This window comes from Notolepis coatsorum (assembly GCF_963971535.1).
Source record: "Notolepis coatsorum genome assembly, chromosome: 11".
Lineage (NCBI taxonomy): Eukaryota > Metazoa > Chordata > Actinopteri > Aulopiformes > Paralepididae > Notolepis > Notolepis coatsorum.
The window spans coordinates 5905730-5977818 of record NC_140175.1 but is presented as its reverse complement, the minus strand read 5'-3'; positions in this window follow the sequence as shown (position 1 = coordinate 5977818).

The window sequence follows — 72089 nt, the reverse complement described above, 5'->3', positions numbered from 1 at the left end:
AAAGGGAATGTGCCGCCTTTTGTTATGTAATAAATAAATGCCCTGTTTTGGCTTACTCTCATTGTGCGATTGGGGTCGGTTACAAACCTTAACACATCTACTCTATCTAACTTCTGTCTATAAATCTGCTGTATCTGTTCTGTATCTACATATCAGTATCTAACTGTTCTGTTTCTATGTCGAGTAGATTTGACGTTATATTTGAATGTTTTATCCTTTCTCTACTCTATCAAGAGTGGAAAAGATTCAGGAGAGGCAGGTTCATTTTCCTCAAGTATTTTTTGTCTTTATTGAGTTATTTATGTTACAGAGACGTAAAAAGAAAAGCAAGATGAAATAGGATTAAAATGTAACTGTATATAATGTGCCGTAGGATGCCAACCTGGCATCTTCAAAAAGTCACTTTTCAGGAATTAATTACAATGTATTTTCAGGGTACATACAGTAATGTAGGCATCTCCAGGAATCAAACCTGTGACCTCAGGCTGGTGAAGAGCCCATGCTACCACCTTGCCAAGAGGGATATCACTGTGAAACTCACTGAGCACATGAAGGAACAATATTCTGTCCCACAGTGTTGTTGTGGTGCAGACTGGCTGCTTGGTGCAGTTACAACTATTATTATTATTATTATTATTATTATTATTATTATTATTATTATTATTATTATTATTATTATTATTATTATTATTATTATTATTATTATTATTATTATTATTATTATTATTATTATTATTATTATTATTATTATTATTATTATTATTATTATTATTATTATTATTATTATTATTATTATTATTATTAATAAACTATTATTACTACAACTGTTATTCACCTCAACAATGATTCTGTTTAGTGAATATTGACCTCTTGGAACAACAAGGTGGAACATGTGTCACTTCCCTAACCCAATACAAATATAGCATTTATCAACAAAGTATTTACCACACGCTTATTCTGAAAAGTCATGGATAAATGCATCTCAATACCGTCTGAAAAGTCTTGGATAGATTAATCTCCATACCGTCTAAAAAGTCATGGATAGATTCATCTCCATACAGTCTAAAAAGTCATGGATAGATTCATCTCCATACAGTCTAAAAAGTAATGGAGAGATTAATCTCCATACCGTCTGAAAAGTCATGGATAGATTAATCTCCATACAGTCTAAAAAGTCATGGATAGATTCATCTCCATACAGTCTGAACTTCACTTGGACATTTCGAAGAGCCTTCAGAGCAGATTAGTGGGAACTAGAGGGGAAATTAATGTAGAACGCATTTTCAGAGTGGATCAACTTTTGTTAGGAGTGTTGAATCACTCACTGACGGACGTGAATTTGCCTCCTCGGACCCTTGACATCCTACTCTGAGCTCCTCTTCATCATAAAACCATCCTACTCTTAGCCCTGAGCTCCTCTTCATCATAAAACCATCCTACTCTGAGCTCCTCTTCATCATAAAACCATCCTACTCTGAGCTCCTCTTCATCATAAAACCACCCTACTCTGAGCTCCTCTTCATCATAAAACCACCCTACTCTGAGCTCTGATGTCCTCTTCATCATAAAACCATCCTAATCTGAGCTCCTCTTCATCATAAAACCATCCTACTCTGAGCTCCTCTTCATCATAAAACCATCCTACTCTGAGCTCCTCTTCATCATAAAACCATCCTACTCTGAGCTCCTCTTCATCATAAAACCATCCTACTCTTAGCCCTGAGCTCCTGCCTCTTCTCCAGGTCTGGCTTCAGCACTGGGACCAGGCAGGTTGCAGTAATCAGGTCTGGCTTGAGCACTGGGACCAGGCAGGTTGCAGTAATAAAGCCTGGCTTCAGCACTGGGACCAGGCAGGTTGCAGTAATCACGTCTGGCTTCAGCTCTGGGACCAGGCAGGCTGTAGTAATGCACCTCCTTTTTCTCCTCTCTTCTCAGGATTTTCCTCATGCGAGCCTGGAGAGACATAGCAGCAACAACTCTCACTAACTGGACTACAGCTCTCTCTGCATGAAGAAACAGACAGTAGGATGACATCATACTGTAGTATAAAGATATATTCAGTACCTTGTAGTAGAAATAGATGGCAGTGTAGGCCAGCCCTGCAACCAGCACCAAAACAACATGTCTGATGATCACAGCTGGCAGAGGAGAGTCTGCAACACAAACATGTTGATATGACAACATGCACAACATCACAGCAGATCACATCACATCACAGCTGATCACAGCACATCACAGCTGATCACAGCACAAAGCACTCTCATTAAAGACATGGTTAACCCTACAAGGTGCACCCCCAGTAGCACAGTCCTGACTGAATGTTTTCTACTATGTTCTCATTCTCTGCTGCAGTGAGCGCTCAGTCAGAAGTTGCTGTGCTACTTATATACTGTTTCAGTTTCAGTTTAGACTGTATTTGAACAGGGACAGCACACTAATTAATGAACATTACTGTAAATGTGTGAGACAGATCATTTTCAACTGTTGTCCCGGGGCCTGGTGTTAAAAATCCGCTAAAAAAGAAAGCATAATATATATGGCATGCAAACAGTTCATTAAGAACAGGTTAAAAACACATGTAAAATATGTACAGCAGACATGTACAGACAATGTACAAACAATGATAAGACGTATTAGGTACACACGATCATACATGTAGGCAAGCAAGCAGACAGGGTTAGGCTTCTGAAGGGCTGTTGTGTTCACATGTGTAATCATTTCTTAACCATGTTTTGAGATTGTGCTTGAATGATCTGTGTTTCAATATTGCGAATGTAAATTGGAATGGAGTTCCAGGTCTTGGCAGCTCTCACAGAGAGGGCTGACTGGCTAAATGTACATTTCCTTAATGGAACAGCCAAGTCACCCGGTACAACAGTTCTGGTGAACCTGCTGCTGGGAGTGAAAACATCTGAACGTGGGGGTGGGGCTAGACCATGGAGGTGGGGCTAGACCATGGAGGTGGGGCTAGACCATGGAGGTGGGGCTAGACCATGGGGGTGTGGCTAGACCATGGAGGTGGGGCTAGACCATGGAGGTGGGGCTAGACCATGGAGGTGGGGATAGACTATGGAGGTGGGGCTAGACCATGGAGGTGGGGCTAGACCATGGAGGTGTGGCTAGACCATGGAGGTGGGGCTAGACCATGGAGGTGGGGCTAGACCATGGAGGATTTTAAAGACCAGACTGGCATTAGTTAACGTCATGATGTTGTCCCAGCTCAAGAGGGCATGCTTATCCAGGATATTGCAGTGGTGGTGATGGATAGGCTTCTGGTCCAGAACCTTCAGAGCCTGTTTGTACACAGTTTGAATGGGCGCTAGCGTTGTTTTGCAGGCCTGGGTCCAGCTGGTAATACAGTACGTAAGGTGTGACATGATGATGGCATTGAGTTACAGTGTTGCTGCTTCAATGTTCAGACAGTTTCTGATGTATCTGAAGTTGGATAGATTTAATTTGACTGTTCGCGTGACCTTTTTGACCTGTCTTTTAAATGTAAGGTTGCAATCTAGGATGATTCCAAGATATTTACATTCGGTCACCATTTGGAGCTTCTCTCCAGCAACAAAAACATCTGGATCAGGTGTATTAGATGATCTTTTTTCAAAGAACATACAGATGGTCTTCTCTGCATTCAGGTGGAGGCAACAGTGAGCCATTGAACTACCTGGATCATAGGTGTGTTAAGTACTTAAGTACACCATTTGACTACAAAACACTTGGATAGTGACAGATTGATGATTGTGTGTTATGTCCATGTGACACACAACCAATCAATCAGATTTCACACAGTGCGCTGTATATTGCCTAGTTAAATGAAGCCCTGCTTTTTAGTAAATCAAGTTACTTGAGTTTCTGGAGGAATCGTTTCAGCCCTAGTGGCAAAAGATGCACACTACAATAAAACAGGTTTTACACAAAATGACGCAGACAAGAACAGAACAGGACCCTACCCAGACCCAACTACACTAATTACGCTATCATTTGGAGCCGGCCCGTCTCGGGTAATAGGATCCGAGTGGACCTGTGAAGCCCTCTAGTATGTAATGGCAGAATAACATTTCTAAAATGAACTGTTCCTTTAACACTTTAAAACAACAGTTCAGTCAGGTTACCTATGACAGAGAGAGAGATGAGCTCGCTCTCTGAGGAGAAGGTATGATTGAAAACATAGACGTGGTAAACACAGCTGTAGTTCCCTTGGTGGGTGTGGTCTGCAGTAAACAGGAAGTCGGCAGTGTGATTGACAGCTGGTAGGGTGTGGTTCAGGGTGGTGTTGGAGCCGGTGAAGTTGTGGGCAGTGTGATTGACAGCTGGCAGGGTGTGGTTCAGGGTGGTGTTGGAGCCGGTGAAGTTGTGGGAAGTGTGATTGACAGCTGGCAGGGTGTGGTTCAGGGTGGTGTTGAAGCCGGTGAAGTGGAGCTGGAAGAATCCTCCTGGGTACTGTGACTGGATGGAGCAGCTGATGGTGAAGTTGTAACCTTTGAGCTGCTTTTCAGAGACTGTGTAGTCAGAGAGGGAGATGATTGGCTGATGATACAGCAGATCTGTAAACATGGAGACAGAGAGGGAGATGATTGGCTGAAACAGCAGATCTGTAAACATGGAGGCAGAGAAAGAGATGATTGGTTGATTGATTGGCAGATCTGTAAACATCCAATTACCACTGTTTAAACAAGCTAACCACCAGTACTAAACTAGTAGTAATAGTAATATAGTAATAGTATATACTACTATTCCCAAAGAAGTGGTATGAAGACTATACTTGGCTCCATTACAGCCCCTCCGTAAAAGGGGTCCTTTGTTTCTTCTGTTATTATTATAGACGTTTATTTCAGGGACAACGTACAAATAAAAACATTATTCTCCGAAGAGAAAAGATGCAATGCACTAGATTGTAGCTTTTGCTATTTTACATCTCCAGTCCCTTGTACATACAATATAAAACAATACAATAAAAACACACAATGTAAAACAAATAACAATACAATAAATACATACAATGTAAAACAATACAATAAAAACATACAATGTAGAACAATACAATAAAAACATGCAATAACATAGTAAAAGAAGACCCTACTTCTCATCATCCACCCCCCCCCCCCCCCTTAAGGGTACCCTACTAAAAGTAGGAACAGGATTGACTAGCTAGCAACTGTCCTTTCAGGTGAGCTTTGAAGGTGACAATTGAGCTGCACCTCCTCATCTCTTCTGGCAGACTGTTCTCAGTGGAACTGTCCAAACACAGTGTAGTGGAACGGTTTAACGCAATCAAGTGCTGACACTGTTGCTCTGATGGAGTTTGTACGAATGTGTACAAAGTTGCACGATGGAGGAGGTGCCAAACCGTTAATGATGTTGTAGACCATACATGAGTCTGTAGTTGTCTGAGGTTTGTAGACCATACATGAGTCTGTAGTTGTCTGAGGTGTTGTAGACCATACATGAGTCTGTAGTTGTCTGAGGTGTTGTAGACCATACATGAGTCTGTAATTGTCTAATGTGTTGTAGACCATACATGAGTCTGTAGTTGTCTAAGGTGTTGTAGACCATACATGAGTCTGTAGTTGTCTGAGGTGTTGTAGACCATACATGAGTCTGTAGTTGTCTAATGTGTTGTAGACCATACATGAGTCTGTAGTTGTCTGAGGTATTGTAGACCATACATGAGTCTGTAGTTGTCTAAGGTGTTGTAGACCATACATGAGTCTGTAGTTGTCTGAGGTGTTGTAGACCATACATGAGTCTGTAGTTGTCTAAGGTGTTGTAGACCATACATGAGTCTGTAGTTGTTAAGGTGTTGTAGACCATACATGAGTCTGTAGTTGTCTAATGTGTTGTAGACCATACATGAGTCTGTAGTTGTCTAAGGTGTTGTAGACCATACATGAGTCTGTAGTTTTCTAAGGTGTTGTAGTCTGTAGTTGTCTGAGGTGTTGTAGACCATACATGAGTCTGTAGTTGTCTAAGGTGTTGTAGACCATACATGAGTCTGTGGTTGTCTGAGGTGTTGTAGACCATACATGAGTCTGTAGTTGTTAAGGTGTTGTAGACCATACATGAGTCTGTAGTTGTCTAAGGTGTTGTAGACCATACATGAGTCTGTAGTTTTCTAAGGTGTTGTAGACCATACATGAGTCTGTAGTTGTCTAAGGTGTTGTAGACCATACATGAGTCTGTAGTTGTCTGAGGTGTTGTAGACCATACATGAGTCTGTAGTTTTCTAAGGTATTATAGACCATACATGAGTCTGTAGTTGTCTAAGGTGTTGTAGACCATACATGAGTCTGTAGTTGTCTAAGGTGTTGTAGACCATACATGAGTCTGTAGTTGTCTGAGGTGTTGTAGACCATACATGAGTCTGTAGTTTTCTAAGGTGTTGTAGACCATACATGAGTCTGTAGTTGTCTAAGGTGTTGTAGACCATACATGAGTCTGTAGTTGTCTAAGGTGTTGTAGACCATACATGAGTCTGTAGTTGTTAAGGTGTTGTAGACCATACATGATGAGTCTGTAGTTGTCTAAGGTGTTGTAGACCATACATGAATCTGTAGTTGCCTAAGGTGTTGTAGACCATACATGAGTCTGTAGTTGTCTGAGGTGATCAAAGCTCAGTAGCCTGTGTTTCTCGAGTATCCTGCAATGGTGGAAGTGCAAAGTCTTTTTGTCAAAAATGTTCAAGGTTTGCTTATACAATGAAGCAAGAGGTCTCAGACCTGCTTCACTAGCTTGTCCCCAGCATGTGATACAGTATGCCATGTGGGAGAGAATCATAGCGTGCATAAATGTCTTCATCTAAGGAGAGACCATTTCTGATGTGTCAGAAAAAGATGACTGTCCAAACACAGTGTAGCGGAACGGTTTAACGCAATTGTGATGGAGCAGCTCCGTCACAGACTTCGAGCAGCGTGCATACACACACACGCACAAGCACACACACACACAAGCACACACACACACACACACACGCACAAGCACACACACACAAGCACACACACGCACAAGCACACACACACGTACACACACACACACACACACACACACATACACACACACACACATACACACACACACACGCGCGCATATGCACAAGCACACACACACACACACTTGCGCACGCACACACACATACCATTCATCATTTCCCTTAGGATTGTACTGAGAACTGCAACCCCCCCTATCATTCACATCATATTGTTATTACATATAGTCATACATGCATACATTCATTCATTCATATTATCATACATACCTTCATATACATTATCAAACATGTATACATTCATTAATCTTATCATATATATATATTCATTAATGTTATCATCCATACCTTCATATACATTATCAAACATACTTACATATTCATTAATGTTATCATACATGCATTCATACATATATACATTCATACATATATTTATTTAAACTAAATAAGACTTGTGCACATCTCGTTGGACCCCGACTGGAGGTGCAGGTCAGCGCAAGAGAGATGTATGAAGCTGAAAGAAGAGAACCTTCAACAGAAGGGACCGCACTCCTCAGGACTGGTTTAGCTTTTTATTTGTTTGGTGCCCAACACGTTTCGCTTCCGCTTCCTCAGGTGCTATGATAAATATATTTATTTATTGGGTTATACTTATGTATGTATTTAATGGGTTGTTGTGGGGGTATCGGTGTTGCTGGTTGTTTGGTATGTTAATGTGTATAGGAAACGGCTAATCAATAGTTGTGTAGCATCTGTTTAGTTTTGTTAATTAATTATGTGTGGCACCTGTGGAGGGGGAGGAGTCCAGGCCCAAGGAAGTGGGTTCTTTCCCTGCAGCGGGTACAGAGTAGGTAACTGAGGGGAGCGGCATGAGTGTATTGTTAGTCTGTTTGTCATTCTGTGTCAGGCTTCAAATCTCAACTGACACTTTCTAGTCTCAAAGAATTTCAATGGAGTGGCGCATAGTTCATAGATAGAGCCTATAATAAACGCAAGACCACAACAGTTAAAGAAATTAGAATATGAGTGCAAAGGGTAGTAGATGCAAGACCATAACAGTTAAAGATATTAGAATATGAGTGCAAGGGGTAGTTGATGCAAGACCATAACAGTTAAAGATATTAGAATATGAGTGCAAGGGGGCGGTTAGGTGGCGTAGCGGAGATTGTGTTCGTCACCAACCCCGGAGCCTGTTCGAATCCAGCTCACAGCTCCGGGGTTGTCATCAGCTTGGCTGGCCGTTCACACTAATACAATTGGCAGTATTAGAGGGTGGGAGAAGCTGGCGGGGTGGGTCCGGGTCGTTGTAAACAGCGACTCCTACAGTTCGGTCGGGGCGCCTGCTAAGCGCGGATAGGACCTCAGTGGGATAGTGTGATCCTTCCACACGCTACGCCCTCTCAGGGAGGATCCGCGCTGCCAGGTGAAAAGAAGCGGTTGATTGGCTGGACGTGTGTCGGAGGAAGCACATGATAGCCTCCACTCTCCCAGATGATCTGACTGTGGGGGGTAAGTGCGCAGCGACCATGAAGGGGTTGGGAATTGGCATACGACTAACATTGGAATGGGAGAAAATCGGAGGAAAATGGAGGGGGGAAAAGATCAATAAAAAAAAAGAATATGAGTGCAAGGGGTAGTTGATGCAAGACCATAACAGTTAAAGATATTAGAATATGAGTGCAAGGGGTAGTTGATGCAAGACCATAACAGTTAAAGATATTAGAATATGAGTGCAAGGGGTAGTTGATGCAAGACCATAACAGTTAACCTCTTTAGCCCGGAGCCCTATTTTCTGAAAATCCACCTAAAATACATACCTAAGTAAATGGAATATTGCTCCACTTCTACAAGGCCATTTGCATATTCTTGGTATCTAGGGACATCTATGGACCTCAGTGAATGTATTCCCAGTGTCAGATATATTGTGTCTATTACTAGGCTTGCTTAAATTGTGATGAAACAAAGGAGAATATGAATTACCTTCTTGAGATCATGTGTACAAAAAATCTAAGGACATGAATAAAAGGAAGATGATTAAACAGAAGGTTCTGTAGATACAGTACTGAATTCTCCCATCCAGACCAATGCAATTTGAAATATTATTATAGAATATAGAATAGCAGGCTTATAAATTACCTTATTATAGCCAATTTGCAACTTTATATATATGTAACGGATATGTGCCGCGATAGTGTGACTACGGCACATAGAAGTGTGTAAAACTCACTCCCCAGAGGCAGATAAACCGAGCGCTTAGAGGGGAATTCCCTTCTTGGTGCAGCGGTTTGCTATACTGGCCCCAGAGCAGACGCTCGGGGTTCGACTCCCACTCGAGGCATGGTCGAAGTTTCGTGACGGGTACTAGGACGTACCCGTTATACTGGTGCCGTTGACCCGGATGCCTTGGGTGGTGTGAGTTTAGGGGGGGTGAATGTAACGGATATGTGCCGCGATAGTGTGACTACGGCACATAGAAGTGTGTAAAACTCACTCCCCAGAGGCAGATAAACCGAGCGCTTAGAGGGTAATTCCCTTCTTGGCGCAGCGGTTTGCTATACTGGCCCCGGAGCAGACCCTCGGGGTTCGACTCCCACTCGAGGCATGGTCGAAGTTTCGTGACGGGTACTAGGACGTACCCGTTATATATATATATATACATATATTATCGTTCAAATGACCAAGTTCAATTTGGACTTAGTATCACCAGGCGTGCATAAGAACAGATAATGAAATCTACTGTAATCTACTGTACGTTTTTATTTTGATCAGGGTGCAACCGTTTTGAAACTAATTTCAAATCTAATTGTTGCTGCATGCTAAAAATAGGCAAGAGAAACTAACTGCACTGTCAATATGTCAATAACGTTAAGTGTTGTGGTTTATTATCCCGGATAATAAGAGATATACATTTTTTTATCTAAAAACGTGTCAAAACTGTGAAATCTCATAATTCAGCTACAGTGGGGAGTCCATTTGTGTGTATGTGTAGCGTGACTGCCAGACAAATGCCAATCCTAAACTCTGGGAGGAGTAGCATTGTGAAAAAGTGGTGGAATAATAATAAAGAAGAATAGATACAGTAGATGACAAGAGTGTGTGACCTTGTAACAAGTGTTACTTTATGAAGAAGAGGTCAAGGTGTTGTTAAATTATGTGTGGGCCCAATATGTTAAGATATGCTAATGTCAGCATATATGGGTCACTTGACCTTTAAGATCCCAGGTGTGGGTGTGGTTAGGGGTGGCCCCAATCCTCAGGGGGCATGGGTGGGTGTGGTTAGGGGTGGTCCTAGCCATAAGGGGGTCAGGTGTGGGCATGGTTAGGGGCGGTCCTAACCCTTGGGGTCAGGTATGGGTGTGATTAGGGGCGGGCCTAACCATCAGGGGAACTGGTGTGGGCGTGGTTAGGGGCAGTCCTAACCATCAGTGGGCATGTGTGGGCGTGGTTAGGGGCGGTCCTAACCATCAGGGGGTCAGGTGTGGGTGTAGTTAGGGGTTGTCCTAACGCCAGGAGGGCATTGTGGGTGTGGTTAGGGGCGGTCCTAACCCCCAGGGGGACATGCGTGGGTGTGGTTAGGGGCGGTCCTGCTGATATTGTGAGAGGAAGGAGGGATCAGGCCTCCTAATATATTCTCCAAAACCAAGGACAGTTCAGCTGCAGTCGGTGTTTCCCAGTGGATTACTTTAGTTCTTTTCCTTTTGAAGATGTGGATCAACCCAGGACTGATCTCCTTCTGGACACTCAAAGGGTGGAGTGTGGTTGGACCCTACTGGCTCTAAAGAGCAGGGCTGCATGGTCTGGTAGGCCTGTACATGTATGTTGGTGCTAATGGACTGTAATGCTGACAGGACTGTTCTTATTGGTTTGATATGATTTTGTTGTACAGTATGTTGCTATGTGACGCCCCACTTAGTTTGCTCCTCTTTTTGTGGAATACAACACTTTGAATTTAACACTGTTCCAGTACTCTCATTCTTTATTGCTGACAGGTTTGTTTATTATTCAAGCTTGTTACAACCTAAGTCACCTAATAAATTAACAATGCAGATGTAAACCACTGACAAAAATGTGTTTAGAGTTACCTGAGCAGATCACCTCCAGGCTGGAAGAGGAATTATAAGACTCCACTGGTCCTCTACACTCCCTCAGTGCAGACTCAGAGCCAGAACAGACAGATGTAAACAACCATACAGGTTGTTCAGAACCAACCCTCCATTCTGTTGAAACAGCAAAGCCACATTCCAGCTGTCTGCACACTACAGCTGCTGCCTTCATGGTCCATGATGATCTGAACTTGTCCATGTGCGTTCCTACAGGTCTCCAGACTCCCTGGTGGTTGGTCTCCAGTCTCTCAGCACAGCGGCTGCCTCCGTCCACCAACCTCACATCATCAGGTTCTGCACAGAAACAAGAGAGAAACGACTACATTTAGAGGCATGTTTATCTGTAATAAAAAATGGGATGTCATTACATGTGTTGCTCCTAAATACTAATACAACTGAGATGATAATTGTTGGCCTCCTAGACTGCAGTGTATGTTTAAGGACACCTCCCTGAAATGTGAGAATTGTCTTATTTCACAGAAGCTCCACCATTAAAAACCTCTGCATGTTTTTCATCATTCTCTCTCATTTGATTGTCACGTCAAAGATATGACCAGAATTGCCTTCTTTCATCTTCGTAATATTTAAAACATCTGATCTCTATATTAACCCTTGTATGGTGTTTGCATTTATGTTACTCTGGTGGACCGACAACATTATTGGGATTTTAAAACAATAAATCCAAAACAATTTATGTTAACTTTATCTCAATTACAAGCAATTTAAACGGCATATACTGTATGGTTAATGTTTCCCATTTACCTCTGCTAGATCACAATTATGTATAAAAGTGATATGTTTTTAACTTTTTTTGTGATAAAATGTGAAAAGAAAATCCATGATAATCGAGACATTAATTTAATAAATCACGTTTATCTTGAAAAATATGAATGAAATAAGGTGGAAGCAGACAGTGAAGGAACACAGTGAAAATTTTTGTTACATTTCTACCATGTTTGCTTGTTTTCATCAACAATTTCCACAGTCTGGGGTCTAGTTACACCACATATGTAAGATAGACATGTAGGGGTGCACAGTGTGTTCTTTTATATGTTCTTCACAGAAAATGAGACAAGGCCAATGACCAATACTAGGGGTGGAATGGTACACATTCGAACCGTACACCGTTCGGTTCGACCTCCACGGTTCGGGGCATGTGTGTATTGTTCAGTTCAGGGGATGCAAAAACATTTCTTTTTCTTCATTTGGCACGGAGAGGTGAAGCGCCAGCTGATGGCTGCAGCAGCAGGTGCTGAATGAACTATGAACTACAAACTAACCACCACAGAATTAACCACATCATCACTTATGAAAATAGTTGTGGGTATGATATTCTAAACTTTATTTATACCATTTTCAGCTTTTTTGCGGCCACGCAGGACCGATAGAGGGAGAGAGGGAGAACGGGAGGAGACGTAGGGAAGACATGCGGCAAATGGTCACCGGGACTGGGAAACGAACCCGGGACGACCGCTTCGCGACTCAGCGAGTTATGTGGTGTGCTACTGGAGCACCCGTGTGGTTATGATATTACCTACAAACTAACCACCACAGAATTACATTACAAAGCATCACACCTCTGTTCTGCAATGCCAGGTAGTCCCATTCACACAGACGCTGGGGCAAACCAACCCTGTGAATTTCACTATTAACATTTACATTTTATCATTTAGCGGACGCTTTATCCAAAAGCGGGATACAAGTTTTGTACAACAAGACAGCAGGAAGGGTACAACTCTATCAGCTGAGTAACAATGTTCATGTTCAAGTGTTGAGTGCTATAGGTTAGTATATTAGGACAAGTGCATGACAGTAAGGTTAGTTAGGGTTAGAGTTTATTTTATTTTATTTTTCATTTCAGATAATGATTGAAGAAGAGCGTTTTTAGTCGACGCCGAAAGATTGGACGTGTTTCGGCTGTCCTAACTGTGGTGGGAAGTTCGTTCCACCATTGTGGGGCAAGGACCGAAAATAGGCGACTTCTCTTTGATGACCCTCTCAGAGCTCGGACAGGAGTAGGTCTGAGGCGGCCAGAAGATGCAGAGCATAGGGGTCTTGAGGGTGTGTAGTTAGAGACTATTGACCGGAGGTAGGCTGGAGCCGTACCCTTCGCTGCAGGCCGAGATCCGCTCAGAGACGTGGATGGGGGAGGAAAGAGAGGAAGAGTTGAGTATCATTGGCATAGCAATGATACGAGAAGGCATGAGACGTGATAATGTTACCCAGAGATTTAGTGTAGAGGGAGAAGAGAAGGGGTCCAAGGGCCGAGTCTTGGGGGACACCCGTCCGCACGGGGCGGGTGGCAGACAGGGTCCCTCTCCATGACACTTGGTAGGAGCGACACGAGGAGGATCTGATGGTTGACTGTGTCGAAGGCTATACCTGGTGCCGGCATAATGCTGCATCAACTTTCACCCCCCATTCCGAGTTCATACCTCACATACTCAATATTAAATCAGCTTGATTGGGACATACCTATATTTCTTTTTATTAAAGAAATTAAATAAGGTTTTGAATATAGTCAGTAAATAAATAAATGAAAAGACTATACCAGTTATATCATTATTAAAAGTGTAAATCCTAATTAAACCAATGAGTAATTCATAATGCTTTCTGTAGCTGAGGGGTACAATTCCCTGACTGTATTGTTAGATATGATATTTAATACCACTACCTCATGTACTTTAACTTCTGGCCACCCAGTACAAGATATAAGTATGATGAACACTTTCCCACCTGATGAAACGAACCAACACAAATGTACCAAATCGAATATTTAATACAGCAAAAGGTGTATACAACATTCACTTAATTACATTTATGATTTGAAATATTGAATATGCACTTTTATGGCAAATGAGTATTCGTAGGTAAATCAACATTGAATGTCCAATCTCTGGTTGCGCAGGGAGTAAGTATACAACCTGGAATATTTAGGAAACGATAGCGATGGTACTTAAATGATTATAGCTGGATACACTAAGGGGGGGGGGGGGTCCCGCTGGTTGTAAGACAGTAGGAGGGGGGGGTTAGAGAAGCCGCTGGCGGTATCCCATCTGGCCGACGGTGTCTTGGGAGAATCCAAAGTCTTGGACACAGTGCCCACAGAACCTCGGGCCGCAGACGAATACAGCTGGACCCTCTGTGGAACGGTATCTGCCGGTCCACAACGGAGAGACGTGGTGCGACCTCACGTGTAGAGCGCCGCCTCACCTGGAGTCCTCTCCGGGGGGTAATTCCAACACTCGACAGTGTTGGCCTTTATCCATGGAATAATCAAAGCACACAAAGCATAATCCAAGAGCCGTGGAAGGCTCGCCGTCGTCGGGTAGAGTAATCCAATATACAGGTCCAGTCGCTCTTGACCCGGAGCTCCTCGGATGCAATCACCACTAGGAATCTGACCAGCCTGGATAAGCGTCCAGATAACGTCAGGAACGATGGGGGTACTGATAACTGTAGAACTCGAACCGAACGATGCACCATACATAAATAGACTATTATTAGCTTAATAGAATACGTCCAACTCGACGGTATGGTGCCAAACTATGACCATTCAACTATTAATCTACACGATATCTCAATGCCTATTCTGGGCCAAGTAGGCCCTACTACACCGCACGTGCGTCGTGGGGAGGCTTTTGCGTCTGTCACTCTGTTGGAGGGTAAAGAACTGGACTAAAAGAAAGTTCTACTTTACGAGCGCCATATATATATGCGCTATGAACAAATAGTACCATTCGTATTTCGCCCGGCATATTACTGCGCGGAACCGGGGGTTGCCTCGACATGTTAGGCGGCACGATTGAACTTGGACCTAGGGGTATGGCAACCTGACGCCAGGTTCTCGTCCAATGGTAGAATGAAACTATTATGGGCTGTTTAGTAGAAACGGGGATATTCAATGCATATTGTACAAGGAATATACAGGGGATATCAAACGATATACAAATACAATTAAATATATATATATAAATAAATATACATATTCGGTTTAATCTGATCCTTCACAACACTTTCCATACCTGAGCAGGTGAGGCCAACAGTCCTGCTAGGTGAGCTGGTGTTTCTATCTGAGTCTGAGGTGACACAGTCCAGGAGATGGGACTCGTTGCCTTTACACTGGAGTTCTTCGGTCCCGATTGGAGCCTCTCCTTCTCCATAGAGCGCCCCCTGGAGGGCTGAAGGAGCCCCACAGCCAAGCTGCCTACAGACCACCTCTGCATCCTGCTTGTCAAAGTCAGCTTCACATAGTGACCTCCACGCCTGATCAGACTTCATCTCCACTCTGCCTGAACACAGACCAGATCCATTCACAAGCCTCACAGACTCTACACACACACACACACACACACACACACACACACACACACACAACTCATGTTGTCATGAGTTTATTAGTCATGGGAAATTTCACATCACCGCGGCAACCTTAGTACGGTCTCATTATTCGGACAAATCCACTCGCAGGCTAATGCATTGTCAGCTATTCACATCAGCCATCTGGTGTCATACAGCTGTCTTAACGGATGTATTGATTTTAAATGTTTTCTAATTACTCTGTTGCACTTGACTATGTTAATGTATGCTAACACTGAAATGCATGGCAATGTATTTAACCAGAATGTATTATGATTAGAACTATTAAAAAATATATTTTATTTAAATATATTTAAAATATTTGTCATATTGACCTGCTGAATCCGATTTGACAAAACTACCTGTAGGACTCCTGTAACACTACCTGTATGACTGCTGTAAAACTACATGTAGGACTGCTGTTAAAACTACCTGTATGACTGCTGTAAAACTACCTGTAGGACTGCTGTAAAACTACCTGTATGATTGCTGTAAAACTACCTGTAGGACTGCTGTTAAAACTACCTGTAGGACTGCTGTTAAAACTACCTGTAGGACTGCTGTCAAAAATACCTGTAGGACTGCTGTTAAAACTACCTGTAGGACTGCTGTTAAAACTACCTGTAGGACTGCTGTTAAAACTACCTGTAGGACTGCTGTTAAAACTACCTGTAGGACTGCTGTCAAAACGACCTATAGGACTGCTGTTAAAACGACCTAACTACCTATAGGACTGACATCAAAAGTACCTGTAGGACTGACATCAAAACTACATCTAGAACTGCTGTAAAAACGACCTGTAGGACTGCTGTCAAAACTACCTGTAGGACTGCTGTAAAACTACCTGTAGGACTGACATCAAAACTACCTGTAGGACTGCTGTAAAACTACCTGTAGGACTGCTGTAAAACTACTTGTAGGACTGCTGTTAAAACGACATGTAGGACTGCTGTTAAAACTACCTGTAGGACTGCTGTAAAACTACCTGTAGTACTGCTGTCAAAACTACCTGTAGTACTGCTGTCAAAACTACCTGTAGGACTGCTGTAAAACTACCTGTAGGACTGACACCAAAACTACCTGTAGGACTGCTGTCCAACCATCAGATCGGGGAGGACCGAGCCCCCCCAACCCTCCCTAATGGAGGATACCCCCCCTATTGGAGGGTCACGGGAGGGCGACGGACCCGACCGTGCGAAGAGGCACTCAAGCAACTCAATGCACAGGGTGAGCAGACCGTGGCCTGACCCCATGACTACACACACGCACAACCCGCATGCCACCCGGGAACGAACGGAAGGAACAACCTCGTTACCGCCCCCAGAAATCACGGGTCAAGAGCAACTCAACCCTGTGGCAAGGCCGTAGCAGCGGAGCGCGAAGGAAGACCCAGACCCACTGAAGGGACTGGATCCCCTGGAAAATGGGGGCCCGGAGAGGTCAATGACGCCAGGCATCAAAGACACCGCCCCCCACATCGCCAGCGTATTCGGATAAAGCCCCTCCAAGAGCGGGCCCTTTCCCCCCAATAGCACACCGCCTGGCACACTGACCCTGCAGAACAGGCAGTCAGCATGGCCGTAAGCACACAAAAAAGGTCACCCCGCGGAAGCAGGCAGCGCACCGGGAAAACCAGGCAACAGGCTGTAACCTGAGCCTGGAGCACTGCAGACGAGACAGGCGCCAAAGGAGTCAACTGAAAACAGCCGCCCCGGCGGAAGGGGCGCATGCTGGCGTTGTTGAACACCATGACAAAGTCTCCATTAAAAAAAACCCACCCAGAGGGGTTGAGGCAGAGAAGGCTGACATGATTGGCAGACGTCATGAACGTGCAGGGGCACACTCAACCGGGTAACCCGGGAGTTGACTCTGCTCCAACACACCAGGGAACCAACCACCTTGTCGTTAACCTATGCGGTGGTTGTTCCTATAACCCCTCAAGACAAAAAAGGGTTATTCCAAGTCTACGGTATCAACAAACTTTACTTCGGACCGGACCCGGCGGCCTAGGACGCACAGAGGGTTACTAGAGGAGGTCCTGAAGACCACCCCGACAGCCCTCCCTCCACCATGCGTGAGAGAGGAGCGAAGAAAAAAGAGAACCAGCCCCCATAACAGTGCCAGGTACAAAAGGGTACCCAACAAGGGTCTCCATAACGCCTAACCTTGTGACACCCCAGGCCGACCCGGCATTTACCCCCCCGAAAAAAGCCCAAGTCCCTCAGGGTACCAGAACAGCAGATCTGCATCCCCGGCGGACAACGGGTTTAACTGATCTGGACCAGCGTGACCAGAACCAGTCCCGTGCCCTAACCACGCCGACATGCCTACTCCAGGAGAAGGGGCAGATATGCGTGTTGATCTTAAAACATGAAAAGAAGGCGCCACCCAGACGGTCGGTGCAAACCGCGCCCGGTGGCCCACCCCAAGGGCGTGAGACCCCTCTACATATGTTCAGATCCATTCCGTCATCATCCCCCAGATATGAACGAGAATCCGTCGATAACCAATAACAGGTCGTCGGAAGAGGAAAAAACCTCCATCCCAGTTGCTTTATAAAAACGCTGTTTTAACCACAAGCAACCAAGGCGTACTAGTTACCCGCCTGATCTTTAACAGAACACCCCGAGCTAGCACTTAAGCGTGCGTCGGGACACAACCACATCAATGAACAGGCTATTTAGACCTTTCAGTGAATCCCCAAGGCGCCCAGGGGAACGACAAGAGGGGTGTGGTGCTTCCTAAACTCCAACTCTTTTTAATAAAAAAGAAGGAAGCACCAACAGCATGAATCCCAGTCTACACAGCCAAGGGTAAAAACTGTTTACATTTTTACATCCCCCCCCCCAGCCAAGGCGCTTAACGGCTTGGCCCTGACTGGCCCAACAGGAGATGAGAAAACCCCCCTGACCAATCAAGTGGGAAGGAGGGGTTTATTGGGCACCTCCTCACAAAACCCTTCCCCCTACACACAATAACAACTGTAGTATATGAAACCTTTTTGTAGAATGCTAATGAATAGCGCAAGCTAATACAATGCACGCTACCCACAGACTGTGAACAGGGTTTACAACAAACCAAGTCGTGTGTGTGTGTGAATCCTACACCCGCATTCCAGGTTGTACATAGAAAAACACTGATGGAGAGTATAACGGCTAGGCCGTGGAACGTGTGTATACGAGCATTACTGCAACTAACACAACAGTGTTGTAGTTCAACATTACTTTGTGTGTAAGCAACAGACCATACAACCAGCTTCTACCTGCATGTGGAGCGTCAGGCCGAGATAGAAACCTTTCTATAACCGAGTGTATGCTGCAGACCTTGCTTAATCTCATAACACGAACGTAACTCATCCATCAATGTATACTAATGCAGATTCACACTTTGCAACCTCATCATATGTTTTGGTGAAGAAACACACAGTTTGTTTAACAAAAAATACAGTCCCCCTTCAGACTGGCGATTCCCGATGTCGAAGTAGCACTCAACTTTTTTTCAAAAACCTTTCTCTCAATTGCTAATAAACATGCACCTTATAAAAGGCTTAGAATAAAAAATAGATTAATCCCTTGGTTCAAACCTGAATTATCTGCCTTGCTTAAGGAGAGAGATAGAGCCTGGTCACTTGCCAGACGCTCTGGTGATCAGTCTCACTGGGCAGCATTCAGACAGCTCAGAAATAAATGTACAGCATCTGTGAGAACGGCTAAAGTTGAGTATCACTTAGAACTAGGGATGCTCGATATTGGCTTTTTTACCGATACCGATATTCCGATATTGTCCAACTCTTAATTTCCGATACCGATATCAACCGATGCCGATATATGCAGGGTTTTGTGGAATATATTGCCAATATCTCTTAACCTATGTATAAACTACGCCCCCTTCCTCCCCTCCCCTCCCCCCCCCCCCCCCCCCCATTGTTCACCTGGTACTTAACCGCTCCCCCAACTGGGGAGGGAGATCTTTTTACATGACTGACGGAGCTGGTCTGTTTAGGTAAGATCTCCAGCCATATTCTCTATTGTTGTAATGATTTGATTTGATCTGGGTAATAAACCTTATTATCTGGACCCTCTGAGTGAGCAAGTCATTTGACTCTATTCCTATTTGAATACTATTATTATCCTACAATTTGGCGTCACAAACTTCGAGTTTTGTGCAGACTGATCTGTTCTCAGGTGTAGAGAGAAAAGGATTAGTTTAGGCCGGCCGGTATCTGGAACACATTGGTGTGATCCCCACTTCTCTCTACACAAGGTGAGCATTTACAGTGTGTTTTAATATTCGAGACTATGGCTGGACAATAGAATAACGTGTATTGAATATCTGGGCTGTATTGAGAATCGTACTGGGGAACGCGTGTACCTGGGTCCTTATCTGGACAGATGTTCTGAGAGGATGGGTTGTTAGTGCTATTCCCGGATTTGAGCTGTTGCCAAACCGAAAGTTAGGGCACAAATTAAGGTTGTTGGATTGCTAACCCAAGTCTAGCTGATGCAGACTGAAATATAGGCAACAAAAGGAGATACGTGAGCTTATTAGAGTGATATCATTGGAAAACGCTACTCTCTTAGAAACTGTTCTGTGATTCTTTTGGCAAAGAGGCGGGAAGTTAGGACCGAGAAGCTGTTATAATCATAAATTAGATTTAACAGAGTAACGTCATATATTCATAGTTTCAACCTCAAACTAAGCTCACAACCTCTTCCATTCCTGAAAACGATGTATTCGGATTGAATTAACCAATTGATCATACAGATAAGCGGGAAGGTGACCGGCGATGTCTCGGTAGTACGTGAATGTACATTTAACGGGACATTAGTCGCGGGTTGAAGGGACCGAGAGTATGATTAAAAGGTATATATAATCTAATATATCGCTGTTAAATTTCGAAGTTCAGGATTCGGTCGTTATGACTTTAATAACGATGTATAGGTATATCAAGGGATAAATGCCTTGTCGCAGCGGTGCTGGTCGACTAAACGAACAGCGATCCAATACAGACCAGGTATATACACACGTTAACTTTTATATATTTTCGTTTGTTTGTCTGTTTGAGTCTCGTTTGTATGTGCACAGTATTAGAACCCGCCGAGGTGTTTTATTGAGTTAAGAACGAACCGGCTGATATCGCGCCTAGCATTGGGAGACGAGTTAACGTTATACAGGGAAGCCAGGAAAGTGATTTCCGGTTGGGAATTGTAGTTTTGGTTCCACTTCCGGTTTCACGATAGGTAATGATAACGGCACTATAAATTACATAGTGATAACGATACATAAAGTAATTGGGATAATATGTATAATGATTAAACATCTAAATTAGTTATAGCAGTATACAACTGAAATACATATATCTTAGAATTAGCCCTGACAAATTAACTTTGACTTGAATGAATGCCCAAATTGGTTCTCTAGAACAATATAGATTGCTACAGTTAATAAGTTATAATTAAGATACCAAGTATATAAGATTGAGTGTCTGGTCTCCACCTTATATGCAATTATTTAGTTATAACTAAAAACAGGGCATTTGTTCTATTTATTTGTTCTATTTATCTATATCTGTTTGTCGCATAGCCTTCTGTCTATATCTCTCTCTCTCTCTCCTCCTCACTGTTTACCAGTCATACCGGTTTGACAACACGGGTGATCATATCAGGGACGTTACGTCGAGGGCAACGCGGAGCATATAGCTGGTATCATGGGGCGTTCACTAAGCAAAAATGACGTTACCGGCAACTCTCCGTGCGACTTCATGTTAACAAAATATGGACCTATAGCTGTAAAATATTTGGGATTATGGTCAAAATGGACAAAAAACAACTGGCCAATCCTAGGGTGTTTTAATAATGGAAAACTTAGGGGCGTACGCGAATGTTTCCGTGAACGTGCCAGGTCGTTTACCGTGAGAAAACAGAGTCGTATCGAACATGCATTGGTTTTGTGGCAATGTGAAATAGATTTGAGAAATATGACACATTTAAAAGAAGAGGCAGAAAAAAATATTATAACGCAGTCTCAACCCGAAAGGCCCAATATCAAAAATGTTAAAGGCCTATATCCAAGCCTGACCGCATGCGTGGTAGAGGACGATTCAGACGATGACGTATCCACAAGAGTAACGTTTAACAGACACGCACATGTGGTTTTAGATAGGAACCCAGATGAAAGAGAAATTGTAGACGCAGGACCATCAAGGAACAATAGACCTGCTAGAACACAGGACAGTTCACCAACAGTGCAAACGCTGTCACCACCAGCGAATAGAATAGAAAAGGTTAAAACGCCTCCGGAACCATCACAAATGGTCACTAGATCCGAGAAACCGACCAGCACATATCCTATGAGGATTGTCCCACTAGGCGAAAATGTAAACGCTACACTTTACCGACCATGGTCACCGACAGATTTAAAAGGACTCGTTGAACAATTTCCCAAACCCGACAGAGACCCAATGGGTTTTATCGAACAATTGGATTTAATATGCCATTGCTATAGCCAGACCCCTAGAGACATAATACAGCTAATGTTGGGATGTCTAGGAAATAAATATCACAGCGTCTCAACGCAAATGGCTATTCCAAGCAGTGATGCCTGGAGTGAAAACAACACTAGGGAACAGTGTATTACTGCGATAGCAGCCGCGATACAAGGTTTGGCAAGGCGAAATGCATGCATGTCAAATATCACAGCTTGCGTTCAAAACGAGTCTGAAACAGTCGATGCGTTTTACAGTAAATTCAAAGCGGCTTGGGCCGCGAACAGCGGATTAACGGCAGACGAGGGACTCGCAATCCAGGTATCCTATTTCGTTAACGGCCTCCTACCACACGTTGGAAAACATTTGAAAGCCGTCCAGTTAGATTGGGAGAGCTCTCCTATTGCAAACGTTAAGAACGCAGCCATCAATATAGAACGACAGCATCACGACAAGAAACGTGTCATCAAAGACATCGGAGTCTTTGTATCTCGACAAGAGGTGGTAGAAGAGGAAGCAATACACTGTTACCCAGCTAGAAATTACTACCCCCAGGGAAATAACCAGAAGGGTGGGGGTGGGGGTAAGCGATACGGGCCTCCAACATGCTACAATTGCAATCAACCAGAACACCGAGTACAAGAGTGCCCCCATGTAACATGTTTAATTTGCCAACAAAAGGGCCATTTGGCGGCCTATTGTCAAAAGGAGAATAGGAAAATGGAAACAAAGGGGACTATATGCAAAGAGATTCACGCAGGCCCCACAAACCCCATCCTAGCGCCCCACCATATGCAGATTACACTATGGCGGATCCGTTCAAAGGAGACGAGGCGACGAATATCGCATAGAGGTGCCAACAGGAAAAAAAGATCTGTCTGGAGAATGTTATGCAAATATTAACAGCAAATCCCGAAGAGGAACCCAAAATTAACTTAATGATAAATAACAAAGAAGTTACTTTCATGATAGACACAGGGGCAACACAATCATCAATCGATGAGAGTACAATGTCATTACCATTGTCTGGACAGTCTGTATTAACAGTCGGGATAAGCGGCATCCCACAGACAATCCCTTTGTCTATACCAGTTAAAATAGAATCAACTAACGATTCTTTTTCAACTGAACACTCTTTGTTATTAACATCTAAAGCAGCAGTTAATCTTTGTGGACGAGATTTGCTTTGTAAAATGAACGCTAACATTTACTGCTCACAGGATGGAGTCTTTTTACAGCTACCAGAGAAGGGAGAAAGAATTGAAATGCAACAGATGATGTCACAACGAGTGGGAAACGTGATAGAATACAGATGGAAATTAAATAATGATCCTATCAATGAGTTTGTTTCCACAGCATTGAAAGAAATAACAGAAGCCGACACAGGAGTGAACGCGAGGTGTTTACAGATGAAGTTCCTGGCCGAACACCACGTAACAGCGTCCAAATGGGATACAGACGTACCAAAAGTATATATAGAAAAGGTAAAATCATCCATTGGTAAGACCACACTGTTTCCAGCATTCTCAGAAATATACATCTCCCATGAAGGCATTACAGCCACAGTAATCTTATCTGAAGTTCAAAGAGTGGCAATTCATGACTCTGATTATACCCCACACATACCAATCGCATTCGACACAGCGGAAGGGGAACAGGACTTGTCCCCCATGATGATAAGACTACAGACACACAAAAGAACGGCTACCTCCCACACTGTTAAGATGAAAAATGGGTGGAATTTAACTAGATTGAAAGATGGATACATAATAGCCATACCCCCATTCATGATTGAAGGGCCATTGATATGCATACCAGAGCCCCCACACGCTGTTTTCCTTCCTGAAACTTCATTGTCTAAGGTACCTCATAAACTGTGGGCGTCGCACTCCACTGAGGTCGGGCTAATGACATCTGCAGTCCCCCACAGAGTCACACTGAAACCAGATTGTACCCCTCCCAAACTAAAACAATATCCGCTGAAACAGGAAGCCATCGATGGAATAACACCAGTAATAAAATCACTGCTATCACAAGGTATTTTAAAACACTGCGAAAGTCCTTGCAACACACCAATTTGTCCCATTATAAAGGCTAACAAACGCGATTGGCGATTTATACAAGACTTGAGAGTCATAAATCAATGTGTGATCCCCATCACCCCATTGGTTTCTGATTCATCTACAGTAATGGCATTAATCCCTGCAACAACAACACATTACACAGTCGTAGATTTATCCAGTGCATATTTTAGTTTCCCAATCCATGCCGACTCACAATATCTTTTCGCTTTCGAATTTAATGGTAAACAACTGACGTGGACAAGAGCACCACAAGGATACACAGAATCAGGAACATTGTATAGTCAAGCTTTGCACCACGACCTAAAAGATATACAGTTCCCCGGCGGAAGTACACTGTTAATGTTCATAGATGACCTATTGTTGTCATCCCCAAGTGAAGCAGCATGCCACACAGACTCTGTCATACTATTGACTGCCCTTGCAAACAAAGGACACAAAGCGTCATTGCCAAAACTACAGTTTTGCAAAACCAGAGTAAAATACCTGGGACACACACTCGACGGTTCGAAACGGGTAATATCCCACACCCGAATACAAGCTCTGCAAAACTGCCCCAATCCAAAATCAAAGACAGAAATGCTATCATTTTTAGGAGCAGCTAATTTTTGTCGCCAACACTTGTTCAACTACGGCGCGCTAGACCAGCCTCTTCGTGCACTAACGTTATCTGACCAACCCAAACAGATCGCATGGACTCCGACACTACAACTTGCGTTCCAAGCAATGAAAGAAGCTTTAACCACAGCGCCCGGCCTTGGCATGCCAGACTACAGTATGGAATTCTCACTTTTTGCCGCAGAAAGAGAAGGCTATGCGACAGGGATCCTAGCCCAGAGACATTGCGACAAGATGAGACCAATAGCCTACTATTCACAAAGACTTGATAGTGTAGCATTGGGGTATGCTCCCTGTCTACGATCAGTTGCTGCAGCCGCGTTCTGCGTATCGAGAAGCGCCAACATTACTCTAGAACATCCAGTAACAGTCTACGTCCCACATTCTGTGTGTATTATTTTACAAAACGCAGCTACACAACACTTATCAGCATCCAGACACACTACATACACAGCGATCCTATTGGCAAACCCAAGCTTGACCATAAAACGTGCACCGCCAATAAACCCAGCAAATTTTGTTCCCCTATATGAGGATAACGAAATGTCACATAACTGTATAGATACAATCTCAGCTGTCACCTCACCCAGAGCCGACTTACAACAAACACCACTAGTTAACAGTGATCTAGTATATTATGTTGACGGTAGCGCGTCAAGACACACTAATGGATGTGATTTGAATGCTGGATACGCTGTTGTTGATGACCATGTGATGATTGAAAGTGCAAAACTACCTAATAATTGTTCAGCACAGGCAGCGGAGATCTTCGCTTTGACGAGAGCGTGCGTGTTGGCCAGGGGTAAGTCTGCTACAATTTTCACCGACTCAAGTTATGCGTTCAATGTAGTGCACAATGTGGGATTAATATGGAAACACAGAGGGTTCATTAAGACATCAGGCATTCCCATCAAACATGCTGTATTGGTCACTAACCTACTAGAGGCGTGTTTACTTCCTATGTTATTGGCTGTCGTAAAATGTGTTGCACATTCTTCTTCTCTTTCTCTGGTTGCAAAGGGAAACGCCAGAGCGGATCACTGTGCCAAAAGGGCAGCGACCGTCCCTTCCCTGTTGGTAAAACAAATGGCTATCACAATCGCCAATGATAATACTCCCACTTTTGATAATGTCGTTTCATTACAGGCAGAGGCGACATCTGAGTGGCCAGTATGGACGTCAGCAGGTTGTTCCAAAATGCCAGACGGCATTTGGAAACATGCTGACGGTAGAGTTGTAGCTCCAAAACAACTCCTTCCCCTATTAGTAAGATTAGCACATGGACTTAGCCACGTGTCAAAATTCGCAATGGTGGGCAGTATCACTTCACAGTGGCACGCGCCAGGCATCACCAGTTTAGCTCACCAATACTGCTCAAGATGTGTTGTATGCAATCAACACAATATAAGTAAAGCTATAAAGACTAGACGTGGCGCCCACCCACCACCTTGGGGACCATTTGTTAACATCCAAATGGATTTCATCCAATTAGAAAAAAGCATGGGATACCAGTACGCGCTAGTCTTAGTAGATATGTTCTCTAAATGGGGCGAAGTCTTCCCATGCAGACGCAACGACGCTCAAGCAGTAGCTAAAGTATTAGTCAGAGAAATAATTCCAAGATTCGGGTGTCCACACTCCATAAATTCAGACAGAGGTACGCACTTTACGGCACAACTGATAAACAACTTATCTACCGCATTAGGCATGAAAATACACCTGCACACACCCTACCACCCTGAAAGTGCAGGTGCGGTAGAAAGACAAAACTCAACCATCAAGAACCGTCTAGCTAAGACATGTACAGAGACAGGCCTTAAATGGCCCAATGCCCTCCCCTTAGTATTAATGCAAATGAGATCAATGCCAAACAGAGGAACAGGATTGTCACCTCACGAGATATTATTTGGACGTCCAATGTCGGCACCAACCACAATGCTTCCCCCGTTATCACAAGTCCAGTTATTGCTAGCAGACGAAATTGCTATTAACTATTACAAAGCTTTGTGTGCCCAGATGAAGAGACTCCACCCCTTAGTGAGGCAGGCACAACCACAACCACCAACAACACCATGTCATGGATTGAACCCAGGTGACTATGTATATATAATGGTGTTCAAAAGAAAAAGTAAACTAAACCCCAGATGGTCTGGTCCATTTCAGGTGCTGCTAGTAACGGACACGGCAGTAAAGTGCGACGGAAAAGCATCCTGGATCCACGCATCCCACTGCAAAAGGGCAAATCTACCATGAGACCAATAACAATAGGAAAAATGACCACCAACTGGAACTGCTTAATCATCGCATGTGGCATAGCGGGATGCATTGTGTGGGCGACACTGGACGAACCTCAATCATGGACCAATGGGTTTAAGGGCGGTAAGGGGAAAGTAGTTGAACGCACCAAAAGATATGTTAACAGTCACCGCAACAACCTATATTTAAAGCTAAGCCAAGCAGTCGCACATTTTGCTAACCAATCAAATTGCTATGTATGCGGCTTAATACCCCATTCTACCGAAGATGGAATTCCGTTAATGGGCCTCCCACTAACAGAATGCCACAAAGCCTCTCTACGGCACGGTGGTGTAGTGGTTAACACTGTCGCCTCACAGCAAGAAGGTCCAGGGTTCGATTCCCGCTTGGGGACCAGGTTTCCATGATGCCAGGTACTCAGGTGGGGTATCTCCCAGGCCTTTCTGTGTGGAGTTTGCATGTTCCTCCCCGTGCTCGCAAGGGTTTCCCCCCCGATAAGATAAAACCCAATGGAAAAACATGCACAACAACAGATCGCTAACGCTGTGGCGTCCTTGACGAAGACGGACAGGAGCACTTGGATTGGTCCCCTGGCGCGGCTCACGTTGACGCCTGTCTGCTCCCGGCTGCCCTTGGGGGGGAAGGACGACGGGATGGGTTAATCACAGAGACAAATCGCATCTGCGATCCTAAAGAGACAATGCATGTGTGTGTGTTCCGGTGTGTGTGCTAAACTAACCACTGTGTGTACCACTAAAACATTGAGTGTCGTTGCATGCCGAATAAAGACCTCTGCAACAGGTCCTGCATTATTATTATTATTAAAAATATTATTACACAAGTCCACAGGGACAGCTGAAAGCTGCACAAAATCAAACATGAAGATTCGACAAATCAATCAATCAATCAATCAAATTTATTTATATAGCACATTTAAACATGACACTTGTCAACCAAAGTGCTTCACAAAGGATGCTTGGTTCATACACATACAGCTCATTATAGTAATATTCCACAATTATTACATTGATAGTAATAATGGCACACAGTCATAAATTCACCAACATGCGCATTTGTTATACATGCAGGACTCTTTGAGACAGACGTATGCGTATTACCGCTGCCATGTTTGGCGCGGAGCACCCGGGGGGGGGGGGGGGTAGGGGGGGGGGGGTGGGGGTTGACGAGACAGCCTTGGCTCCCCCTCCAGCACGCATACGAGTTAGCTGCCATACAGGCGCTGGGCCATACACGTAGGAGGGGGGGTGGGGGGAGGGGGCTGGGGGTGGGGTTGCCGCATGCCACTCTTATCTCCAAGAGAGCCTTCGACTCCAGCAGCTCAAAGTTCGACCTTGGAGTCGTCCAGGAATTTGTTTTGGCTGACTGACTGGCAACATTTCCCCAGTCACGTCGATTTAAATTTGATTTTGAGTAGAGTGAATTATAACTCTATTGGTTTGAGTGGAGTGAGTTTTAACAACTCCGTCCAAATGACTGAATGCATTAATTAGTCCAAGTGTCCAAGTGTCTTAATCAGTTCATTTTGGTATGTCCTGTGCGCGGTAAACAGATCCAAAATCTTCTTATTGCAATCCCAAAAGCTTCGATAATCCAAATGTCCACGACTTCAAGTTGGTAGCCTGATTGAAATGTCGCAGAGGCAGAGAGGGTTAGCCATATTCTGCTTCCTTGACGAAAATATGCAATCCACTGATTAGATCCATTTCGAGTTGATTTGAGTATAGTCCGACAACCGGAACAAGGCACAGAGCACAGCAGCGTCAGGCTCCATGGAGGCAGTAGAGGCGGCGGTAGGAATGGCCTTGAGGAGCCTGGGGAGAGGAGAGAAATGCGACTGTCTCTGGGAAGGCTGGGAACACTGAGAAGTCATGATACTAATGGAATACCAGTTTCTATTACCCCAGTGAAGTTTACAGATTGTGTGTCTCAAAAGGGTTGGGGAAAGAATGTCGGGGTGTTGGAACATTGTGAAGTGCCCCAGGCGACCCGCAAACGAAGAACGATATCCCCCCGGACCAGAGACAATATCTACCCCATCCGCAAACAAAGATTAACACCACCCTGGGACAACATCTACCCTGTAAAGACACCACTGAAACCTACAACCAAAGAACCCCCCACCACCCCCCAAAGCACACAACGAACGACAACACCAGCCCCGCCTGAGACCTACTGGATATGTGGCGCAAAAGCTTACCCGTCCCTTCCACCCGGATGGAAAGGCACATGTGCATTAGGATATTTAGTGCCAGCCATGAGAGTGACACCGACCCTACCACAACACCCACTGACTAGAAAGACACGCCACACAAATTACTGCCACACACATGACCGGGCCTGCAATACATGCGATTTTTTCAGAGCACTAATCCCCTCCTATGGTGTGATGTCAGCCCTAGATCAAATCGCAGACCTATCCACACTGATAGAAGACTTAGCCAACACAGATGCTGAAGGACTGTCACTCGTCAGCAACGAACTGACATCAGTCAGATTGATGACATTGCAGAACAGAGCAGCGCTGGACTTCCTGCTATCTAGTACTGGAGGAACATGTAAACTAATCGGTCAAGAATGCTGTGTCTACATACCTGCAAACGACAACATGACTATACCAAGCATCATTGAACACCTGCACAACATCTCCAGAGCCGCACACATCCCCCCAACGTATACCATGTCCGATTGGATGACCGAGAAACTTGGTACAATAGGAGCAGTGGTAGTTCGGTACATTATGTATGCAGTAATAATATTTGTTATCCTAGTAGTGTGTGTGCATGCTATAAAATTCGGAGTTGGATACATCACAAAAGTACTCTGCACAAGCCAACCTCCCCCGATAACCATGATGATCGCCACGACCATGAGAGAAGAAATGCAAAACGAACCCACCAACCCCCTCTCACCATACTTCCACAGATACGCACTAGAATCCACAATGCAGAACCTCTAAACCTTACTATTTTAATTAATTTTATATTTCTTTTCATTTCTTTAACATTCCTGTAAATTGTGCCATTCACTGAGCTGATGGTCATATTTACATTAAGTCCTATTCCATTCATGTTTTATCCAACCTTCAAAATGATTTCTCATAGTTTACTATTTTAATTCATTTTATATTTCTTTTTATTAAGTTAACATTCCTGTAAAATGTGTCATTCACTGAGCTAATGGTCATATTTGCATTAAGTCCTATTCCATTCATGTTTTATCAACCTTTAAAATGAATTCTCATTGTTTACTATTTTAATTCATTTTATATTTCTTTTCATTTCTTTATCCAACCTTTAAATGATGTATATTTTACCATTTTATTTCATTGTTTACTATTTTAATTCATTTTATATTTCTTTTCATTTCTTTCATTCACGTTTATATCTCTTTGCCAACCTTTAAATGATTTTATATTTTACCATTGACCTGATGGTCATAGCCAGATGACAGTGTATATACTAAAGTAAAAGGTGTTGCCATCAAGAAAAAAGTAAAAGGGACGATATTCACAACCCTAAAAATACACATAGATCTTAACCCACACTGTATAAATACTGACATTTAAATAATAACTCATTTTATATTTACTTTCATTTCTTTAATTGTGTATTTTATATTTCACCATATTCTATCTCATTTATTAATTCATTTTATATTTACTTTCATTCCTTTAATTGTTTATTTTATATTTCACCATATTCTATCTCATTTATTAATTCATTTTATATTTACTTTCATTCCTTTAATTGTTTATTTTATATTTCACCAAATTATCTCATTTATTAATTCATTTTATCATTCCTTTAAATTGTGTATTTCATGTGTTTACTATTTTTTATTTCTTTTCATTCCTTTAAATTGTGTCATTCATTGACCCTATGACCAAAATAGGTCACAACAAGTTTATAATTTTACTATTTTATCTCATGTTCACTATTTTAAACTCATTTTATGCTGACCTTACCTATTCCAGTCATATATCTGAGAATACTTGTCCCAGTCACATTATAAAAGAGAAAAGGACCCAACTCTGGAATATATTGCCAATATCTCTTAACCTATGTATAAACTACACCCCCTTCCTCCCCTCCCCTCCCCCCCCCCCCCCCCCATTGTTCACTTGGTACTTAACCGCTCCCCCAACTGGGGAGGGAGATCTTTTTACCTGACTGACGGAGCTGGTCTGTTTAGGTAAGATCTCCAGTCATATTCTCTATTGTTGTAATGATTTGATTTGATCTGGGTAATAAACCTTATTATCTGGACCCTCTGAGTGAGCAAGTCATTTGACTCTATTCCTATTTGAATACTATTATTATCCTACAGTTTCCCCCCCCCCAAAAAACTGAATAATTTCAGGTAACTAATAATTTCACTGGATATAACAAATATTGTTATTGTTTTTTTTTTTAAACCGATACCGATATTTTCCGATATCACATTTTACTGCCGATATCGGCCGATAATATCGGTCGGCCGATAATATCGGACATCCCTACTTAGAACTAGTAACCAGCTCCTACTCAGATCCTGCTAAATTTTGGAAGGCGGTGAATTTAAATAAGACCAGAACCACAATTTCCCTCCCTACAGAGATTAGAAAGGGTGAATCCTTGATCTCGGAACAAAAAGAGGTCTGTTTAGCCATAAACCAACATTTGATGGAAGCTGGTCATCTATTTGAGAATAGCCATGTAGGGCCACCAGGTGGACAGGATCAGGAGCCCTGTACATTCCCTGTGCAGATAGGACATGATTTTCAGTTTCATTTACAACCCTTGTCTGTAAACTCTGTTCTTGAGGCACTTCAAGCCATTGATACCAGGAAATCAACTGGAGAGGATGGGTTGGATCCTTTTTTCCTCAAACTTGATGCACCATTGGTTTCAAAGCCAATAACACATATATTTAATCTTTTACTACTAACAGGTGTGGTTCCTGTTGCCTGGAAAACAGCCCATGTGACCCCCTTGCATAAAGGGGGGGATAAAAGTGACCTAAATAATTACAGACCAATCTCCAAGTTATCCTGTCTAGCAAAAATCCTGGAGTCATTGGTAAACAACCAACTTAAAACATTCATCACAAAACACTCTATATTAAACCCACACATGTTCTAATGTTGATGCCAACACTGACAATGTATTTTCAAATTAGAGTTAAGAATGGGAATCATCGGGCACCAGAGGAGATGCTTGTCGGAAGAATGTGCCACTCCGAATGTTAATGCCTGAGCATATGTCCACGCATGCATCATCGTCGTCATGATGCAATCAGTGGAATTAAACTAGGAGCCAATAGAAATGATCAAATTGTCCTTAATCTGACAGGCAGATTATTCTACCCCATGCAAATACTAACAGTTGCAAAGAACAGTGGGCGTGTTTACCTGCTGTAAAACCCACTTGAAGCCGTTTAGACCAGTGTTTCTCAACTGGAATGACCTCAGAGTTGCTCTGTCTACCATCACCCCAGACTTTGAGACTCTTGTCAGGAGCAAACAACACCCCCAGTTATCCCATTAGTTCCCTGGGATGTTAAGCTAAAAAGTCTGCTAAGAAGCATAATTATTTATTATTATCATCATTTTATTTCATTGGGTTTTTAGCCCTAGTTGCACTTTTGTTGCAACCCCAGTTATCCCATGTCTGGATTATATATTGCAAAGTTCATCCTTCCTCTGCAGAGTTCAGATAAAGCTGACTTGACCTGACTTGAAAAAAACAGTGTTGAGACAACCCCCCCCCCCCCCCCCCCCCACCTCCAATGTACAGCCCCCCCCCCCACCCCACCTACCCACCTATTAACACCTCATCAAGGAGAGGGGGCAGGGAGGTGTCAAATGCGTCTGGTTGATACGGTCACAGTTCCATCCTAGAGGCTAATCTTTCCTGGCATCCAATGTAATAAAAAAAGTCTGCTACATCTATACATTTATGACATACTAGATTTGCAAATACAGTACTGTTTGTGATACAAAAATAGTACTTTATCATGGTCTGATCACATAAACAAAAAGTGTGGGCTTCTGCTTCAAAACAGTTGCTAAATAGGTTGTACAAAATAAGGCAGCAAGACTCGTTCTTGGTTGTTCATATAGGACTAGTGTTGTTCAAATGCATGAACGTCTTAGTTGGCGGAGTGTTGCGAAAAGACTTTCTGCCAACTTATTAATTTGTTTTCATAAAGTGATCACAACCCACAGTCCTAAATATAGCACGGATAAAATAATTTCGCAGCTCAAATGTGCACATGCATTTTACCAGAGGGCAGGGACGCGAGAAGTCCGCAGGGAGTGGGGGTGCTGAGATATCGATCGTTTTTGATTAATTCTTTTTTTTTTTATAATTTTTTTTTACATATATTATATAATTATACTTGTAGTTGTATTGTCTGCGAGACATCGCCACCACGCAACACGTCAAAATGCTCGCTATCTGCAAACAGCTCCACTGTCTGTCACATCATAACCAACAACACTCTCATTCACTAGAGGATACTAGTATGATGAATTGAAAATGGGGGACCCTGATGTAAACAAGACGAAAGTCTTTCTCTGGTCTGCATCCCCTTAACAATTGTATGTATTGAGCTGTACTGTACTGTACCCATTCTGCAATCTGTTAATAAACTTTTCAATCAAACTTTTCAATCAAAACCGCTGCCCAACTCCGCGCTCTGAGCGTGCGACGGTGCGAGACAAGTAACTGTTCTGATGCACACATCACAGCCCAGCTTACCCCACATGGCTGTTGCGCCCTCCCTCTGCAATTCGTTCCCTGCATACATGATCGCCGGCATGCAAAAGGTCTTCAATCACGCTCGGGCTCGGATAGTTCTGCTGGCTTGTTCATATATTCCTTTACTGCGAATTCAGCGTCCCAAAAGTTAACTATCTCCCAGGCAGGGCGCAGCCGCTGTGTCTATTTTTTTTACCAACGGATTTCCAGTTCCGCGTTGACGCTTCCAGGCCGCGTCTATTCGAATCCCAACCGGTTCATGCGTCGGCTACACGCTGTTATAATAACACTGCATTATCGAGACAGCGCCCCTATGACGATCTGAATGTATTCCAAGAGTAGGGTAAATCTGCAGTGCCGTTCCGCTCTGTGACATGAGTAGCCTCGGTTACAAATTTGGAATAAAATCCAAAACAACCTTGCAGTTGCAGTTACACTCCCATCCAGCAGGGGGTGCTGCAGCCCCTCCCGCACCCCCCCTTCTCGCGTCCTTGCCAGAGGGGCAAGTAGAGGGCAGATTATTCTACCCCATGCAAATACTAACAGTATGCAAAGAACAGTTTTATATACTGTAGGGCTATCAGGGCATGGAATTATCTTCCAAGTGACATACGTGACATAAGAGGTGTAGCAAGCTTAAAAAATAAATTAAAATCTTACATGTGAGCCAATATTGATAATGTTGAGTTATGCAATATGTTACCGTTGATGTATATATTTAGATATAATTTGTTTGTGTGTTAATGTTGTTGTGTTTCCTCGGTTGGTATGTCTTGCTATGTTGTGTTTCAATACAGTGGGTACAATACAGTACAGCTCAATACACACAATTGTTAAGGGGATGCAGACCAGAGAGACTTTCGTCTTTTTTACATCAGGGTCCCCCATTTTCAATTAATCATGACACTGCGGTGGCCAGGAGCGCGCAACAAGATGGTATACATTATGGTATATGATTTATGAATAGTATATTCCACTATAGTACGTCACTAGGGCGGGGCCTGGCAGGTGCTGGGTGTATTGTTTTTATTCGTTGATGGAGTACACTAGGTACCTGAGATGAGGTATATCTCGATGGCGAAGAGCAGGACGCGATTCGCCAGTACGACTAATATAACGGACGATAGAGCCAGGCGCTTGTGGAGAGATCTATAGGGACATTTTGTGTTTGAGTGTTAGTGTGTGTGAGAAGGGGGGGGGGGGGGTAAATTGGAGATATTGGTCCAAATATGAAGGCAACACTGTTACGTACTAGAGGCTGGTCACTCCTGTGTCAACCAGGGCATGTAGGTGAGGGCTGCCAATTAGCCAATTAGTGCTGATTGGTTACCTGCTGGGGAGCTTCAAAGGCAGACCCAGTAACACACATGCACTGTCTGTGCCTAGTGAAAGAGCTGTCAGGTTCTTACAGTCCTTGTCCGTTGGGTTACCAGTACATTAGCTTATAGTTATATTAGTAGTTCCTTGGTTTAGTAGCATTTTTGAGTTAGAGCACAGGGTTTTGGTGTTGATTACACATAGGTTGCGTACCCATGAGCCAGGGTCGTAACAATTGGGCGCTCGTCCGGGATCTTTTACCCCTAGAACTTTGTTTGGTGATTTTTTTTTGTGTTGCACGGGGTGTCATCATATTATGGTTTGGGTGGTGTTCGTTACACATGGTGTAACGTGGGGGCTGAGCCATTTTCATCAAACAGGTGAGTATGCCGTATTTGTTTGTAATTTGATGTGACTACTTATGCTGTTAAAATATATAGTTTAGTAGGCACCACATGTAGATAGGGATATTATTTTCTGGTTGTTTGTTAGCGTCCGGTGCACCGCGTACTCCTGGGGCGGTCAATGAAATGATTGTATATGATCTTTGACTGGTAGCAGGTGTGGTTGAAGAAAGTTAGGTCTACAGGGCATTAGTTTAAGGGTAGGTAGGTTAGGGCGGCCAGGAAACAGGTAGTGTGGTAGGGCTTGATTTAGTGTTTCTTAGGGTAGACATGTGGTAGGCCGGGGTTTTCTGCAATTTAGACGTAGAAGCATATGTGGTCACATCAGGTTAGAAGGCGCACCTGTTTGGAATATTTTGTTGGATTTATTTTGTTTGTTTAAGTGTTTGGTGAGCATACCTGGTAGCACCTAACACCCTGCGTGTATGACACGTCTATTTAGGGTGGGTGTGTTTTTTTTTTTTTTTTTTTGTGCAACCTGGAAAGGTGCGCTCCGTAGAGCTCACATTTCCACCGCGTTCCCTTCTGGTTGTTATTGTTGGCAATTAGCATTATTCATGGTTCTTCAGTGGTTCTTCGTTGTTCTTCAGTGGTTCGTTGGGGGGGTCTTCGTGGTTCGTTAGTGGTTCTTCGTGTCTGTGAGGTTGGGTGTGTAGCTTGGGGTGTCTAGTTCAGTGACAATGGCTTCCATCAGGGACTTTGTTGATCGCCCGTCTCATGACTTATTAGACAAATTTTCCAAAGAACAACTGCTCGAGCTTGCTGTGCACTACAAGGTCGAGCTTGGGTTAGGGTTAGGGTTAGGTATAATTTTTGCTATGTCGAAGGTGTCTGAACCGTGGTCTGCCAGGCAACAGCGCCATCTGGCTTTCATCTCTGAGTTCACCACGGACATCCAGCATGTGGCGGGGAAGGACAACCCCGTGGCTGACTGCCTCTCGCGGGCCGCCATTGGTGCTGTCCACCTGGGAATTGATTACGCCCATATGGCCGCGGATCAGGTTTCAGACCCAGACATCCAGGCATGCAGGACGGCGGTTACTGGCCTCCAGTTGGCGGACGTCCCCTTCGTTGATGATGGCACGACGCTGCTATGTGATATATCTATGGCGCAGCCAAGGCCAGTTGTTCCGCGGGCATGGAGACGACAAGTTTTCGACGCTATCCATGGCCTTTCGCACCCGGGCAGGAAACCATCACAGCGCCTAATGGCAGCAAAATTCGTCTGGCCCAGGATGAAGGTTGACATTGGAGGTTGGGTCAAGACCTGCATGGCATGCCAACGCGCGAAGGTCCATCGACATGTTAAAGCCCCGTTGGAGCGGTTTGATGTGCCTGAGAGGCGTTTTGACCACATCAACGTGGATCTGGTGGGACCCCTTCCTCCCTCCAGGGGGTACACTCACCTTCTGACGATGGTGGACAGGACCACCCGTTGGCCGGAGGCTGTCCCACTCACTGCGACTACTACAGCTGACGTGGCTCGCGCATTCATCGGTACCTGGGTCACCCGGTTCGGTGTTCCCTCTGATCTGTCCTCTGACCGAGGGGCCCAATTCACTTCCGCGTTATGGACTTCCATTACCCAGCAGTTGGGTGTCTCCCTCCACCGCACTACGGCTTACCATCCACAGGCCAATGGCCTGTGTGAACGCTTTCACCGGTCGATGAAAGCTGCTCTCAAGGCCGATCTCCGAGGCGACACCTGGGTCGACAGACTTCCTTGGGTGATGCTGGGGCTCCGTACTGCACCTAAGGAGGACCTTCTTTCATCTTCAGCTGAGCTGGTATACGGCCAACCCCTCCGTGTCCCAGGGGATTTTCTTCCCTGTGTTACGGCCTCCTGGTCAGCACTGGAACAGCGGGATGCTCTGCTGGACAAGGCCAAGGCTTTCTTGCCCATCCCCACCTCGTGCCACGGCGTTCCAAGGGTGCGTGTCCCGCCTGATCTGCAAGCAGCGGGGTACGTGTTTATCCGCTGCGACGCCCATCGAGGCCCCCTACAGCCACCCTACGATGGGCCTTACCGGGTTGTGAAGGCAGGCGATAAGACCTTCGTCGTTGACATGGGGGGGAGGGAAGAACGGTTCTCGGTGGATCGCCTGAAGCCTGCTCACCTGGATTTGGACCGCCCCATTGAGTTGGCCCAACCGCCCCGCCGCGGTCGGCCCCCTGGTAGAGCAGTCCCGACGCCTACTCTAGCTACGGCGGACCCCCGGACCTGCCGTCCGAGGCCTGTTCAGGGCCAGCCTACTGCTTTACCACTGCCTCGGTTTCCTGTGCCTGCCCAGGAGTACCGGAGTCGTTTTGGGCGGGTCGTCAGAGCCCCTGGACGTTTTTTGGGGCCAGTTCTTGTGAATTCTGGGGGGACGTGTGTAGTGGCTACTGGGACATAATTCACACTATCCTAGCCTTGGGTGGTGTTGACTACATCTCCCATGATCCTTAGCGGGGGATGACGTAGTTAAAGTGAGACGAATGAAAGATGAATGAAAGTGTTGTTGGCGACAGTAGAGTGCGTATTAAAATAGTATTTTTGCATCGGAACACGACTCCGTTTTCACTATTAATACCTGCATTCCTACAGGCCCGACATAGGGTGTTCTCACCGGGAGACAAGGTGTTGGTTCTCTCGCCTATTCTTGGGTCTGCATTACAGGCTAAATACAGTGGGCCATACTCCATTGAGCGCAAAGTTGGTGAGGTCGACTACTTGATTAAAACTCCCGACCGCAGGCGCAAGAGTAGATTATGTCACGTCAATATGTTGAAGGCGTACAATGATAGGGCTCAGATTGACCAGTCAGGGGTCAAGCCTGTGGCTGTTCTAACAGTTTCTGCATCTCCTATTGTAGCCGACTGTTCTGTGTCGAAAGAGATTTCTCAGGGCCGGTTGCCAAACACCCAGATACTAGGTGACTTGGACTCACACCTGTCGTACTTACCACTTCCTGAGCGTACGGATGTGGTGCGCCTACTTAGACAGCATACACGTTTGTTTTCTGATGTCCCTAGTCGTACTAATGTACTCGAGCATGACATTGATGTTGGTAGTGCAGGGCCAATTAAGCAACATGCCTATAGGGTGAATCCGGAAAAACGAAGGATCTTGAGTAAGGAAGTAGACTATATGGTGAGACATGGCATTGCGGAGCCCAGTTCTAGTGCGTGGAGCTCCCCCTGCCTGCTTGTTGATAAGCCAGACTGCACTCATCGGTTCTGTACTGATTTCCGTAAAGTTAATGCAGTAACCAAGCCGGACTCGTACCCTCTGCCTCGGATGGACGACTGTATCAATCGGGTGGGTTCAGCAGCCTTTGTAAGTAAATTGGATTTGCTAAAGGGATACTGGCAGGTTCCGCTTACTCCGCGAGCACGTGAGATATCCGCTTTTGTCACACCAGAGAGTTTCTGCCAGTATACAGTGATGGCCTTTGGCATGCGAAATGCCCCAGCGACGTTTCAGCGGCTAGTGAACAAGGTCCTGGGCGGGGTAGCGTTCTGTGAGGCATATCTGGATGACCTGGTTATCCACAGTTCCTCTTGGTCACAACATGTGGAGCATCTGGCCGAAGTGTTCAAGCGGTTGGGTGATGCTAACTTGACAGTTAACCGGTTGGACGTGGGCACGTGTGCCCCATTACAGCTAAGGTGGAGGCTATAGTGGGCTTCCCTGCTCCCATCACCAGGCGGGAGTTAAAGCGCTTCCTAGGTATGGCAGGGTACTATAGGAGTTTCTGTAGGAACTTTGCTTCTGTTGTTGCCCCTTTGACCAATCTGCTCAGTCCTAAGGTACCTTTCGTGTGGACTGAGACTTGTCAACAGTCTTTTGAGAGCATCAAGGGTATTCTGATTAGCGCTCCCGTTCTGTCAGCTCCCGATTTTCAACTGCCATTCAAGTTGGCAGTGGATGCTAGTGACCTCGGTGCTGGAGCCGTCCTCCTGCAAGAGGATGCATTAGAGGTGGAGCACCCAGTGTGCTACTTTTCTAAAAAGTTTGACAGGCATCAACTGCACTACTCTACTATAGAGAAGGAGGCGCTCGCTTTGGTTCTTGCCTTGAACCATTTTGATGTTTACGTGGGATCCTCCAGTTTACCCCTTGTTGTGTATACGGACCATAACCCTTTGGTTTTTCTTCGCAGCATGGTGAATTCTAATCATCGTTTGATGCGATGGAGTTTGTTCCTCCAGGCGTATAACTTGGATATTCGCCACATTCGTGGGAGGGACAACGTGCTAGCAGATGCCCTCTCACGATCGTAGTACCGGTGTTTGTGGTACCCGTTATCGCTGTTGTGGTAGAGGCCCTGACAACTAAGGGGTCACAGTTGTTTTTTGTTTTGTTTGTGGGTTGTTGTGTAGTGGTTGCCTCTTGGGCAACCAGTTTGGTGGGGGAGGTGTTACGTACTAGAGGCTGGTCACTCCTGTGTCAACCAGGGCATGTAGGTGAGGGCTGCCAATTAGCCAATTAGTGCCGATTGGTTACCTGCTGGGGAGCTTCAAAGGCAGACCCAGTAACACACATGCACTGTCTGTGCCTAGTGAAAGAGCTGTCAGGTTCTTACAGTCCTTGTCCGTTGGGTTACCAGTACATTAGCTTATAGTTATATTAGTAGTTCCTTGGTTTAGTAGCATTTTTGAGTTAGAGCACAGGGTTTTGGTGTTGATTACACATAGGTTGCGTACCCATGAGCCGTAACATGTATTCATTCTCCCCTCTCCCCCTCTCCCTCTGTGTGTGTGTGTGAGTTTTTTAACTGTAAGTTCAGTGAGTTCAGTCTAGTGTTTTTTATTTAATGTTCCGCTGTGATCACCTTTTCCTCTAACAGAATAAGCAGCTCTTTTGTCATTGTCAGCTCTTTGTTGTATGTTTTTACAGTGTGAGTTAAATACATTTCTGTGATACAGAAGCCTCTGTTCCTCTCCTTCCTTTAATGGAAAACCTGTGTGGGGATTTAACTGAAAGTTAAACTGAAAGATTAAAATGCCTGGACTCGTCTTTGTTTTTGAAATAAGAGAGAATACTTTGTGCAACATTTTCAACATTATATTGTGTTGTGTGGATGACTTCTTGAGTGTCAAATAAACACCTGGATCTCCGTGGGGCGGGGCAAACATAGACCAATGAAAGCAGCTATCCCCACTGAGTCTAATGGCGCCACCCACGAGTCTCTATGACAATCAATTCACAAGATACGGAAAAGGGGCGGGACTTAAGTGTAGGGCCGGGGCAAACATAGACCAATGAAAGCCGATATGAGTCCAATGGTGCCACCCACGAGTCTCTTGAGTCTTCTTGAGATATGAAAGGGAGTGTGGGTGTGGTTTCAGAATAGGGGCGTGTTTAACCCAGACCAAATCATGTATAAGTCTGTACTGAGTTCATTGACACCTCCCATAGGTGTGTGTCTGTGTGTTTCTCCAGTGGAAGTGTATGAGGCTCATTCATGGTCCTGTCTCTTTAAGAGAATTCAGCTACAGTGGGGAGTCCATTCATGTGCAAAAAAGTTATGAAATCATATGGCATTATTAGAAGGATTTCTTCTCTTGTGAATCGCTCCTGTCTTTTGACACTTTATTATAGTTTGATATACCCATATTTACCGTATTATAATATTATTTGGGCCAGTATCTTTCCTACTTCACTTCATAAACTTTTTATATTGCAAAATAAATTCATAAGGCTTGCCACTACTTCTAATCAATCTGCTCCTCTTTTTAGGCAACTTAAAATACTATCAATCTTTGATATTATTGTATACCAGATATGTATTGTTATGTTTAACTGCACCTTTAATTTAGATTTATTTCCTATTGTATTCCATAATTCTTTCATGCCAAACTCCAGTATTCATTCATATCCAACAAGGCAATCAAATAATATTCATCATCATTTCTTCCACACAACATTAGGTCAGTTCAGTATAAGATTTAGAGTTCCTACAATTTGGAATTCAAAACTCTATAATAAAAAAGTGCTAATCTATTTCATCACTCAAATCCAGGCTTAAATATTTGTTTTGACTAATTATTAATGTTGTTGTTTTTGTTATTATTATTAATATTAGTTAGATTATTATTATTATTATTATTATTATTATTATTATTATTATTATTATTATTATTATTATTATTATTATTATTATTATTAATATTAGTTAGATTATTATTATTATTATTATTATTATTATTATTATTATTATTATTATTATTATTATTATTATTATTATTATTATTATTATTATTATTATTATTATTATTATTATTATTATTATTATTATTATTATTATTATTATTATAATTATAATTATAATTATAATTATAATTATATTATTATTATTATTATTATTATTATTATTATTATTATTATTATTATTATTATTATTATTATTATTATTATTATTATTATTATTATTATTATTATTATTATTATTATTATTATTATTATTATTATTATAATATTATTATTATCTTAATATTATGAAAAAATTTTATGAACTTATTTGACTTTTACTTAAAAAGAAAAGTATCCAATGATTTAATTCATGAGTTGAGGCCCTGTATAGGCCCATCTGGGTCGCTTGCCTTTACTCAGCACCTTTATATACACTTTATGTCATGGTCAATGTTTAATTTGTACTGTTTTGCTGAAATGGTGCAAAATAAAGAAATAGGTGTGTATGTGTAGCGTCACTGTCAAACAAATGCCAATCCTACGCTCTGGGAGGAGTAGCATTGTGAGAAAGTGGTGGAATAATAATAATGAAGAATATATACGATAGATGACAAGAGTGTGTGTGACCTAAGACAGTCACCTAATGAATGAACAATGCAGATGTAAACCCACTGACAGTCATTGAGACAGAGGGTGAGACTGTAAAGATCAGCAGCTGAATGTGATGTTATTGTTTAGACTTACCTGAGCAGGTCACGTTATGGCTGACAGAGGAAGAATAATCAGACCTCACTGTTCCTCTACACTCCCTCAGTGCAGACTCAGAGCCAGAACAGTCAGTGTGAAACATCCATACACGTTGTTTAGAACCATCACTCTGTTCTATTGAAACAGCAGAGCCACAGTCCAGCTGCCTGCACACTACAGCTGCTGTCTTCATGGTCCATGATGGTGATGACCACTCGTCCTCTCCTACAGGTCTCCAGACTCCCTGGTGGTTGATCTCCACCCTCCCAGCACAGCGGCTGCCTCCTTCCAACCTCACATCATCACGTTCTGCACAGAAACAAGAGAAACGACTACATTTAGAGGCATGTTTATCTGTAATAAAAAATGGGATCTCATTTAATGTGTTGCTCCTAAATGCTGATACAACTGATTTTCATCCTTCTCTCTCATTTGATTGACACATCAAAGATCACCTTCATCTTCGTAATATTTAAAACGTCTGATCTCTATTAACCCTTGTATGGTGTTTACATTTATGTTACTCACCCAAAGTTCATGGGTCTGGTGGACCGACAACAATATTGGGATTTTAAAACAATAAATCCATAACAAGTTTCAAGTTTCTTTAATAGTTGTCATACAGAAGTACAGAATACTTTTATACAAAATGCTTCTTACTGTTACGCTCCAGAGACTGTGCAAGACAAGATAAGTATGAAATAAAATAACATAGTATAGCATGTAAATTAGAAGTAAAAAAATGAGGTCACAGTGTTCAGTATAGACATATGTACAATGTTCGATGCAGAGTAGACGTAACTGAGTTACCATATAATATACAATACTGTGTAGTGTACTAATATACAATACTATATAGTGCAAGGCAGAAATAGGATGAGGTGCAATTTAGGTACAATTTACAGTAGGTGTACGAGTTGTAGTGCAAATCCTTTATCAATAAATATAAAGTGTGTTTGTGTGATCTAAAGTGTGGAGAGTGGGTGCTGCAGTGTGTTGTTTGTTTAAGTGAGTGTGTGCGTGTGGGTGTGTGTGCTGTGTGCATTTGATGGTTGTTGCATAGTGTTTATTGTTCGTTTAGCAGCCTGATGGCCTGGGGATAGAAGCTTCTTCTGAGTCTTTCTGTGCTCGCCGTAAGACTCCGGTATCGCTTGCCTGACCGCAGCAGTTCAAAGAGGCAGTTGTTCGGGTGGCTCGAGTCCTTAATAATTCTCTTAGCCTTCCCCTTGCACCGCTTGTTGTAAATGTTCTGGAGGGTGGGAAGCCCCCCTCCAATTGTTCGTTCGGCTGAACGTGTCACTCTTTGTAGTCTGCTACGGTCTTGTGCAGTGCTATTCCCAAACCAGGAGGTGATGTTGCCAGTCAGGATGCTCTCTATTGTACATGAGTAAAAGTTCCTAAGGATCTTCTGACTGACTTGGAACTTCCTTAGGCGCCTGAGGAAGTAGAGGCGTTGTCGTGCCTTCTTCACAACACTGTCAATGTGTGTGGTCCATGTCAAATCCTCGGATATGTGGGCTCTGAGGTACTTGAAACTGTTCACTCTCTCAACCGGTGCCCCGTCGATGCTGAGGGGGCTGTAGTCCTTGACCCCCGACCTCCTGAAGTCCACAATCATCTCTTTTGTTTTGCTGACGTTCAGGGAGAGGCAGTTCTCCTGACACCACTGTGACAGGTTCTCTACCTCTTCCAGGTAGGCCCTTTCGTCGTTGGCAGAGATCAGGCCCACCACTACTGTGTCATCAGCAAATTTGATGATGGTGTTGTTGTTCCGCTGTGCTACGCAGTCATGTGTGTACAGGGAGTAGAGGAGGGGGCTCAGAACACAGCCCTGGGGGGCCCCTATGTTGAGCGTGATGGATGAGGAGGTGCAGTTGCCTGCTCTTACCACCTGGGGTCTGCCCGTCAGGAAGTCCAAGACCCACTGGCAGAGGTCATAGTTCAAGCCCAGGTCCCTGAGCTTGGCTATGAGTTTGGAGGGGACTATGGTATTGAATGCTGAGCTGTAGTCGATGAACAGCATTCTCACATAGTTCCCCTGCCTCTTGTCCAGGTGTGATGCTGCTGTGTGCAGCACATGGGCTATGGCGTCCTCCGTGGACCTGTTGGGGCGATATGCAAATTGCAGAGGGTCCAGGTTGATGGGGAGGGAGGAACAGATGTAGCCCTTCACTAGCTTCTCAAAGCACTTCATGGCTATGGAGGTGAGGGCTACAGGGCGGTAGTCGTTGAGGCAAGCGGGCGTAGATTTTTTGGGTACAGGGATGATGGTGGACTTCTTCAGACAGGTGGGGAACAGGTGGGGAACAATTTATATAAAAATAGATTATATATGTTCATCTCAATTACAAGCAATTTGTTTCTGCTAGATCACATTTATGAATAAAAGTGCTATTTGTGATCAAATGTGATTAAAAAAAAATCCAGCATAATCGAGACATGAATTTAATAAATCAGGTTAATCTCGAAAGAGATAAATGAAACAAGGTGGAGGCAGACAGTGAAGGTACACAGTGAACCTCTCCCCCATGCTGCTATGATGCCCTCAGTTCCCCAAGGGCATCAATAAAGGAATATCTTATCTTAGTGTTACCTACTGATTTGTCACTTTGAACTGCATGGTATCTGGCCTCCTTGTGTGTATTTTATGCATGTTTCCATACCTATTATTAATATTATTATTAGGGCTTTAGATAGAAGTCTACTTGAATACATCACTATTATTATTAGGGCTTTGGATTGAAGTTTACCTGAATACATCACTATTATTATTATTATTATTATTATTATTATTATTATTATTATTATTATTATTATTATTATTATTATTATTATTATTATTATTATTATTATTATTATTATTAGGGCTTTACATAGAGGTTTACCTGAATACATCACTATTATTATTCTGGCTTTAGATAGAAGTTTACCTGAATACATCACTATTATTATTATTATTATTATTATTAGGGCTTTATATATAAATGTACCTGAATACATCACTATTATTATTAGGGCTTTAGATAGAAGTGTACCTGAATACATCACTATTATTATTAGGGCTTTAAATGGAAATGTACCTGAATACATAACTATTATTATTAGGGCTTTAGATAGAAGTGTACCTGAATACATCACTATTATTATTAGGGCTTTAGATAGAAATGTACCTGAATACATAACTATTATTATTATGGCTTTAGATAGAAGTTTACCTGAATACACCACTATTATTATTAGGGCTTTATATAGAAGTTTATCTAAATACATCACTATTATTATTATTAGGGCCTTATATAGAAGTTTACCTGAATACATCACTATTATTATTAGGGCTTTATATAGAAGTTTACCTGAATACATCATTATTATTATTATTAAATTAAACTATAATATAGTGGTATGTAACACTGCTACCTAAACTATAATATAGAGCTATGTAACACTGCTAACTAAACTATAATATAGAGCTATGTAACACTAGTAACTAAACTATAATATCGAGCTATGTAACACTGCTAACTAAACTATAATATAAAACAATGTAACACTTTTAATTAACTGCATTGCATACTACGGGATAAAGGCATTTTTGGCAGAATGAAATGTAGGCTACTTGACATGACATGTCTGTTTTTACGGGGGGCAGCTGCGTTGGGGGACGCAGGACTCATCCTGGCCACGCCGGGCGGGGTCAGTCTTAACCTAGTGTCCACCAGGTGTCAGCCATGCTCTGCTGTACTGGTCACCTGTAGGCCCCAGCATTCCTAGGAAGCTCACTGGCGGCTGCCTCGACAGACCTGGCCCAGAAGAATGGGTGTGGCAGACTTACCGTCACAGGGGGGGTCCACCCAGCGGGTGGGCCGTGACGGAGCTGTTTCGGACAGCTGGCCCTTGTGGCACCCTCTGTGGCTTGTGCGTTTTGGAGTAACTGCGCCCCACTACGCATGGTCGGAGTCCTACCCCCCGCACCTCGTTAGGAGGGGCGAGGGGGCCGGGACCCCACCCTGTGTTTTTTCTGGTCTTGAAGGGGACCTCAGGGGGTGCATTTGTCTGGGCTTCGCGCCCTGCTTCGCCCGTTGTCCCATAGGCGAAGCAGAAAGTGTAGCCAATGAAATATAACGAAGGTTATCCGATAACCCTAGTTATATGATTGGCATAGCTTTCTGCTTTACACGCAGCCCTGAGGACCCACTGCTGTGTTTTGTTGAAATTCAGACTGGGAAGGGGGAGTTGACCGCCACACCTGGGCTATAAGCCGGCCGGAGGTGGGCGTGGTCGGACAGATGGAAGGTGCATGTGAGAAGTTTCAAGTAGGTGCGCGTACGTGCGCGAGGACATCCCATAGGCGAAGCAGAAAGCTACGGCAATCATATAACTAGGGTTATCGGATAACCTTCGTTACAACAGGTGACCAAGTAGTCCAAGAGAAGCAGAACAGTCCCTGCAGGGTCGACATCAGAGCACTCACATTACTATCATTACAATATTTAGAATATCTCTGCAACGCTGCATGCTAGCTGCTTACAATGGTAGATACATTAGCTTACTGTTGTAGCTTTCCAAAGAGCCACCGGGTGTGATGATCATAGCCCTTTCAGAAGCTCTGTAATCCAGCATGGAAAAGCATTTTCTTTTAGGAGACTTTATAAAACGAATAAATCAAACATGTGAATGTCTTGTGTGGTCATTTATCCATTATGTCCATATTAGTGCTGTCAATCGATTAAAATATTTAATCTGATTAAATCGCATGATTGTCCATAGTTAACTCATGATTAATCACATTTAATTTAATTGTCTAAATCTACCTTTTTCAAGTTGTAATACTCTTATCAACATGAGTCAACAAATGCTTGCTTTATGGAGCCATTTAACACAAAAGGATGACCCTCATGTATTGCAAATTTGCATCAAATTCAAAACAGAGTGATGCACAAAATAACTTAAAAGAAAATAATAATTTAAAACAATGAATAAAGGACTCACCCCCCCCCCCCCCTCTCTCTCACACACACACACAAACACACCCCCTCTCTCTTTCTCTCTTGCCCCTTCCTCATCTCTCTCACCCCCTCTCTCTCTCTCTCTCTCTCTCTCTCTCTCTCTCTCTTGCACACACACACTTTGAGTCAGAAACAAACATAGTATCAATGGGTCTCATTCTCCAACATTTTCCAAAGACTTCTCTTAGGGCAACCATCTTGGAACCGACTGAGACAGAATCGACGACAAGTTCACTCTGATTCCCCAACGCGTGGGGAAGATGTCTTAAGTGGCTCAAACGATCACAGCTGGGATGCCGGCGATGAGGAATGTCACTATGAATGCGCGTTCCTGTCTAGGTCATCCTCATACAAGACACGCCTCCGAGAGCTCCTTATAAGCCAGGCTCTGTGCCGTTTGCAAATGAAATCGCAAAAAGTCGAGAGTTTAGACACTCATTAAATGCAACTGATGCGATGCAGCCGTGTACAAATGGTGGCGGAAGTGCTTTGCGACCGATCAAAATGAGATTAGATTAATGTATTGTCATCATATATACAGGCTACAGGTGCGGCTGGGTAGCGCAGTGGAGAATGCACTCGCCTACCACCGCAGAGACTCCCTACTAACACAATTGGCAGTGTTAGCGGGTGGGAAGCCGATGGGGTATGTGTCCTGGTCATTGTAAACTGCAGTTCCTACTGGTCGGTCGGGGCGCCTGTTCAGCAGGGAGGGGATCGGGGGGAAATAGCGTGAACCTCTGCATGTGTTACGTTCCCCCGGTGAGAGTCCTCGCTATCAGGTGAAAAGAAGCGGCTGGTGACTCCACATGTATCGGAGTAGGCATGTGGTAGTCTACACCCTCCCTAGGCCGACAGTGGGGCAATGCACGCAACGACCAGGAAGAGAATTGACATAACGACTAAATTGGGATAAAAAAAATTATTATAACATATATTTTTTAAATATATATATACAGGCTACTACAGCTCATGGCCACCTGCCACAGCGCACACACACACACGCACACACACACACACACACACACACACACACACACACACACACACACACACACACACACACACACACACACACACACACACACACACACACACACACACACACACACACACACACACACACACACACACACACACACACACACACACACACACACACACACACACACACACTAGGGCTGACCCCTATTAATCGATCAGTTGACTAATCGATTGAAAGGGGCCGTAGTCGACTGGCCAACCTCTTAGTCGAATATAATAATTATTTTTTATAATCTTTTTCATAGAAGCGTGCCTAGCGCTAATGGCACACATACCAGAGGCTAACTGCCTACGAAAACAGGCACAGAGTCACTGAAAGAGGATTTCACCCATCTAATGAACACACTATACTAGACAAATATCAAGATGTATCCATCAGTGGACCAATTGCATGCTTTTGCAGAGGACAAGAAGCCTTCAGTCGACTCCTTCAGACATTAAGCACCCCCCACAGCTCAAATGGAATGATATTTAGTGGAGAAACGGATCGTTAAAGCGGCAAATTAAAGACAATCAAGCGGAATTTTCTTCAGTCCTTTACAATGCCAAAGAGCTGCTGTGTTACGCGTTGTACTAATGACAAAAAAACTAAAACTAATCTGCAGTTTTATATAATACCAGTCGAGGAATTACGGAGGAAAAAGTGGCTGGCAGCTATCAAGAGAGCACACATACTGTAGATGCAGACGGGAGAGTCGACCAAAGCAGACCCTGGTCCCCCAAGTCAAATTCTACGTATGTCTGCTCTACCCATTTCATAACAAGTGAGAATAAGGAACAAATATTTATATAGTAAATTAAGTTTTATTGGCTGTGAGGCTGTAAACAGCAGATACATGTTAGCTGCTAGCTGATTGATTGATTGATTAGCTAGCAGTCTCTGCTAGCTACTTCGCCATATAGTCCATTCTCAGTGTAGCCTACATGCCTTTTTAATTTTTATATGTTACTACTAGTATACTATTTATCAATCACATTCAGTGTTGTTGTCCTTGCTCTAAGGACTTGTTATTGAATAGTCGTATTGCTTGTAATATACATTTCATATATATATACTCTCTGTCAGGATCTATGGGTAACAGTACTGTATATTTGCATATCATATTATGTCACAAATGTAACAGTACTATATACCTGTATGTCATGTATGTCCCTATGCCATAAATGTCATGATGTCATGTATGTTGTGTATGTCATAAATGTCAGTATGAATTGAAAATGGGGGACCCTGATGTTTCAAGTTTCAAGTTTCTTTAATAGTTGTCATACAGAAGTACAGAATACTTTTGTACAAAATGCTTCTTACTGTTGCGCTCCAGAGACTGTGCATGACAAGATAGTATGAAATAAAAACATAGTAAAAATTAGAAGAAAAAAAAGAGGTCACAGTGTTCAGTTTAGACATATGTACAATGTTCGTAGACGTAGTTACCATACAATATACAATACTGTGCAGTGTACTAATATACAATACTATATAGTGCAAGGCATAAATGGACGAGGTGCAGTTTAGGTACAATTCACAGTAGGTGTACGAGTTGTAGTGCAAATCCTTTATCAATAAATATAAAGTGTAAGTGTGTTTGTGTGATCTAAAGTGTGGAGAGTGGGTGCTGCAGTGTGTTGTTTGTTTGAGTGAGTGTGTGTGTGCGTGTGGGTGTGTGTGCTGTGTGCATTTGATGGTTGTTGCATAGTGATTATTGTTCGTTTAGCGATTATTGTTCGTTTAGCAGCCTGATGGCCTGGGGATAGAAGCTCCTTCTGAGTCTTTCTGTGCTCGCCATAAGACTCCGGTATCGCTTGCCTGACGGCAGCAGTTCAAAGAGGCAGTTGTTCGGGTGGCTCGAGTCCTTAATAATTCTCTTAGCCTTCCCCTTGCACCGCTTGTTGTAAATGTTCTGGAGGGTGGGAAGCCCCCCTCTAATTGTGCGTTCGGCTGAACGTGTCACTCTTTGTAGTCTGCTACGGTCTTGTGCAGTGCTATTCCCAAACCAGGAGGTGATGTTGCCGGTCAGGATGCTCTCTATTGTACATGAGTAGAAGTTCCTAAGGATCTTCTGACTGACTTGGAACTTCCTTAGGCGCCTGAGGAAGTAGAGGCGTTGTCGTGCCTTCTTCACAACACTGTCAATGTGTGTGGTCCATGTCAAGTCCTCGGATATGTGGGCTCCGAGGTACTTGAAACTGTTCACTCTCTCAACTGGTGCCCCGTCGATGCTGAGGGGGCTGTAGTCCTTGACCCCCGACCTCCTGAAGTCCACAATCATCTCTTTTGTTTTGCTGACGTTCAGGGAGAGGCAGTTCTCCTGACACCACTGTGACAGGTTCTCTACCTCTTCCAGGTAGGCCCTTTCGTCGTTGGCAGAGATCAGGCCCACCACTACTGTGTCATCAGCAAATTTGATGATGGTGTTGTTGTTCCGCTGTGCTACGCAGTCATGTGTGTACAGGGAGTAGAGGAGGGGGCTCAGAACACAGCCCTGGGGGGCCCCTATGTTGAGCGTGATGGATGAGGAGGTGCAGTTGCCGGCTCTTACCACCTGGGGTCTGCCCGTCAGGAAGTCCAGGACCCACTGGCACAGGTCATAGTTCAAGCCCAGGTCCCTGAGCTTGGCTATGAGTTTGGAGGGGACTATGGTATTGAATGCTGAGCTGTAGTCGATGAACAGCATTCTCACATAGTTCCCCTTCCTCTTGTCCAGATGTGATGCTGCTGTGTGCAGCACATGGGCTATGGCGTCCTCCGTGGACCTGTTGGGGCGATATGCAAATTGCAGACGTAAACAAGACAAACGTCTTTCTCTGGTCTGCATCCCCTTAACAATTGTGTGTATTGAGCCGTACTGTATTGTACCCATTTTGCAATCTGTTAATAAAGTTTTTATTCATTCATTCATTCATTCATTCATTCATTCATTCATTCATTCATTCATTCATTCATTCATTCATTCAGGTGCAAAGGTCAACGACCAAACACACCCAGACTACATATCATCTGTATTCCATTCAACATCACAGTCTACACCATCTACGTCAACGAACATCAGTCGCCATGAGCGGCATGCAAAGACGAACTTCTCTTCATACCATGGTAAGTGATATCTAGTTTTCAGTTATGTGCCAAAATCAATGGGTTCCTAAATTGCAGTTTCTTGCAGTATGGTTTTTATTTCATTTTAAAGTGACTCCCCACAAGAGGCCTAAACGTTGCAGCCAAGACATCCAAGTTGAGGAAGCAGCCCAAGTTGAGGAAGCAGCCACACCTCCCATCACCGAGCAGTGTCTGTTTGACGAGATACAGTCTCTCAGAGAGGAGAGGGATGCAGCCCAGGAGGATGGTGACCAACAGAGAACCAAGGTTGAGTCAAGCTCCTTGACCGCTTCATCTGTGGACAGCAACGACACCAAATGCAACATGATGACAGGTGTTACCTGGCCAGTGCTTCTGCACTTGTTTTCTTACTTGCACACAGAGAAGACAAGGACCACCATTATCTCACCCATAGATCAGATATTTATCACCCTTGTCAAACTGCGTCACGACATGTCCTTTGACCTCATCTCCCACATCAGAGGTGTGTCAAAGGCAACAGTCATCAAAGTGTTAGACCTGATGTACGTCAAGCTTGCCTTCTTGATTAGATGGCAGGACAGGGACCACATATTCTCAACCATCCCCCCAGTATTCAAAACAAAGTTTCCTCGTCTCACATCGATCATAGATTGTTTTGAAATTTTCATCGATGCACCCAGAGCTCGTGCTCAGTGCTATTCCTCCTACAAACGCCACGCCACAGTGAAAGTGTTCATATCGTGCAGCCCAGTGGGTCACATTAACTTCGTGTCCCAGGCCTGGGGAGGCAGAGCCTCAGATATCCACATTGTCAGGGAGTGTGGATTTATAAACCCTGCGCTGCACATGCCCGGGGATCAGATCCTGGCAGACAGGGGTTTCACACTCGAGGATGACTGCATCTGTTTGCGGTGCACAACTCATTCTACCCCCATTTACGAGGAACAAGAAGCAGCTGTCTGCAGAGGAGGTGGAGAGAGCCTGGAAAATCTCATCAGTGCGGATCCACATTGAGAGGGTGATTGGACTCGTCAAGAACCGATACACAATACTAAAGGGTCCAGTTCCAATTCAGATTCAGATTAAGATTCAGATTACTTTATTCGCCATTTTATACAGGTACAAAATGGAACGTGATTTGACATTACAGTGCATGCTTTTTTCACAAATTTAAAACAATACAACAGTAAATAAATAATTATAAGTAAAGTGCAAGACGGGACAGAACAGTGAGACAACAATAAGACTGTGAAAGTGCAGTGGTTGGGGACATGGATACAGTGCAACACAAAGTTCAAGTCCAGAAGTCCAGCCCTAGCAGCTCGCCATAGAGGGGGGGGGGGGGGGGGGGGGCAGGGGGACACCTGACTCATTTACCAGGCAATTCGCTGTGTTCAGAGTCTAGCAGGTGAAGCCAATCGTGATCAATACAGCAGCATCGACAAGATCATCCGAGTCTGTGCTGCTTTGGTGAATCTGGGAGACAGCATTGTTCTCAAGGATTAGAGAGACATTTGTGATTGACCTGTGATACAGGACTAGGATTATTATTGCAGATGTTTTGCGTTAGATCTCGCTGATAATTTGCACTATGAGCCATTGTAAGTAAAACAAGATTAAATTGACCAATCAGGGGTAAATAGTATAATAAGCAAAAGTATCTGCAATAGATATTCTACTCAATATTTGATCAAATACAAGATATTTTCACTTGATACAATTTTATTTTTTGCAGTGTACTGTCTTTGCCCTGTGAGCCAGATTACAATGATTGTGTTACAGCGTGTAGTAAATGTTTTGTGTAAATATTGTTATGGTGTAGTAGACTATCTTACAAAAAAAAACATACACAATAAAATTTAAGTGTAACTAAAATACATTTATTGTCAACATCCATCTCTTCTATGGTACAAAACAAGACAGCAAGAAGGGTACACCTCTATCAGCTGAGTAACAATGTTCATCAAGTGTTGAGTGCTACAGTCAGGGTTCCCACACATTGCAAAATGAAATTCAAGGACTTTCAAGTACTTTCCTAAGCACTATTCTTCATTTTAAAAGGACATTTAAAAGGATACAATTAACATAAATGCTGTTTTTATTTACAATTTTTTTTTATAAACCCAATTTCTGACAATTAGTTACACTTTAAATAAAGACATAGAATTTCTTGATTCAGAAAAATGTTATGAACAAAACTTCAAAAGCGCTAAAAACTAAATTACAAACATCACAAAACAAACTGGTCAGACTACTGCTTGACCTTACTCCTAGAACCCACCTCACCCCTGCCCACTTTGACAACCTAGGATGGCTTAGAGTTGAGAATTACATCACGCGCCTAGGGGGGTCGGCATGGTCTAATTTTCACAATCCACGACTACAAGTGGTGTAATGCTTTTATACAACTGGCACATTCATCCAACCGTATTTGCTATACAATAAACACACATTAATTGAAGATTTATTGAAAAAACCATCCGCCAGAAAAAGTAGTTCCCAAAAAAGAAAAAAAGAGAAGTTGCCTCCATGTGGAAGCAGCTCGGAAGTGCATCCAACTGTTCTTAGTAGGACATCCAACAAACTAACACATCCAACTGTCTCTCAAATAAGACATCCAACAAACTAACACATCCAACTGTCTCTCAACTAGGCATCCAACAAACTAACACATCCAACTGTCTCTCAACTAGGCATCCAACAAACTAACACATCAAACTGTCTCTCAACTAGGCATCCAACAAACTAACACATCCAACTGTCTCTCAACTAGGCATCCAACAAACTAACACATCAAACTGTCTCTCAACTAGGCATCCAACAAACTAACACATCCAACTTTTCTTTAGTTTTTAACCTACTTTCTATAGAACTTCATTCTTGCTTCTATAGAAAGTAGGTAAAACAAATTAAAAAAAGTTTTCTTTGCCCTATAGGAAGAAAAAAAAATCTTTTGCCCCATAGGGAAAAAAATAGGTTTTCTTTGCCCTATAAGATTGAATTTTTTTTTTTGTAAACCTACTTTCTATAGAAGCAGCTGCAGGAGGTGCACTGTTTTAAGTGAGCGTGGGTTATTGAATTGATTGATTGATTGCTAATTGTATTACTGTCCGCCTTGTTTCCAACTGGTTAAGTTTAGGCCCTCTTTCGAATTTGGTTAAGGTTGAGTTTGGAATCACGGCTGGTGGTCTATCGCCCTGCTCTAAGACAAACTCTAACCTTAACCAACTTCGAAAGAGGGCCTAAACTTACCCAGTTGGAAACAAGGCGGACAGTAATAAAATTAGCAATCAATCAATCAATCAATCAATCAATTCAATAGTCCACGCTCACTTAAAACAGCGCACCTCCCAGCTGCTTCTATAGAAAGATTTTTAATTTTCTTTTATTTGCAATTAATCAATCAATCCATTCAGTCCATGTTCACTTAAAACAGCGCACCTCCCAGCTGCTTCTATAGAAAGATTTCTTTATTTTTTTTGCAATTAATCAATCAATCAATCAATTCGCACGATTTTTATTTTGTTCCACAATGACTCATGACCCATCAATTACATCATCCAACATTGTTTAAAGAACTAAGACATTCGCCGTGATAGAATCGTTTTCCATTTAGTCGTTATGACGCTATCAACATATCCATTGATCCATAATAATATCCATTAGGATTATTGTCCACCATCTTGTTTTTTTCTACAAAGTCGCACGGCGGAGTGATAGTAATTCGGTTGTGGGCGGGTCCTGGGACCAAGAGCGTGGGATTATGAAAAATAAATACGTGTAAATTGACTGTTTCAGCCAATCAGAATCGAGAAATTTGCATGCCGTTGTATAATAGATGACAGAGTACAGCAACTTAGTTAGGGTTAGACTTATTTTTCTTTTTTCTGCACTCCGGGCAATACCACATCTTGCTTTTCGGTAGCCTTTTGAGGTTTAGACACCTGGGATGGAACCAGTCATCAAATCAAAATCGTCTTCTTTAAACAAGTCAAGAAGAAACATAACAATAAGTCAATAACAAAACAAGAACACCATGAGGTCCAATGGCTACATCTGTTCCTCCCTCCCCATCAACCTGGACCCCCTGCAATTTGCATATCGCCCCAACAGGTCCACGGAGGACGCCATAGCCCATGTGCTGCACACAGCAGCATCACACCTGGACAAGAGGCAGGGGAACTATGTGAGAATGCTGTTCATCGACTACAGCTCAGCATTCAATACCATAGTCCCCTCCAAACTCATAGCCAAGCTCAGGGACTTGAACTATGACCTCTGCCAGTGGGTCTTGGACTTCCTGACGGGCAGACCCCAGGTGGTAAGAGCAGGCAACTGCACGTCCTCATCCATCACGCTCAACATAGGGGCCCCCCAGGGCTGTGTTCTGAGCCCCCTCCTCTACTCCCTGTACACACATGACTGCGTGGCACAGCGGAACAACAACACAATCATCAAATTTGCTGATGACACAGTAGTGGTGGGCCTAATCTCTGCCAACGACGAGAGGGCCTACCTGGAAGAGGTAGAGAATCTGTCACAGTGGTGTCAGGAGAACTGCCTCTCCCTGAACGTCAGCAAAACAAAAGAGATGATTGTGGACTTCAGGAGGTCGGGGGTCAAGGACTACAGCCCCCTCAGCATCGACGGGGCACCGGTTGAGAGAGTGAACAGTTTCAAGTACCTCGGAGCCCACATATCCGAGGACTTGACATGGACCACACACATTGACAGTGTTGTGAAGAAGGCACGACAACGCCTCTACTTCCTCAGGCGCCTAAGGAAGTTCCAAGTCAGTCAGAAGATCCTTAGGAACTTCTACTCATGTACAATAGAGAGCATCCTGACTGGCAACATCACCTCCTGGTTTGGGAATAGCACTGCACAAGACCGTAGCAGACTACAAAGAGTGACACATTCAGCCGAACGCACAATTGGAGGGGGGCTTCCCACCCTCCAGAACATTTACAACAAGCGGTGCAGGGGGAAGGCTAAGAGAATTATTAAGGACTCGAGCCACCCGAACAACTGCCTCTTTGAACTGCTGCGGTCAGGCAAGCGATACCGGAGTCTTAAGGCGAGCACAGAAAGACTCAGAAGAAGCTTCTATCCCCGGGCCATCAGGCTGCTAAACGAATAATAAACACTATGCAACAACCATCAAATGCACACAGCACACACACCCACACGCACACACTCACTTAAACAAACAACACACTGCAGCACCCACTCTCCACACTTTAGATCACACAAACACACTTTATATTTATTGATAAAGGATTTGCACTACAACTCGTACACCTACTGTAAATTGTACCTAAATTGCACCTCATCCCATTTCTGCCTTGCACTATATAGTATTGTATATTAATACACTGCATAGTATTGTATATTATATGGTAACTCAGTTACGTCTATTCTGCATCGAACATTGTACATATGTCTATACTGAACACTGTGACCTCATTTTTTTACTTCTAATTTACATGCTATACTATGTTATTTTATTTCATACTTATCTTGTCTTGCACAGTCTCTGGAGCATAACAGTAAGAAGCATTTTGTATAAAAGTATTCTGTACTTCTGTATGACAACTATTAAAGAAACTTGAAACTTGAAACTTGAGGTCCAACAAATTTAAAATAAATGCAAATAAATGAAAGAATGCAAGCACTCCCAGACATACGCGCACATACAAGCACTCCCACGCGAAGGTAAGGAAAAACTCACTAAAACCTAACAAATAGGGGAAAATGCACCACAGGCAGTGTGGAGGAGAGAAACCTTAGAAGGGCCATTCAAGGGGGGGATCTCCCTTCTTAGATGTTGGTAGTGTTGCAGACTAACAGTTGGTAAGCCTGCACTCAAGTGTGTAGTGAAACACAGATGAGTGCATGCAATAGCAACTGAACATTTTGAAAGATTAAAGATAGAGCTGATAGCGATAGCATCTGAACATTTTGAAAGAGTAAAGATAGAGCTGATAGCGAATCTATTTGAGGCACAGGGGCGGCGCAAAGAGGGTTGCGTCCTCCCCATCTTAATCACGGGACATTCAACACTCCGGTCATTGCTCCGAGACAGCCGGAGACAGGGAGATAGGGGGCAGTGCAGAGAGGGTCGCAACCTCCCCGACATCATCGCGGGACGTCCAGCACTCCGGTCACCACTACGAGACCAGATCAAGGTGCAGCACAAGTTGGTCAGTGAAGGCCTCATTGTGTGCTACTCTAATGCACACAGCATCAATGGGAGACCAGATAAGAAGATCGGCATATGTACGTCTGGTCACGTACATTTGCAGCTGTACCTGGGTGTAGTAGGGGTGTTGAGGCTTTAGTGTAAAGTCCTCAGCCACACAGTAATCTTGTTGGTCTCTGATAGCGCCCAGACCAGCTCTCAGTTTATATGGGCATTTGATCTCCAGGACACCTTGCCCACAACACTCGCAGGAGATCAGGCCATCTGGGGACGCAGCCAGGAAAGATCTTATGGCCAGAGTGTGGCCCAGGATGGGTAATAGTGATCTCACTGGGCATGGTGTGTGGAGGTGGGGATCCAGACAAAATGTGTGCTAGATACTCATATGCGTTGTCCTTGTTATCGATGCCATATTTTATGGCTGCGATGTGGTCCAACCTCTTCCTGGTGGGGCTGCAATTGTCTCTGACCACGGACGGCGACATGGACTTTGACAGCCTGAGTTTGTGGCAGGAAGAGGCTGTGATGCGTCCAACACGCTGCTCATACCACACATTGCTCAGGCGCTGTGTGATCGTGGCCACATTGACATAATGCCAGTCTTCCTCACTGACTGACTTGAGTCGCCTGTATTGGTCGTCACACAGACTCCTCAATCTGTCATCATCTAGAGACCTGTACTCCTCCTTGTACAAGGAGCGTAGAGTCCGTGGAACTTGTGGTTGGGTAGCAACTGGCGTCTGCGCAATGAAGCGTGCCTGGAAATCAGTGAAAGAACAGGCTTAGAGGACACTGAAGCCAAGGTGTCCATAAAGGCCTGCTGTTCTCTCTCTGTGGGATTTGGGGGCAGTTGCTTCTTCTCCTTGACGTCCTGCTTACAGGAATCCTTGTAAAAGGCAACATCACAGATCCTTGCTGGCTGGACCGACTTTGTGAAGCACTGATTCCATTGGCAGGATTCGTCTGTGCCCACGGTCCTGGTGCAGCCGAGGCGGACGGCGGCCTCCACCTTGAATGGGTGGATGTTGAGTGGATGTTTGATCAGGTAGTGGTACACATTTGGGTATTCGAGAGATGGCCAAGTCTTTGGATTGTTCTCCCAGTGGTCTGCAGGTGTCTTGTATGGACACGATTGTAAGTCAATCAGGGCAAGCTTTGACTCATATCTCGCCTTAGAACTACCAGAAAGGCTTTCAAAATAGTGGAATGCCATGTTGGCCTCAATATTATCAAAACAAATGAAATGAAAAGGTTATGAAATTAACAAGAGTGTCCTTAAAACATGTAATAAAAACGGAGCTCCATGCATACATTTGATCAGTTTCTTCCCCCCATACCAAGATGGCGGCGGTCTCGTGACATCAGAGCGTATTCGAGAATAGTCTATGTGCGTAATGAATGAACGCAGTAGGCTTATATTATTCTAATGACTTGTTTTATTAGGAAATCACAGATACTGCGCTGCCTATAGTAGTACAGTCCACCAGTCCGCTGCCCGACTCTGGTGGCCTTAATATGTGTACTGTATTTACTGTACATATAGGGCAGAGCATATAGTATCTACTAAATCCTAATTAAACAAGTAATTGGAATAATATAAGTCTACTGTTCATTCATTAGACACATAGGCTACATAGTGTATTCCAATATATGTTTTATTGATTATTGATATATTTGAAAGAATGCAGGTTATAGCTGTATAAAACAAATGTCTGTCCCATTGTACCAATCAATGGGATATATTGCATGTTGGCTATAATGATTTTATAAAAAAGAGAGAGATTAAATGCATGGCCATATATGTATTTATACATTCATGTGACATCACAGCATATTATTTGTATAGCCCAGTGTTTCCTGAAAACAGATATGTACAGTGCTCAGGTTATACATCTATCATTCCACAATTACAACCAAAATAGGAAGAAATTATGTTGACCTCAGGGAGTTTTAATGCATAGTCGGTAGAACTGGCGAGCGGAGTGATAGACACAAGCCTTTTTTACACAGAAATGCAATAAATAATAATGCATTAAAGAAAACCCCTCATTCTGCCGGCTTTGCTTATTTACACTGAACCCAGCAAAGGCGGCACAATGCCACCACTGTGTGTAGATTCAGACAGAATGCCATGTTCCTGAGTCATATAGGTGGATAGAAGCATCTCGGGTTGTGGTTCTGAAACAGGTCTCCAAGGAGGGAAGCACGAGGTGATAAACATGGAATATCTTCTAGTGTGGCATTACCTCTGCCCCCATTAAATGTTATGTCATGTAGCCTACATTTCCATCTGCCAAAAATGCCTTTATTCCGCAGTATGCGATGCAGTGTTGTGGTTTGTCCTGGAGACTGGTGTATGAGTCCAGGGCAGCCCGGTGATGTACCGTGAGCTTTATACAAAACTCTCTAAGATAAAGATGGCATCTTCTCACATTGCATATTATATTAATTGGACCTAAAACAGGTAGCCTATTATCATTATTATCATTATTATTATCAGTCTTTGTTACCACCTTTCATGTGACAACTGGTCGCTAGACGGAGCAATATTCCTGTGTGTTGGTGCGGCAGGATAGTGTCATAGGGCCAGGGGCGGACTGGGACACAAATTCAGCCCGGGACATTCAAACACACCAGCCCACGCACCGGCCCCGAAACTGGCCACACAACGGCCGTTATGAAACTCGCACACACACACACACACACACACACACACACACACACACACACACACACACACACACACACACACACACACACACACACACACACACACACACACACACACACACACACACACACACACACACACACACACACACACACACACACACACACATATATACCGTTACTTCCTGTCATTGGCATACGTTTTTTTTTTTTTTACCAACATCTTAGTGCCTCATTAGCCTAGGGATTAAGGATACGTGAAGTATTAACTACACCATAATAATATTGAGGTTTTGATCCATAGAAATGTCTGTGCTACACAATTTCAGTTAGATTCGATTTATTGTACTTTAATTTTGCACTCATGACATTAGTTGCTTGCCGTTTAATCAACATCGAAAGACCCCCCACTTCCTCCCAGACACCCATTCCAAGAGCCTGTTCGCTTTCCAGGTCTCTCTCTCTCTCTCTCTCTCTCTCTCTCTCTCTCTCTCTCTCTCTCTCTCTCTCTCTCTCTCTCTCTCTCTCTCTCTCTCTCTCTCTCTCTCTCTCTCTCTCTCTCTCTCTCTCTCTCTCTCTCTCTCTCTCTCTCTCTCTCTCTCTCTCTCTCTCTCTCGCTCTCTCTCTGTGTGTGTGTCTCTCTCTCTCTGTGTGTGTGTGTGTCTCTCTCTGTGTGTGTGTGTCTCTCTCTCTCTGTGTCTTTCTCTGTGTGTGTGTCTCTCTCTCTCTATGTCTCTCTCTCTCTCTCTCTCTCATGCTATCTCTCTCTGTCTCTCTCTCTCTCTGTCTGCCTGCCTGCCTGCCTGCCTGCCTGCCTGCCTGCCTGTCTGTCTGTCTGTCTGTCTGTCTGTCTGTCTGTCTGTCTGTCTGTCTGTCTGTCTGTCTGTCTGTCTGTCTGTCTGTCTGTCTGTCTGTCTGTCTGTCACTCTCTCTGTCTCTCCCCCAATTAAACTGTCCTACTCTACATCACCAGCATTTTTAGCAGTAAGTCACTTGTTCCTTCCTCTACTAAACAGGTTTGTAATTTTCAAATATTGTTCTGAGTCTTTTAGTAGCAATTTTTGTTTTTAAATTCTAGCTTTTTCAGCTCCACCATTTCCTTTTTACAGGGGCCAATTTCGAATTGCATATCATTCTTGGTTGACACTGAAGTTGGTAAAATGCCATCCGAATTATGAAAAAGCTTTCTTGATGGAGAAACAGTGTATCAAAAATCTGAAAGAAGGAAAGATAGCCTACTGTTTGAAATTCTCCCAGTTGTTAGATTACTGCTTCCCTCTGCTGATCAGCTCTTCCACCACTGGCAGCCTCACGTTGTTCACTAAGCACAACATTTGACGACACAGAATCTTCATTCAAACAGCAATGGCAGGCAGCTCGCACAGTAGAAGCAATCGTCTGTGTTATCTGATTTGGAGAGTATTCCTTCATTAAAAGGACAACAAAAAACGTCTCTGAAGGCTTATATTGTCAGAGAATATGCTACGGTGTCAGAGAATTAGGAGAATTAGGCTACGCGGTATGCTCCAAATGGCATTGAGTTTCTCTCGTTCGATGTCACGGATAGGCTAGGGGACACAAATTCAGCCTGAGACGTTCAGAGTCGCTCCGGCCCGCACGCACCCGCACACACTATTGTCACCTATGTGTGTCGTTGCGCTCTGGGTAGTGTATCTGTAGTAAGGCGCTGTGTAGGCTACATCATCTGGACGGACAGTTTCTGTGCGAGCGAGCATGCGTACTAAGGAATTTAATCCTGCCGGCGCCACTGCCGGCCCACACACTGGCCCACACACCGGCCCACACACTGGCCCACACACCGGCCCACACACTGGCCCACACACCGGCCCACACACTGGCCCACACTCTGGCCCACACACCGGCCCACACTCTGGCCCACACACTGGCCCACACACCAGCCCACACTCTGGCCCACACACTGGCCCACACACCAGCCCACACACCAGCCCACACACCGGCCCACACACTGGCCCACACACTGGCCCACACACCGGCCCACACACTGGCCCACACACTGGCCCACACACCGGCCCACACACCGGCCCACACTCCGGCCGACACACCAGCCCACACACCAGCCCACACTCTGGCCCACACCAGCCCACACTCTGGCCCACACACTGGCCCACCCACCAGCCCACACACTGGCCCACACTCTGGCCCACACACTGGCCCACACCAGCCCACACACCGGCCCAGACTCTGGCCCACACACCAGCCCACACACTGGCCCACCCACCAGCCCACACACTGGCCCACACTCTGGCCCACACACTGGCCCACACCAGCCCACACTCTGGCCCACACACTGGCCCACACCAGCCCACACTCTGGCCCACACACTGGCCCACACACTGGCCCACACACCAGCCCACACACCAGCCCACACACCAGCCCACACACCGGCCCACACACCGGCCCACACACCAGCCCACACACCAGCCCACACACCAGCCCACACACTGGCCCACACACCAGCCCACACACCGGCCCACACACCAGCCCACACATCGGCCCACACACCGGCCCACATTAGTGGCCCACACACCAGCCCACACACCAGCCCATACTCTGGCCCACACACCAGCCCACACACCGGCCCACACACCGGCCCACACATCGACTCACACACCGGCCCACACTCTGGTCCACACATCGACTCACACACTGGCCCACACACCGGCCCACATTAGTGGCCCACACACCGACTCACACACTGGCCCACACACCGGCCCACACACCGGCCCACACTCTGGTCCACACATCGACTCACACACTGGCCCACACCGGCCCACACACCGGCCCACATTAGTGGCCCACACACCGACTCACACACTGGCCCACACACCGGCCCACACACCGGCCCACATTAGTGGCCCACACACCGACTCACACTGGCCCACACCGGCCCGCCGTACAGACCATGTAGCCTGGGAGATGACTGAAATCACTGCAAGATCTGGTAGGCTATTTTTAAGCATCTTTCTGTGGCAATTTTCATTTTTTTACATCTAACTTTTTCAGCCCTACCCTACCAAAGTGGGCCGATCGGAGTGGACTAAATGGGCCAGTCGAACCCCCCCATAAAAAAAAATAAAAATAAACAGACCACTTTACTTCCGGCCCATCGGGATTCGTCCTGAACGTCCCGATGGCCAGTCCTGCATGGGGCAGCGCTCCACTTATGAAAATAGTTATGATATTACCTACAAGCTGACCACTACAGAATTAACCACATCATCACTTATGAAAATAGTTGTGGTTATGATATAAGCTACAAACTAACCACCACAGAATTAACCACATCATCACTTATGAAAATAGTTGTGGTTATGATATTACCTACAAGCTGACCACTACAGAATTAACCACATCATCACTTATGAAAATAGTTGTGGTTATGATATAAGCTACAAGCTGACCACTACAGAATTAACCACATCATCACTTTTGAAAATAGTTGTGGTTATGATATTACCTACAAGCTAACCACTACAGAATTAACCACATCATCACTTATGAAAATAGTTGTGGTTATGATATTACCTACAAGCTGACCACTACAGAATTAACCACATCATCACTTATGAAAATAGTTGTGGTTATGATATTACCTACAAGCTAACCACTACAGAATTAACCACATCATCACTTATGAAAATAGTTGTGGTTATGATATTACCTACAAGCTGACCACTACAGAATTAACCACATCATCACTTTTGAAAATAGTTGTGGTTATGATATTACCTACAAGCTAACCACCACAGAATTACATTACAAAGCATCACACCTCTGTGCTGCAATGCCAGGTAGTCCCATTCACACAGACGCTGGGGCAAACCAACCCTGGGAATTTCAATATACCTGCTGCCGGCATAATGCTGCATCAACTTTCACCCCCCATTCCCCAATACTCAATATTTCAGCTGATGCTGAAACCCTAATTCATGCTTTTGTCTCATCACGTCTAGACTACTGTAATGCACTTTTTCAAGCATCAAAAATCTTCAACTCGTGCAAAATGCGGCTGCACAGATACTAACTAAAACTAGAAAATGTTATCACATCACACCAGTTTTGTCCGCCCTACACTGCTTCCTATTCAAGCCCGATCTGACTTTAAAGTGCTACTCCTCACCTACAACATTTTAAATGGGCTTGCACCGCTCTATCTATCCAATCTCATCTCTCGATACTCGCCCGCTCGTGCTCTGCGCTCACAAAATGCGGGGCGTCTATAGAAATCTGCTGGCCACAGAGCCTTTGTCTACCGCGCGCTCCCTACCTGTGGAACAAATTACCTGCCGTCATCAGGGGCGCCTGCTCTGTCGAAGCTTTTAAATCCCTGCTTAAGACCCATCTTTTCTCTCTCTCCTTCAACCTACCCTGATCTCACCTGGTCAGGGACTGACCCTTAGATTAACCTTTTCCGCCTGTGCGGTCCGTCGGTGGACCGCAAATGACACCTGGTCATAAATCAATATCTCCAGTTTGTTCTATAAAAGTAGCGATTTTATTTTCAAACGTATTCAAGTATAAACATCATAACCATGTCACAACAGCATGTATAATGTATATTATCATAAATATGTTAGTTTAGGAATAGGTTAAAGTGTTACTAGATAGATTTTCCTTTTCGAAATGTCTGTATATTTTGCGAGAGGCGACCATTTTGGAAAACCTTGAATCATGGGAATTGTAGTTTTTTGTGGCCATTTTGTAGTGGACATCCAGAGCTCTGGATCTGCGTTGGAACTTTTCAAAACTACACTTCCTGAACAGATCTATGGGGTTCAAGGTTCATAGTTCTGTATGCATTATTTTAATAACTCATATTATTCGGGATAATATACCACAAAATGTAACGTTATTGACAAATATTGAAATGCAGTTATTTTCTCTTCCCTATTGTTAGCATGCAGCAACAATTATATCTGAAATTAGTTTCAAAACGGTTGCACTGTGGTGAAAATAAAAAAGTACAGTCGATTTCATTATCTGCACGCCTGGTGATACTAAATCCAAATTGAACTCTGCCATTTGAAAGATAATATATGTATATATATAAATGTGCGAATTGGCTATAATAAGGTCATTTATAAGCCTGCTATTCTATATTCTATAATAATATTTCAAATTGCATTGGTCCGGATGGGAGAATTCAGTACTGTATCTACAGAACCTTCTGTTTAATCATCTTCCCTTTATTATTTATTATTTATTATTTATTTCCTTAGATTTTTTGTACACATGATCTCAAGAAGGTACTGAACGAGATCAGTGGCAGTTTCTAATGTTTGGTCATTATTAGCATGGTGTTATTCCCTGTCAAAGATGCAAAGAAAAATCATAATTCATATTCTCTTTTGTTTCATCACAATTTAAGCAAGCCTAGTAATATACACAATATTTTTCTTTTCTGCAGACATGGGAGAACCTTTTTAACCTCTGTCTCTGTCTCAACCGGTCCCATGGAACAGCTTCATACTGCCTTCTGTCTGGCCTGCAGTGCTGAACCTTCTGAGTGGCTTCTCCTGCCCCCACGGGGCATACGGCCCTGAGCTATTGTCTTGTATCTCACCCTGTATCCATACGCTTGCAGTAGTTCTATCTATTACTCAATTTCACTATTTTCTTATATACTATGATTCTACTGTCACCATGTATGCATATGCTCACTACATGTATTTATTGCTCCATCTCCGCCCACTACAAACATGGGAACTCTCTAACCCCTGTCCCAACCCCCCCCCCATCTTTTTGAGTGGTTGTCTCGTAGTGCTGACTAAGGTGGTGGATGTCTCGGGGTCTTGGCCAAGACTGTTCTACGTGCACCACGGAGGCCATGGATCAGCTTCTTACCGTCTTCTGTCTGTGGTCTGTCAACATGGTTCAGAGGTGGAGTTCATTGCTGGGTTAAGTACTTCTATTCTATTCACATAATATGCTTACTACATATATATATTCTATTCACATATATGCTTACCACTTGTATCTATTGCTATGTCCGCCCATCACAATCACACAAACTGTCTAACGCCTGTCCCGTCTCCCTGTCTCCCTGTCTCTGGCTGTCTTGGAGTGATGACTGGAGTGTCGGACGTCCCGTGATGATGAATGAATGAATGAATGAATGAAAACTTTATTTAACAGATTGCAGAATGGGTACAATACAGTACGGCTCAATACATACAATTGTTTAGGGGATGCAGACCTGAGAAAGACGTTTGTCTTGTTTCCATCAGGGTCCCCCATTTTCAATTCATATAGACATTTATGACATACATAACATACATGACATTTATGGCATAGGGACATATAGGTATTTAGTACTGATACATTTGTGACATGATGACCGGGAGGATGTGACCCTCTGCGCCGCCCCTTTGCCTCAAATAGATCCGCTATCAGCTCTATCTTTAATCTTTCAAAATGTTCAGTTGCTATCGCATGCACTCACTCACACATGTGAGTGCATGCTTTACCAACTGCTCACCTGTTTTACTGCAACACTACTATCACCGACATCTAAGAAGGGAGATCCCCCCTTGAATGGCCTTTCTAAAGTTTCTCTCCTCCACATTGCCTGTAGTGCATTTTTTCCTATTGCTAAGTTTTAGTGAGTTTTTCCTTACCTTCGCGTGGGGTATGTCTGGGAGTGTTGCATTTATTTTGCATTTATTTTAAATTTGTTGGACTTTATGGTGTTCTTGTTCTTGACCTATTGTGATGTTTCTTCTTGACTTGTTTAAAGAAGACGTGTCCGGCCCATGGGGACATTAACGTGTGTTGTCGGGCCTTACAAATACATTTTATTTTATTTTATTTTATTTATTAAATCAGCTTAATTGGGACATACTGTTTTTATTTAAAAACATGAAATAATGTTTTGAATATAGTCAGTAAATAAATAAATAAATGAAAATACTATATTTAAACCAGTTATATCATTATTAAAAGTGTAAATCCTAATTAAACCAATGAGTAATTCATAATGTTTTCCATACCTGAGCAGGTGAGGCCAACAGTCCTGCTAGGTGAGCTGGTGTTTCTATCTGAGTCTGAGATGACACAGTCCCGGAGATGGTACTCGTTGCCTTTACACTGGAGTTCTTTGGTCCCGATTGGAGCGTCTCCCTCTCCATAGAGCGCCCCCTGGAGGGCTGAAGGAGCCCCACAGCCAAGCTGCCTACAGACCACCTCTGCATCCTGCTTGTCAAAGTCAGCTTCACATAGTGACCTCCACGCCTGATCGGACTTCATCTCCACTCTGCCTGAACACAGACCAGATCCATTCACAAGCCTCACAGACTCTGTACACACACACACACACACACACACACACACACACACACACACACACACACACACACACACACACACACACACACACACACACACACACACACACACACACACACACACACACACACACACACACGCACACAGTCAGAGAGAGAAAAAAGAGTCAGAAACAGAGAGTGAGAGCAGAGCATGTCTGCAGAGTGTAGTACCAAATGGATACATTGAGGAATTAAAAACAGACTAGACACAGCGGATCAATTTAGCTGCTTTACATATTGAGCGTCATTATGTCAAATGTCCTATGTCACTGGTTATACCGGTGTTGTCATGAGTTTATTAGTCATGGGAAATTTCACATCACCGCGGCAACCTTAGTCGGGTCTCATTATTCTGACAAATCCACACGCAGGCTGATGCATTGTCAGCAATTCACATCAGCCATCTGGTGTCATACAGCTGTCTTAACGGATTTATTGATTTTAAATGCTCAAGAATGTTTTCTAATTACTCTGTTGCACTTGACTAAGTCTATGTTAATTGATTTCTGTCAAAACTACCTGTAGGACTGACATCAAAACTACCTGTAGGACTGCTGTTCATAAGTTCAGTTAAAAATATATATATATAGAGAGAGAGCACACATACAGATGACAAGTATAGTATGAGAAGGTAGACATGTATATTCATAATTCATTATGTGCCAATATTAAATAGATTTGCTTTGAAGGCACAACAATTGCATTTCCAAATAATATTAGGTTAGAAAAAACCTTTGCTGGATTGAATGTTACTTCCTTTAACTTACGGTTATGTCTATAACCATAGTTATATGAGTATGGCGGACGGTCTGCGTCCTACTGGAATACAACCCTGTATCAGTACTAGCACTGAATAAATGTCCACATGCACCTTTACACATTATCCGCCTGGCCACACCCCCATCCGCTCCTATAAGCAGGGGTGTGGTCATACTAACAGCTCCTTCCCCAGACTTTCACCACAAGGCGAAAACCACAGGGTCCTCAGTGCGTCCGACGCAGAGCGTCCGCCATACTTATATAACTATGGTTATAGACTAGGGATGTCTAGGGTCGATCATGTGATTTTCCGAAGATCGGGATAGGCAAAAAATTAAATAAAAATCAGTTTATTTTTTTTATTTTTTTTTAATAGTTTTTTCGTATTCAACAAACATGACCATGTTCACGTCTTAAACTCATACTGAGGCCTTAGTTTTGGTTTTAAATTGCATATCATCGTTCATTTATTTATTGTCACACAGAGCAGAAGAATTTTGCCAAAACAAACGCATTTCCTTTGATTTAATTATACATCAAATGATTTATGTCAAGGATTGCAATGCCTCGCTTGAATGAAGTTAACTTTTCACCTGGATAATGTCAACATTCAGGGTGAATGTAATGTGAGAAATTGGGATGAAAAAAAACAAATCGGATCGGGAAAGATCGGTATCGGTAGATACTCAAAATCACATGATCGGGATCGGATAGGGAGCAAAAAAATTTGATCGGGACATCCCTATTATAGACATAACCGTACGTTATATATCGTATGGCTACCGCTCTGCGTCCTACTGGAATACAGGAGCTGAGCAGAGCAGAAGCTCGACAAATACACCCGCTGAGGCCCCCCACAACCATCAGAACTGGGGAGGACCCGAGCCCCCCGGACCCCCCTAGTGGAGGACAGGAGGGAATCGGATCCGACTGTGCGAAGAGGGGTCTAGCAACTCAAACGCACAGGGTGAGCAGACCGTGGGACTTACCTCCACAGAAGAACCCACGACTACACAAACGCGCAACCCACACGCCACTAGGGAACGAATGGGAATCAAATAAAAAAAGCCGGTCACAACCCCCAACATCACGGGGTCAAGGGCAAACCCAACCCCGTGGCAAGGCCATAGCAGCGGAGCGTGAAGGAGGACAGGAAGGGACTGGACCCCCCAGAAAAAGGGGGGCCTGATGAGGCCAATGACGCCGAAGCACCCCACCAGGCGGTCACTAGTGACACCACCCCCCACATCGCCAGCGTATTCGGACAGGCCCCATCCAAGAGCAGGCCCTTCCCCCCAATAGCACGCCGCCCCGAAGCAATCAAAAGGCTACACCCACAGCGGGACCAGGCAGCGCACCGGGGAGACAACCATCAAGAGGTTGATCCCTCAATCCAGGCAACAGGCCACTCAACCCGAGCCTGGATCACTGTGGACTAGACAGGCGCCAAAGGGGTCTGCTGAAAACAGCACCCCGGCGGAAGGGGCGTATTCTGGTATGCTGTGCACCATGTCGCAGCTTCCACAACCCCCCCCCCGACCCTCTAGAGGGGCCGAGGCAGAGAAGGCTGACACGATTGGCAGACGTCATGAAAGGTGCGGGGGCACACTCACAGGCAGACAGGGCCAAACCCGGCCTACCCCGAGAGTTGACTCCGCTACCAACACACCAGGGAACCAACCACCCCCTTGGTTCTAACATGAGGTGGTTGTTCCTATAAGCCCCCAAGAAAAACTCCAAAACACAACTGCGGGTATACACTGGCTATACCGCAGTACAAGTGTTTCATTTTTCAAGAAGGGGTTAACCCAGGCCAGCAGGTCAAAAATAAATCCAGACCTGAGCCCGGCGGACCGGGACGTACACAGGGATGCCAGAGGGATTCCACAAGAACCACCTCAACAGCCCCCTCCCAGCCCTGCCAAGCAGGAGAAGAGAGGGGCGAAAAAAAGGACCAGGCTCATTTGGCACAGCGCAAGGTACAAGTTAAACTCTGTGGAGACTCCCTCACTGAGAGGGAGGCTCTGAACTCACAGAGGAGGCTCTGAAACTCCCTGAGGAGGAGGCTCTGAACCCACCGAGGAGGCTCTGAAACTCCCTGAGGAGGAGGCTCTGAACACAACATGGACCAAGGTACAAGTTAAACTCTGAGATGACTCCCTCACTGAGAGGGAGGCTCTGAACTCACCGAGGAGGCTCTGAAACTCCCTGAGGAGGAGGCTCTGAAACTTTGAGGAGGCTCCCTCACTGAGAGGGAGGCTCTGAACTCACCGAGGAGGCTCTGAAACTCCCTGAGGAGGAGGCTCTGAACACAACATGGACCAAGCAACAGTGAAGGATAACACGCAGTGACACAATCACGAACATCTCCATAACATCAACCCTGCAACGCCCGGGCCGACCCGGCATTTTCCCCCCGAAAAAGCACAAGTCCCTCAGGGTACCAGAACAGCAGATCTGCGCCCCGGCGGACAACGGGTTAACTGGATTGGTCCGCGCAACCACAACCAGTCCCGTGCCCTAAACACGCCGCCATCCCCAGTCCCAGGAGGGGGGCAGGTACGCGTGTCGATCCAAAACATCATAGAGGGCGCCACCCAGACGGTCGGAACACAAGCACCGCGCCCGGTGGCCCACCCCAAGGCGTGAGAGCCCCCTACCAATGCTTGGATCTATTCCGTTAACACCCCCCAGAGATGAACGAGAATACGTAGAGACAAGCCTAGTAAACTGGCGCTCGGAAGAGACAACTCCATCCCAGTTGCCCCATAAAACGCTGTTTAATGATGAGCAATCAAGGCGCGCAAGCCCATGTGTGGTTCCTATCAGAAGCACCCAGGGCCAGCACTACATACACGTCGAGACCCAAAACATATCAATGGTAATTCAAACAAGAACCCAGATACCGTTCCTCCAAGCCGCCTGGGAGAACGACAAGAAACCGCCTTTTTACAGACAAAAAACACGGACATGGGTCCCATATGACGCGGCTGAGGGAAAAAACAACACGCCGTCAACCTGCTCCATAATAGAGGGGACGGGGCACCCCCAGAGAGACTTCCCACGTGAGCAATAAATCGAAGGTTTTACGTGATATTGAGCCACGTGATAAAAGGCTCAAGACACACATACACAGGGCGCAGCAGAACTCTTGAGTTCCCATGCACCGTAACACCATGACTTGACAGCATGTAAGAACTCACGGAAGTCGGCAACCAATAAAAACGCACCCAGTGAGGTACCCTATAGCGGGGGAATCCCATGACTTAACAGACCATTACAGGCGAGGAGTCATTGAACTCCTGACTGCCCCGTGCCGCGCAGACCAATCAGTGTGGCAGGGCTGAATGACCCCCCGAATGAAACACCCCCGTTTCATGTTTTAAGAAGAAAACACAGAAAATTGAGAGAGAGCCAAAAAATCCTGGGTACAAGCTAACATATGAGCACTTCCGTAGGCTAACACTCCAAGCTGTAGACTCAATGCCATTGTTTACCAATGTAACAGATTGCACACAACCCCTCAGACAACGGTAAACCTTACCACCATAAGAAGAAACAAATTTCTTCAGGATGAGGAAAGAAAAAACGTTCGACCGAGTGCTAGCCACAGGCCTTGCTAAGCACAACATATGTAGCGACCAGGCTAAATTACTAAAAGTCCTGCTCTCCTAC